Source organism: Delphinus delphis, chromosome 4 (assembly GCF_949987515.2).
Source record: "Delphinus delphis chromosome 4, mDelDel1.2, whole genome shotgun sequence".
Classification (NCBI taxonomy): Eukaryota; Metazoa; Chordata; class Mammalia; order Artiodactyla; family Delphinidae; genus Delphinus; species Delphinus delphis.
Window position 1 is genome coordinate 27365165 of NC_082686.1, and position 72089 is coordinate 27437253.

Genomic DNA, 72089 nt, shown 5'->3' on the forward strand with positions numbered 1-72089 from the left:
GTCAAAAACAGTGGTCAACTGATAGATGCAAGGTAAGAAAAAAAAACAAAAAATAAATATTTTTTATTTGAACAAAGTTTTCATTTTCATCATTCTAAGGCACTTCTGCAATTTGATTTTCAATTTTCTTCTCACCCAAATTGCTGTGTCACCTTCTTTCCATCTAACAAAATCCTGCCCATCTTTAAAGACTCCTCTCAAACTGTACCTCCTTGGAAATTATTTCCCTAACCATCCTAGATCATGGCAGTCTCTACTGAACTCATCTAAGGCTCTCTCCGCAGTTATCTTAGGCTATCTTGAGATGTTTTAAGTGTATCTCCATTTGTTTAAGCCAATGCCTTGTCTCCTTTGTTACAGTGCAAATCCCATTAGACCAAGAACAAAGTTTTCTGTTTTCTGTTTTAATTTCTTACAGCTCGAGCCTTCATCTTACACAATTAATACGTAATGGTTGACAAAAGAACCAACATTTAGCATAAGTAATATTGGATGGCTCCTGCTTATCTTATAAGACATGTTACAAAGAAATTTATGCAGACCTTGTGAAGAAATAGTATCCATTCTCTTAAAGCTTTTTTTTTTTTTTAGTTATTTAGGAGCTTGGCTTAGAATAAATGATAAACAGTAGATGGATAATATTTACAGAGCAGCTTCTGAGTTGCTTGTCAGTAATTCTACAAGTTACCTGGATATTTATGAGTTCAGTAAAGACTTTCTTTGTAATTTGTTCCCTCTACACAAGAGCAGGCTGGGTCTGAAAAATAACTTCAGACATGTTATTTCATTTAAATTTTTAAGAAATGAATTGCTTTTTAAATGATACCAAATTCAAGGTAATATATTAAACACTGACTTTCTTAAGCATGTCTAAATTCACACCTAAGTTTAGTTCAAAGTTAGATATGGTTTTTGAAGTACTTTTTTGAAGATTAATTTTTCCTCAATGAATATTCAAATGATCTGAGAAAAATAGGTCTTAGGAGAACACAAAGCTTATAAACTAAGAAATATTATCAGCCATGCACAGAATAAAATATATTAAATAAAAATTAAACTCGAGAAACATGAGAAACTCTTCTATGTTCATAACCAACTTGAAAATATTATAGCAAAACTTTCTGAAAGAGCTTTCATTATTTGTATGAATTATTTTTTGCTTACAGGGAAAAAATACACCATTTCCAATTATAAATTTACACATTTAAAATGAGTAAAATAAGAAAAACACTGTAAAAGACAACTGAGTTACATAAGGACTTAAATACAGATTTGAGGCTCATTATGTGGTCAGCTATGTGACAGCTACCTAGTAGTTAAAAATTATACAGTCCTTGCTGTCAGAAAGATGAAAAAATGAAATAGACACACATATAGGGAAGGACACCTGAGTGCAAATAATACAGATTTTGATGCAAAAGAGAGAAAGGTATAAATCTATGCTCTGTTGCTTTCTACCAGAGGGAACTTGGGAAAGTTACTTATATTCATTCTGCCCAGTTTCTTCACCTTTACAACAAGTACAGTAGTTCCTCATTCCCTGGTTGCCATGTGAATTAAATGAGACATATTATACAGAACACCTAGCAAAATCCATGGAAAACTATGGTCATTCAACAGGTGTACGCTCCCTTTCTGCTCTACCCAAAGATGTATTAGTTCAAGATAGCAGAGTCTAATCTTACTGGAAAGAAAAAGACTGCCACATCCAGACAAGGTTTTATAGAGAAAGGAGGAATTTAATGGACCTTTAGGACAGGAGAAAAATTGCAGCAACAGAAAAAGTGTTTAGAGAGAGTAAAATGTGTTTACCAAAAAGTAAAAATATAAGTAAAGGTGAAAATACACATAAGTGGAAAGATAAAACTGGACGAAGAAGGGCTTATGTGGAAAAAATTAATTACATATAAAATAAGTAAAAATGTAAGAAGAGGATGGGGCCATGAATTCCAAGTGGAAGAGTGGGGACATCTTGGAAAGGCAATGAAATCTCCTGAGCATGGCACAGAGAACTTATTTTCCCAGAGATAAATGCTAATGTTGTTATCAAACTCAATTATTACTACTCTAACTATGAAGCCTTTCCTTTTGGAAATGTACATTTCTTTCAATTACTGCAAATAAAAAAATTACCTTTCATTCAAGTTTAAATTGAGTTTTTACATAAGAGAAATTTTTCTAAAGAGCATTACTATATTTTGCTCAAATAAATTATATTGTGTTTTTAAGAAATGGCCAACAAGGCAACAAAAACCCTCTCAAGTAATTATTTGTAAGTATGCAGAATTTGGACCAGGCAAGAAATAAAAATGCATGTGTAACTCTAATACTCATAAAATGACCATGGTTTGGGAAGCAGAGCAGATCACTAACTAAAAACACTACAATAGATTTTTAATGGCCCTCTGTGGAATTCTTCAGATACAATAAAAACCCTTTGTAATGAAAATAAATAGCATATATTATACTTACTATCCAGTAAGAACTGATTTTATATATCTGCAATATTTTTCGACAGGAAGAGTAACTCAGTTTAAAAAGGTCCTTCCAAACAGGCTATTTTATTTATTTTGCCCCTCATCTCACAATTTCACCCTATTTAAGGTAATGGTGCCTTTCTGTTTTTGGTGTATGATACCTATTATCATCTATAGCTCATATGTAGTCTCGCAGCTCTGTTTCAAATGATGATTTAACTATCCTGAAAAAAAAGAAAAAGGAATTTTGGTATTCAGAGCAATATAAGACCAAAGTGCCTTGGGTCTACCCAATCCTAGAATGCTATTCATTTTTGAAACCTCAGATAAACAGAACTTACTTTCACTGACTTAAATGAAAGAATATTAAAAACTCAGTTCAGAAGAATTAATAATAGTAATCCACCTTTCTTGCATTTATTCAGGATGTCCCTGACTGCTTAGTTTTATTGAAAAGGTGGAGGGAGTTGGGGGGAGAAACAAACAACTTTTATAAAATGAGGAAAACAAACAGTGTCTTAATATCTCATTATTTTATATAATATTAATATTACTCATAATATTTCAAATCCAGTTGACCTTGGCACTTCAATAAAATAAATAATAAACCTATCACAGAACTGTTTTGTTTTTGTCATACTCTTATTTTGATTTTGAAATCCTGGATCATTCTTAAATTTAGTCTAATATCAAGAAAAGCTTGCATTTTGCAGTGACTTCTCTTCTAAAGCACTTTTTAGATTTATTTTATGCATCATCAAAATAGGTCTGAAGAGAAACCACTGACACGGTCGGTGATGGAGAAAGCTGCTGTAGTAGATGAGGCAATGGCTTCCAAAATGACCTTTTCCAGCGAATAGAGGCCAAGATCGTTTCTAGAACTCTCAACCCAGTCTAGGACTCTACGTTCTAGGCCATGCTCCAATCTCTCTAATTTATCTGAACCTCAATCTTGTCTTCACAGGTTAAAAAGAAAGTATAAATCTCGACTAAGTCTAAGAAGAAAGACCCATAAATATTAATAAAGTCTTCTAAAATTAAGGTATGTGAAGTAGCATTAATAAAAGAGATTTTTTTTGCAAATTGGGAAGTATGTTGAGATAAGGAAATGACTGCCAAGCATAAAAGAGGAACCTGAGAAAAGGTCCTTGAATGAATGCATGGGCAGGAAGCAGATAGAGAAAAGTTACCATTTTAAGAATAGAAAGCACAAGAAAATAGAATAAAAATGCAGTCTGGAAAATTTACAAGCAGCTCATGCAGCTCAATATCAAAAAAACAAACAACCCAATCCAAAAATGGGCAGAAGATTTAAATAGACATTTCTCCAAAGAAGATATACAGATTGCCAACAAACACATGAAAGGATGTCCAACATCACTAATCATTAGAGAAATGCAAATCAAAACTACAATGAGGGATCACCTCACACCAGTAAGAATGGCCACCATCAAAAAGTCTACAAACAATAAATGCTGGAGAGGGTGTGGAGAAAAGGGACCCCTCTTGCACTGTTGGTGGGAATGTAAAGTGATACAGCCACTATGGAGAACACTATGGAGGTTCCTTAAAAAACTAAAAATAGAACTACCATATGACCCAGCAATCCCACTACTGGGCATATACCCTGAGAAAACCATAATTCAAAAAGAGTCATGTACCACAATGTTCATTGCATCTTTATTTACAATAGTCAGGACATGGAAGCAACCCTAAGTGTCCATCATCGGATGAATGGATAAAGAAGATGTGGCACATATATACAATGGAATATCACTCAGCCATAATAAGAAACGAAATTGAGTTATTTGTAGTGAGGTGGATGGACCTAGAGTCTGTCATACAGAGTGAAGTAAGTCAGAAAGAGAAAAACAAATACTGTATGCTAACACATATATATGGAATCTAAAAAAAAAAAAAAAAATGGTTCTGAAGAACCTAAGGGCAGGACAGGAATAAAGACGCAGACATAGAGAATGGACTTGAGGACACGGGGAGAGGGAAGGGTAAGCTGGGACGAAGTGAGAGAGTGGCACGGACATATATACACTACCAAATGTGAAATAGATAGCTAGTGGGAAGCAGCCACATAGCACAGGGAGATCAGCTCAGTGCTTTGTGACCACCTAGAGGAGTGGGATAGGGAGGGTGGGAGGGAGACACAAGAGGGAGGAGATATGGGGATACACGTATATGTATAGCTGATTCACTTTGTTATAAAGCAGAAACTAACACACCATTGTAAAGCAATTATACTCCAATAAAGATGTTAGAAAAAAATAAATAATAAATAAATAAATAAAAATAAAAATGAGTTTGGTTAGAACAAGAAGTGTGTTTTAACGTGAGGTGATTTGAATGTGTTCTTAGGTTCAGGTATTGATGCCTACTGAAATATAGGCATTGGCAAAGAGAAGACTGTTCTCTTGTAGTAGAGATTGAGAAGGACTCAAGGGCATTCTAAAAAAGCAGCAGCATCACCCATGGGGAGAGAAAGAAGGCACTGTAAGGGATGAACACAGATTGTACCAACTTCCTCTACTATACAGTAACAACACCGATATCAACAGCAATTTATGAACCACTTACTATACGCCAGGTCATATTTTGTATTAAGTCTTTTAGTCCTCAAAACAACCCTAGAAAAGAAGGTGACATTATCCTCCAAAACCTAGCTGCAGGGAGTTTAAGTAACCTGGTCAAGTCACAGCCAGTCAGTGGCAAAACCAAGTTCTGAACCAGATGTTTGTTAATGTTTGCTGGCTTTCCATATTATTTTTTATTGTTTATAAAATTGGTTATAATTCTGTCCCTTAAGGGTTTGTGTTAGTGTATGAACAGCATCTGGGCCCATATGGTATATTTGCAAGTCTAAGAAAATGGAGTGGGGGGAGGTGGGGCTGGAAGAGATAGAAGATGTTAGAATCCCCAGAAAGTTGCAAGCGGATGTAGCATTTGCAAAGGCCTACTCAGTGTGCTCAATGCTATAGTTTAAACATCCATAAATTACTTACGGAAAGTAAATTACTTTAGAAAGTAAAAGCTGACTTTGTTTGGTTGCTGAAGCATGGGTGAAAATGTTGGAGAAGCTCTTGAAATGTTTAATCCAGATCCTCTGGGCATGCCAAAGAATCACAAGTCACAAAAACAATTTGGTCATCTTGTTCCTTCCCTTACAAAACAAATGCTACCCTTTATTAATACTATGAAGTTTTAACTACTTAGCCTGGCATTAAAAAATCTTGGCAATTTTGCTCCAGATGCCTTTCTATCCTCACTTCCTATAACCTATGACCACTCCCCATAATACGTATGTTCAGTAATCCCAAACATTCCATAAACTGGTATGCCACCTCAGTTTAAAATGTGCTTTTGAAATCTTATTTGTGGATTGCTACTCAGCTCAAATGTCAACTACTCCCTAAATAGTTCCATGATTCCTCAAACTTTTCCTACTCCTCTGCATAGCTATATATATATATATATATATATATATATATAAAATACTCTAAATAAATATATATTATATATATTATACTCTAAATTATACATTGAGTATAATATTATACTCTAAATGTCTCCTTCAGTACATTCATTCAATCATCAAACAAATATTTGCTGAACAATTATGTACCAGGCACACTCTAAGTTCCCTAGACCAAGGACTATTTGTTTTTTGTCATTTTTGGAGGGAAGAGGCTAGTGGTGGTAGTGGTGGTGGTATTCTCTATTGCCTGCTCACTGCCCAACACATAATAACCATTAATTAAATATTTGCTGAATTGAGCTCTCTATGAGAACCTCAATGAACATCATAGTCAACAATAATCATTAAAAAATAACTGATATTATATTTTCTTAGGGAGAAACAATTAGATGTAGAAGACTGTATGTAAAATAGCAGACCTTTAAATTTGACAGGGTCTCAGATCTGGAATTTTTATAATGTTAATTAGAAAAGGAGTAACGAGGAATGGCACCATTTTGATGCTCTTAATTCCATCCTTCAAGTTTAAGTGGATTTTAATCTCCTCCAGATTACCAAGTTAGACTCATATATTCTTAAAACTTCAAGGGCAATTTGAAATCATTCATTCCAAAACCTACACATTTCACAGATGAGGGAACTGTGTCCAGAGAGATGAGAAGAGCTGGGAGAGGAATACAGGTCTCTTCTCCCAGTGTTTCCCTTTCAGTATCCTGTCATCATATATTTTTTCTCTTTTAACTTTTATTCTCTAGATATTCAATGAAATACTGGTAGCAAGTCATCAGACATGAGAATTGTCACTTGGGAGAACTGAAAGATTTGATGGTGGAGAAAATATTTCCTTCTTTTTACATCCTAAGATCTCTCCTAAAGTTGGAATCTTTTATAAGAAGAACATAGAGCAATGATGAAAAATTGATTTTTGACTAACAAGAAGAGAGTTCAGATTAAACCTTTATTTTCCTTTTTATTCCATTAGTCTCTAAATTTATGGATATGCAAATATGTTAATAGAATGTCATATATATGACACACATACATACACACATTATTTTTTCATTATGGGAGACAAATATTTCCACTCTTTTTATCTGGAAAATTCCCTGAAATGTCCTTATTTTATGGCTGATTTGATTAATTTATCAAATTCTCTATTGATACAGTGCAGACTGATCATGATTAATGTGTTTATCTGCTAAACACACGAAAAGAAAGTTAGTTTAGGCAAGCAAGTCATTGCGTCCTACTTACTAATAAATCATTTGCTCTACAAGTTTTTGCCTCCTGGATTGTTTACATTTTGAAGTGAATTCAACATTCTTTTGTTCGAAAAAAATACTTTAGCTTCCACCAATCGAATTTTCAGTTGTTTTAAAAGAAGTTAAACAGAAGTTTCCTCTAACTCTGAAAGATCATTACAAGTGTAAAGTGTGCGGAAGGAATCTACCCTCGCTTGACTACTTATGAGTCTTTGAAGCCCACGACCAGAGTATAGTGGTTACAGATACCTTGGTCTGAGGGAGGTCTGAGTTTAAGTATCATTTGAACTTAGAGCTAAATATCAGCTAAACAAAGGGCAAGACCTTAGAAGGGCAGAAATCAGGATGCAACAACCTATGATTACATCTCTGGCTATGGCTATATACTTACTAACATCCAGTCTCAAGGGGCCACATTTCATTGCTTTCACTTAGCAGAAGTTGACTCTTGATCTCATTGCTGAGACCACTGCCCTCTTCCTATCATCCTGCTTCTGTCATCTTACTGTATTTTTTAGTACCAGTATTTACAGTACTTTTTAGTACTTGCTGAAAACAGACAGTTTCCTCCTTGAAACCAGCCCACTGCCTGGCACCGTTTCTTGAAACAAATCGCTATGTCATTCCAGTTTAACTGGCAACTTATAATTTCAAAAACAAATTCAGCTGCAACTGCTTTTAAAACATCTTACCAGGTTACTTTTCTGTCTTAGGTCACCCAGATTTCCAGAAATCTACTGAAACTGTCTAATGAGGCAATAAATTCCTTTATTGACTGGTCAGAATGTGGAAACAAATTGAAGTGACTCACTGAGGCCTTTTCTTTACCCTCTTATTCAGCAGAACAGTTTATTTTATTGAAAGCATAGAAAAAAAAAGCTGACAATTTATAAATAAACTAAGTAGGTCCACCTTCTTGTGTGTCTCTAGGACATATAGTACTATCGTTTTTGCATGAGTGTAAGTGTATGCTACAGCTTTTACTTATTATGAATTTTTACTTCAATTTGGTTTTTATGAGGGGTTTTCTTGTTTTGTTTCTGTTGGCTTTATGGTTTTTGTTTGTTTTATTTTACGGTGCAACGTTCCTCTGTTTGTAATTATTCACAGGTACAAATTTACTTACTGGGGTGGTAATCTTAAAAGCAAATCTTGCTTATAATGCTTTATAATATGATAGCAAATAACACAAGAAAGAAAAAATACCTGGAAGTTTACATTTCTCCCAGTAGTTTGCCTAAATAAATATCTGAAATATTTTCATTCCCTGAGCATATTCCAGAATATAATGGGTAAAACTATTTTGGGGATTAAAAACAATAACTACTTGCAGAAAAATATCTGTTTGTATGTACATAATGGATATACATCTAAAAGCAATATGTTTATAGTTAAAAGTGAGCTAAATTTAGCTCAGACTCCTTAATTTACAGATATTGAAAGAAAAGGTAGGGAAATAAAGAGATTTAACAAATATCACTGGAAAGTTGGTAGATGGCATCACATCTGGAATTCCCATCTCCTAAGCCCTGAGTGTTCATTCCAATATTGCATTCTTGCCTTACTTTTCATTGCTGAACCTGAAAATGCCATGTAGTGTTAGCTTATTTCTTATGCACTCATTCATAAAAACCAAATCTTAAGGGCAGTAGTTGGGGGAGGGGAGGGATGGGGAAGATCATCTCTGCCCTAAAAAGTTGGGAGTCAGCTCTTTATCTTCTCCTCAAAAATAGTGGCCTTCCTCATAGTTAAAAATAGTGTTTCATGTTCCTCTTTTCTCTTCTTTTTAATTTCAAATCTTCTAAACTGCTTGCTTGGAGGTTAGAACATTACTATGAATATGAGTAGGGGAAGGAAGTGAATATAATATTAACTGAGCAGCTATTACATCATAGTTTCTAGGATCCTTGGTTTGTAAAATCTTTCTTGAGTTCCTGGAATTCCACAACAGGAAAGATACTAAGGAAAGAATAGAGATAGCTTACAATAGAAGGCAATGGAATACACAACTATTCACCTCTTTATTATTTTTTAAACTATGCACACCTTAATATTTTATTTTAACTTAAAATGTGCATGATTTATACATTAATTCCCTAATCATTGACACCAAGGTCATTTCTTAAGGAAGTCTATACCATTTGATTTTCTTAAATAAACCACACCCATAATTGTTATAATTTTGTAGTGAGTGGTAAATTCTTCAGAGCCATTTTTTAGAGTCTCCTTTATGGAGTTTTCCCAAAACAATTTAGTTTTCACAGAAGCAATTCTTTTTGTTCTTTTTTTTTTTTTTTTTGAAGTTTCAAAAGAATGGGACCTTAGTTTTTACCTTCATCTAATAAATTGGGATTTATATTTATATATGTAATTAATATTTATCATAGAAACATAATTGGTTAGAACTAGAAGAGACCTTAGTCTCTTACCTAAGAGTCTTAACCTCTACACTTTACCGATAATGCCTAGGAAAATAAAGTACTTTATTAAGTGGCACATAGAAATGTAGTAGAAGAGAGAGTTAGATATATTACTAAGAATCTGTTGTTTTCCCCATTGTGCAGCTTCTTACCTATACATGAGGACACTTAAATGTTCTCATGCGCATAATTTGAGTTTTAAAAATAAATGTAAAAATGAATAAATACTGTCCAAGACCTTTATCGACAAAATCACATTTCTAAGCAGCACTGATGTTACAGAAAAATGTTTACTGACCACCATACGTGTTAATACCACCCCTTAAGTGCCAATGTGTACTGGAAACCATTGCCACTATCACAGATCGTTTGTGCTCAAAATAAAGAGCATGGATGGGAAAACATTTTTTACCTTTGTGAGGAAAAATATTGCTACATTCATTCTCTTCATTAACTCACTACAGTGGAAGACTTTAAAATCCCAGTTAAAGGAAATTACGAATATCTAAATCATAACAAAAATATAATTATTCCTGAAAAGAAACTCATATTTTAATAATTCAGCTAGAAAAGTACATTTTAAATATAATTCTTACTATATCAGTTTTCCGTAAAAAATCGCCATTTGGCTGAATTTTACTAACAAACTTCTTTTGGGCACTCTGTGGACTCATTTCTGCATACTCATAATTTTCTTAGGTAATGTAGAGCTGTGAATGAGCTGAAAACATGGACTCCAAATTCTGATAGGTATGTGCCAAATATAGCTCTATATATCTTTCTCAATTTTAGTACTTATCAGGAACTTGTTGAATCAGTAAAACAGACAATTGTTTAAATTTTAACATGAAAATAAACATTGCACTAATTCTATTTTTTTTTTTTTTTTTTTTTTTTTTTGGTACGCGGGCCTCTCACCGCTGCGGCCTCTCCCACCGCGGAGCACAGGCTCCGGACGCGCAGGCCCAGCAGCCACGGCCCATGGGTCCAGCCGCTCCGCGGCACGCTGGACCCTCCCAGACCGGGGCACGAACCCGTGTCCCCGGCACCGGCAGGCGGACTCTCAATCACTGAGCCACCAGGGAGTCCCCTGCACTAATTCTTAAAACCCCAAGATTCTCTTTCCTCAAAGGGGCATCTCACTGACAGCAGCATGACAGATTTGTTCATTCGTTTTTAATATAAGTATAGGACAAGTAGCTAATATAAGGTTGAAAATCAGAAGATGTGGCTTCTTATCCCACTTTACCCTTCTGGGTATCACCATATATGTATATAAAGGCGTTTTGGACTTGGAAACCCCTAATTCACCTTTTAAATACTCATACTGTGAACAATTTGTTTGAGAAAATGGCTTGTGTACCATACATTATATAGTTTACTTCATACCTTTTTAAAATTACTTTATGGATATTGGGACTAGGATAAGTTTACCTGATAATCCAAGTCCAAAATTTACTTTTCTCGTTCATCTCAAACAGTCCATAAGCATACTTAAGAAAATAAAGAAACAAACAAATAAATAAATAAATAGCAGTAGATCAAGTTAAAGAACACCATTGTAAGAATTTAAGAACTTTCTGATGTAACGAAGTGGGTAATACAGTAAAAGAGAATGTTTTTCAATGAACAAGTACTTTCTTAATTTTACATTTTACATACTGTGGTCTTTCTCTTGTACCTACTCTAATTGGCACAATGAAAAAATTAAATTTACACTTCCTACTTATCTAACAGGGTTGAAATGCACATTTCTTGGGATGTTATGTCAGTTCCTCATCTCTTGGAACTATCTTCACCTCCCACAGGGATGGGTCCCTGGGAGTTCAGTGATACTATCTCTCCTAACTGATTTGACATAGTTGGACACTTGACCCAGCCTGGCTTAATTGAACTCTGTCTCCCAGGAAATTAGAATTGGTGTTGGTAAATATTCTTTTAGCTTAGTCCAGAACCTTGGAGATCAATGTAAACTCATGACTGTATATTGGCCCTCTTCCAGCTTCTCTGAAGACTGGAATCAGCAGTCTGGCACAGGAAAAAATTACAAGTACATAGGGAGAAGCAGAGATGGAAGACAGAGAATATTTCAACAGGCATTAAGGATCCACTTCCAGTCTCTGCTAAAGAGCAAGACACTTCCTTGCTATTAGATGGCACAAAACAAACCAGCAGCCATTTAATAATTATATTTTTGGCTTATGATAGCTCAACTTGGCTTACTTGTGAACAAAGAGTCCTAAGTCTGAGATATTTTAGTAGTGCTGCTAAAATCATTTATACAGACATGCAAAATAAATGAAAGAACTTTCAAAATCACCTGTGTGAAATAAGTTGGCACTAAAAGCATGATCTTTACTTATTATAAAACTATGCTCATAAAAAATGCCATATGGATATAATGTACAGCATGGTGACTATAGTTAATAATATTGTATCGCATATTTGAAAGTTGGTGAGAGAGCAAATCTTAAAAGTCCCCATCACAAGGCCAAAAACATTTTTTGTAACTATGTATGGTGACAGATGTTAACTAGAATTGTGTTGATCATTTTCCAGTACATACAGATATCAAATCATTATGTTGTACACCTAAAACTAATGTTGTGTCAATTATGCCTCAATTAAAAAAGAAAAACCTATGCTCATGAACATATAACACAAATCAATCTCTGTCAAATGCAAATATGGTTGTACCATCTGAGTAAAAATTAAAGTAAATTTTAAAAGTATTTTAATGTATTTCATTTCACCAGACATTTTTAATAGCCTTATTCACTTTAAACACAGTTCAATTCAAATTTAATTTTTAATTATGTGAAAAAAGGAGATTAATTTAAACAGTATATTTTGCCTTTTAATATCTTAGAATAAAGGACTTTTTACTCTTAACCCTTTGGTAAACGTGTTTCACTGCCTACTTTTTAAAGCACTGTTTAAATTAGCTTACCTACACTTTACATCACATATTGTGTTTTAAGATCTCTGTGACTCAATGAAAAGAGTATAATGGAGCCATAGATCAAGGCACCTCATTCATTAACTTTTAAAATATCACCTCATTTATTTAGTGTTCCTCTGGAGTTTCTTTTGATAAGTAGCAATTTTATTAAACATCCATTTAAGTGAAATGAGAAAGAATGACATACTTTGCTCCAATACATGTAAAGGCTATATTCTTACATCTAAATTTACTTTAGCCAGGAACATTACAGTGTAATCACTACATCTGTTTTTTGTATATATAAGGCGTGGGAGGAATACTACTGGCTTTTAAATTTATAGCACACCCAATAGCTAATATAGGCTTTGGCCATGTGGGAAAACTTTGATGAAATTACCCTGTCTAGGGGAACAAAAAGGGTGAAATCATTGGACTAATGACAGGCCAAAATATTTGAAAGGTGAACGCATGCTTCAAGTCTGCAAGAAGAGAACCCAGTTACTAAATGTAATTCATTAAAAGTAACAGTATCTATTGTCCTGTAACTGGTATCAGTTTGAGGCTTCAACCACAAGTCAGAAACATTACATCCTCCAAATGAAAGGATAATTGTCATAGCAGGCAATACACTGCCTTGCAAATATGTTTCTTTAGTAATGAAAATATAAACTTACTCTGAGTGTTGGAAGAAGCAGGAGCTTAAAAAGAGTACTCTGTAAACTTATAGACTTTTAGACATTATCTTTCTGGTAAAATACGCAATTCACAAAGATGAGGAAATCACTGGCCTATAAGATTTATAAGAAGAGTCTAAGAAAAAAACAAAATACTTTCTTTTATAATATATAATAAAACATCATAGATACTAAATTAAACCAATGATTATTTCTTATCTACTATCTTATTCAGTAGTAGAAGAGACATAGGAAAATGAAATCCAGAAACAGAAATCCAGCCCTATCCTCCCCACAAAGTTCGTATATATTGGGTTGCCCAAAATGTTCCTTTGAGTTTTTCCATAACATCAAGAAAAAGTCAAACAAACTTTTTGGCCAACCCAATAATGCTTTCTTTTCCCATTAGCTATTGGGTCATGTCTTTTCAAATTAGAATACTATGAACTTTCTAGTACATAGCTTCTCAGAAGTATACATACAAAAATATGGTTATCAGGGACAAATTAGCCCACATTCTCAAGACAATCATCTTTTTTCCAGAAAGTCTCCATTTCTTCTTTTTAAAAATTGGAAGTCTATAAAATAAACAAATAAAAATGATGCGAGAAGGACTTAGTTTGTATTTTTATACAGTTTTGATTTTGAACAATTTAAATTGTCTTATAAAAATAAATTAAAATTCACTAATAAAATGAATGCTCATGCTGATATTTTGGGTTTTATTCTACATACTCATCAGATGACATTAAAAAGGGTCCAGTCCCCAAAAAATGAAGACAATAAATATATATATATATTTTAAATTTATTTATTATTTATTTTTGCTGTGTTGGGTCTTCGTTTCTGTGCAAGGGCTTTCTCTAGTTGCGGCAAGCGGGGGCCACTCTTCATCGCGATGCACGGGCCTCTCACTATCGCGGCCTCTCTTGTTGTGGAGCACAGGCTCCAGACGCACAGGCTCAGTAGTTGTGGCTCACGGGCCTAGTTGCTCCGCGGCATGTGGGGTCTTCCCAGACCAGGGCTCGAACCCGTGTCCCCTGCATTGGCAGGCAGATTCTCAACCACTGCACCACCAGGGAAACCCAATAAATATTTTAAACAATAGAGAAAGGCTTTAACACATTTTTTTGTACAACAAGAGAATACTATGAAATCTTACAAAAAGATACTGGAATAGAAACATTTGTGACCTTAAAAGGGATGTTTATGATAAATTTTTAAGTTTAAAAAAAAAAGCCAGGTAAAAAAACAAGCACAAGATATGATCTACATTGAGTAAAATAGTAAAGTTACATACAAAGTAGTAAATGGCTGCAAATTTGTTTACTAAAAATATCAGTGGTTTTCCCCTGGGTGTGGCAATAGATTGAGTTTTATGTGCTTTTCGCTTAGTGACCCTGGTTCTGCCCACCACATCTCTGGAGGATGTTCTAAAGGCTGAACATGACCCTGAGCATTTATCTTCCTCCAGCGACCAGAACGTTCCCTCACTTTCTTGGCCACCCCTTGAACTCTGGAAGAAATGTTGGGCTACCGGGGTGGTAGAGGGAGAACTGCAGGAAGCAGATGTGAACCTCTAGATTATTTCTCCACAGTGTATTTCTTTTGCAAAAATGATGGTTATACTGGACACTTTGTCACAAGCTCTAGGTTATAAAACCTGGGATGAAAGATGGATCAACTTGAGTTGGCAGTGAAAGAGGATAGAATACTGGTGATGGATGAAACAGGAGGAGCAAGTAGGATTGACAGCTGGAATTTATGCTCTCTTGTTTCTTTTCTCATTCTGGGCAGCCAAGCCACCATAATTGCTCTGAGGTAAGATGAGACTTCAGAACCATGTATGAATTAGGCGTTTGGAAAAAGGATTTCATAGCAGCAAAGATATCAGTAGCCACGTCAGCTGTGGCAATGAGGTGGGTACACACGTTGTTGGCTTTGAGTTCTCCCAGGAAAAAGGGTTCTACTCCAGCCAGCACTTGACGCCCAGTTTCCTTCCAAAGCCAACTCCAACTGTGACTCGGGAGGTAGAAAAGTCAAAAAAATGAAGTAGTCACCAGGTTAATGTTTCTGACGAAAGGTCGAATGGGGAGAATTCAAGGCTAAACAATATTATGGTGGAGAATGTCCTACAAGTTACAAAAGTAGTCTATTAAGGGCTCTTTAATAAGTATTAGGCTTTCAAAAAAATTGTGATTGTCCCTCCTTGAAGACTAATCACTTCAAATGTGAAAAGCTTTCAAATTTTTTGTTCACATTGCAGGGCAAAGTCAAATCTAAGATTCATACAGATGCTCTGAGTAACTGTTTAATGAGATTGACTTTAAAACGATGAAACTGAATTTCTCCTTAGTTACAAACTGGCTCTGAGACAAATTCTTTAAATAGAGCTGAAATAACACCAGTCTCACTCAAATGAGGGTATTGTGCCCTACGGTAAATAAAAGACAACATTTATTTGGTGTGTAAAGACTGGAGAGTCGTTGGCCTCATTAATCGTGGTTCTCAAACTCATGCACATCAGAATTACCTGAAGACCTTGTTAAAACACAAGATGACTCAGTCCCACCACCAGATCTTCTGTTTCAGTAAATTTGAGGTGGGTCCCAAGAACTCGCTTTTCTATGTTTCCAGATGATGCTGTTCTGGGGACCCCATACTGAGAACCACTGCTTTAGAATGGTATTATCCTGTAGGCTACATAGATACATTCTTAGAGGATTTCATATCTCTATTAATTTTGTTGTTTTCATTTTGATCATCTCCTAAAGCCATATTAATACTTGCATTTTTAATCCCAATGGCTAGGTTACGATCATGTTTTTCTTTATGTTTTCAGTTGCAAGAATTGATATTTGCATTTCTAATTGTGTGAGCACTAAATTACCATATAGTGTTAAGTTTTAGAAGTATTTCCCAAACTGGGTCGTTAGATGTATCCTAAAGCTCCATGAATCTCTAAGTTTTAAAAACACTGGTTTACATGCCAGAATCCTATACTGTGGTATAACAAAGATGCAAATTAATCTGCCTAACAAGGAAAGTTCATGTGAGCATCTTCCCTCATACATCTGTAGCTTATTGTTTTAGCAAGTAGAGCCAGTAGAAAGTGGTACTTAATCATGCTTTCCAACTTTTTTCATGTCAAGGCACACAGAGAAACTTAAATTCATTTAGGACTTTCTGGGGGAAGTAAATGAAGCTGCTGATTGCCTGGCCAAAGGGCTCTAGCTGCCCTGCCCTGCCTGGACCACTGGGGGGCAGAGGAAGTTGGTCAATGTAAGAGTATTTGTACCTTTTCTGTGGTCTTAGCAATTTGGGACTCTCTTATAGATTGAGGTAACTTTGTTCCAGAATTACCTGATAAGGATGTCATATATAAGCACTGCAGAAGTAGACGTAACATATCACAACACCTGAGGTAGGACAATTTTTCAGAATCCTTTCAGATTTTACCCTCACCCCGATCTGTCCTTAAAAAGGAGGGATGGCTTCCTGATCCCATGGCTGCACCCCTGCACCCATCAACAAAGTGTAGTAAGACTGAGTCATTGCCAAGGGTGTCCTCTATTCCTCAGGTATATTAAGAAAGAAAAGTTGCAAAATATTAACCTAGTTACTAACGTTCAGTGATGATTGTTTCCAAATTGTTCAGTGAGCAGTGTGCCCAGAAATAACTTAATTAAACTCCCTTCTAACCAACATGGTTTGGAAATTAGAAATTATTGCAGGATAATACATATTTTTACATATAAATATCCCAAAATACACATATATATATCAATATTTGGGGGAAATGCAAAGTTTGCAAATAAAATTTACCTAATTCATAGAAGTAATTTTTCTTTAATGACTTGTGAGGAACTCCAGGGCCTCAAGCTAATATGTATCAAGTATTAACTGCATACCAAAAACCAGTCGCAAAAGCTTTACATGTCTTAGGTAACTTATTCTGCTCAACAGAATGTTATGCAGATACCCTATCCCCATTTTACAAATGGAAAAAAAAGTACATGAGATACAGTGAAGTTATGTAACTTGCCCAAGGTCACATAGCTAGTATGTGGCAGAGCTGGGATCCAGGTCTAAGCATTAAGTAGGTTCCAATCATTTTTAACAAACAGACAGAGACAATTAATGAGAATGTGCTGATTAAAAGCATTTCTTATCATCTGTATCTACAAAGATCATTTAAGATGCCAGGGATGGCTGCTTAAATTATGGTCTACAATGAAGTGTGATGCAGACACTAAAAATTAAGTGCTGCATCTGTATTCATAGATAGAAAGAGGCCCATGAACTGACAGTGAAAAAACAAACAAACAAAAAAGGTTAAGAACCACCATATAGAATGGGATTCTGTTTTAATAAAGGCATATGAGAGTTATATTAATAGTGAACACACCCAGAGAGTAGTACTACACTGGATTCTTATTTTCTGTCTTAACTTTCAAAATTTTTGATAACAGGTATAGGAACTATTCTATAATTAGGATAGAAGTATCATTTTTTTAAAAAGGAAAAGGTGCTCTAGTCATAGGTATAGAGTAATAATAATAGCTAACATTTATTAAGCACTTATTATATGCCAGGCAATGATCTTAGAGTTGTTCATAGTGAATCTCATTTAATCTACATTTACAAAAATAAAGTTGAGATAAGTATTGTTATCATTCCCATTTAACAGATGAAGAAAATGAGGCCCAGAGAGATTCTGTAATCTCTCTCAAATGCTAGCAGCCTGAATCCTGAGTAAATATTCCTAGATACCACAATACAAGGATCTCCCCCCTTCTTGAGGTATGGTCCAGAAAAGCCCCACTATTCCTTGCAGTATTTCTCCATATGACCTTTAGTTTTATCATTCTGCATATCAGGCAAAACAATGAAATTTTAGAGCAAAATAATTCATTTAAACAGCAAGGCACCAAATGCACTCATTTTGATGAAACTAAGCTACATTTATATTTGAAATCTTAATGATGGTTAAGAGTTAACCAAAAGGGAAAAAATAGTGCAAACAAAATAGATCAAATCTAAAGGCCAGAAAAAGCAAAACTGTTACCAAGCACTTAGGAAACAATTTGGTTGTGTTACTAGCATTCAAACAAAGAATGTGCTCACTATAAATGGTTGGTATCTACTTTGTTTAGCTCCTGCAACTTTAAGAAACACACCCGATCCCAGGTTCTCTGATTTCCTCCCTTGGTCCCTTGTAGTATTTTATGTAACAGAAATAAATAAATCTTCATTTATGTAAGGGGTTTATCAATTCAGATTTGTCACTGACAGGTTGATACACAAAATGTCTCCCTCGTTCTAAATTTTCTCTCTTCCTTTGCCCATTAAGCATCAGTGGGAGGATTTACTGTAATTGTTGGATAACTATGCAATACTTGAACACATTCTAGCACTTCAGGTTCTAACAACAAGGAAATAAAACACTGAAACTCTTCTTCCTACTCACCTACAATAACAAACCTATTCTAAAAGAGATATACAACTCTAAAGCCATCTTTTTAATTTTTCTTTTTCTCCATTAAGATTTGGCTGGCTTCACTGGGGTTTATCCCCCTCCTTCCCTTTTACATCCTGGAGGCTGTGGGTAAGTAGGGAATAGAGAGCAGAGACACTAGAATGACCCGTACTAGTCACAGCAGGTGTATGATGGATAGCTGGGCTCCTATTCAAAAGCATCTCAGCTTTCCCCCAACCTTTTGCTGAATTTCTCATTTTTGCATAATAAATATGCAAAAATAATACCCTATATATTTAGTATCACTCTACGTAATAACACTCAAAAGTACAAATTTTGCATAATGTTTCTCAAGGGCTTTTCTTTTTTCTAATGTACATAAATACTGTAGATGCTGGGAAGGTGCTTAGTAAAGCTGGCTTTGGTGGGATACAATTGTTTCAAACACTTGCCTCTTTACTTCATTCTTTAATGAACATCTCTGGAATAAGTAATTACTGTGGGAACACATCTTTAGAGCTATTCTCAAAGAGAAAAATTGGCAGAGGTTGGTTTTATAAAGTTCACAAAATGAATGGTGCCTTATTGCCATAAACAAAGGGATTTTTAACAACCAGCTTTAAAATACCCAGCGAATTACTGATAAGTGAATCAGTGAATAAAGATAAGTCTTTAATTGACAAGAAAATGAAGGATTAGGCTAATAGCGTATTACAGCAATATGCCATGAATTCAAACTTAGGCCTTCTTCCCTATTTGGACTAAGTAATTATAACAGCTTTTTTTTTTTTTTTTTTTAAACAGAAAGACTATTTCTTCTGCAACATTTCTGCTTAACATCTTCTAAAATGTGTGCTACTGGTATTGTCTTAGCATGAATCCTCCAAGTGACTTATCGTATCCTCACAACTGTGTATTTGAAGTGACATATTGTGATTTTTCTAAAGTTGCCTTTTGAAAACTGAGAGTTCTTTACAAAATACATTTGTCTAGTAAATACAATGGAGTCAAAATAGTTGTAATTTTAACTAAAAATAATTTGCATATGTTCTTTAAATTTTTGATGTCAACATTAAAATATTTAACAAGAAAAAATATATTTTTGATTTTAAGCCAAGATAAGAAAAATCCAGGTACCAATACCAAAATCATGAATAAATAAAATAAACTTTCAGAAAACCAATGGAAGACCACATTCAACTTCAGAAGTAAGTATATAATTTTTTCCCTTAGAGAATTAGCCAATTGAACTAATCCATAAACTCTGATTATGATTTGAGAGTTGACAATTCATTCTTGTTTAGGTAGTACTATTTCTTGTCACCACAGAAAAACAATAACATTTTTCAAAGCCTTGAGTTTTCATATGTACTTTGTATTCCCTGGTCTGCCAAAGGTCACTGAAGTATCTTCCATCAAAATTTTCATTTGAAATGCATCTCTCTGTTAAAGAGCTAAGATGTCCCTAGGAAATAAATGGAGTGATGCTTTTTTTTAAAGAGGAAAGACCCTAGAATACAAAAATCCAAAGGAAAGGCCCATAAGCATACATAGTGTGGGAAATTTTCAGTGACAGGTGGATAACAACAGGAATAAGAATTTGTGAGGTATTAATAGTAAGCCTTGGTTTAATCTATTTTCTTTTGAAAGGGAATGGGTGCTAAAAACAAAATATCCCAATTGTAAATTGCCTTTACAACCTGGAGTAAAATCCACCATTTTGATTATGCATTCCATATTGTAGGGACCTAAAATCATTATGATCAGGACTATCTTCGTTATAGCAAACCATATTTCTATATTTTAATTTAATTCATAAATGTCTCTATTATCTCTGAATGGAAAATAAGTAATTTATAAATCTGGGTAATATTTTTTTTTTTTTTTTTGCAGTACGCAGGCCTCTCACTGCTGTGGCCTCTCCCGTTGCGGAGCACAGGCTCCGGACGCGCAGGCTCAGCGGCCATGGCTCACAGGCCCAGCCGTTCCGCGGCACGTGGGATCTTCCCGGACCGGGGCACGAACCCGTATCCCCTGAATCGGCAGGCGGACTCTCAACCACTGCGCCACCAGGGAAGTCCCTGGGTAATTTTAATATTCAAGTATTTTATTAAGTACTCTCTACTTACTTTTTTCCTCCATGTTGAATAAATTAAATAAATTGGAATATTATTTAGATTCTGTACATCCAATTTCACAGGGGTGGGGTGGGGGTTCCCCGCATACCACCAGGCAATTCTTGGGACACCAGCTCAGTGTCCTACAATTAAACTCAATTCCGACACTACCTAGCCAGAAATAGCATTAGTTCCCACGGGGCTCAGTCCCGCAAGACCACCTTCCACTTCAGATACGATGACAGTCACAAACCCAGGAAGTTATCTATGCTTCAGACCTACTGGCTAGTTGTTACCTGTACTTCTGAGTGACTGGCTATAAATCAGAGGTTTCCACAGCCCCCTCCTTGGGTTCGATTAATTTGCTAGAGCTGCTCACCGAACTTAACAGTTTACTCTTTAGTTAGCGTTTTATTACAACGGATACTAAAGGATACGAATCAGCAGCCAGCTGAAAAGATACATAGGGCAAGGTATATGGAAAGGGGTGCAGAACTTCTGTGCCCTCTCCAGGCGCACCACTCTCCCCAAATCTCCAAGTATTCACCAAGCTAGAAGCTCTTCAAACCCTGCCCTTTTGGGTTTTTATCAAGGCTTCATTACATAGGCATGATTGATTAAATCCTTGGCCATTGGTGATTGATTCAACCTCCAGTGGCCCTTTTCTCCCCAGAAACCAGGGGGTAGGATTCCAAGTTCAAACCCTCTATTCACCGTTGGTTCCCGGGACCACCAGCCCCCACCCTCAGGTACTTTCCAAAAGTCACTTCATTTATATAAACCCAACAGTGGTGGAAAGGGGCTTGCTGTGAATAACGACACTTTTTTCACCTTTATGACTCTGAAGTGTTTTCAGGAACTAGGACAAGAGATCAAATATTACGACAAAAGATGCTCTTATTGTTCTTATCACTCAGGAAATTCCAAGGGTTTGGGGAGCTAGAAGCCAGGAAATGTTGACTAAGGTCATCTGAATAATCAAATATATATTTCCAATAAGTCACAATATCACAGAAATAGACCTGTGTTATTATTTTTTAGAATTATTTTGTCTTCGTTTTCTGAACACTAAATGTTTACTACTTTTAAAAACCAGTCATCTAAATACTGTGTATTACTTTTTTTCAGCTTTATTGATATCTAATTGACATATAATTTCATGTAACTTTAAGGAATACAATGTGATAAATTGATACATGTATATATTGCAAAATGATTACAACAATAAAGTTAGTTAATGCATATATCATCTCACATAGTTACTATTTTTTTCATTTTTCAAAAGTTCAAGTGAGAACTTTTGAGATTTTCTCTCAGCAATTTTCAAGTATGCACTACACTACTGTTAACTATGATCCCCATGCTGTGTATTAGATATCCAGATCCTATTTATCTTATAACTGGAAGTTTGTACCCTTTGATCAGCTTCACTCAGTTCTCTCACACCCACGCCCTTGGCAACATTTACTCTGTTTCTCTTAGTTTTTTTTCTATATCCCACATAAAGGTGAGATCATACAGTATTTGTCTTTGTCTGACTTATTTCACTCAGTATAATGCCCTCCAATCCATCCATGTTTTTTCAAATGGCAGAATTTCCTTCTTTTCTATGGCTGAATAATATCATATATCACATTTTCTCAATCCATTGGTTTCCATGTCTTTAGCTATCGTAAATAATGCTGCAGTGAACACGGGGATGCAGTATCTCTTCAAGATAGTGATTTCAATTCCTTCAGATATACACTCAGAAGTGGGATTCCTGGATCGTATGATAGTTCTATTTGTAATCTTTTGAGAAACCTCCATACTGCTATCTATAGTGGCTGTACCAATTTATAGTACCCAAGGGTTCCTTTTTCTGCATATCCTTGCCAGCACTTATCTCTTGTCTTTATGATAATAGCCATTTTAACAGATGTGAAGTGATATCTCACCGTGGCTTTGATTTGTATTTCCTTTACTAGTAGTGTTAGCACCTTTTCACGTACCTATTGGCCATTCGTACAACTTCTTTGGAAAAATGTCTATCTGGGTTCTTTTTCCTGTCCATTTTTTAGTTGGATGATGATGATGATCTTTTTTGCTATGAGTTGTATGACTTCTTTATATATTTTGAATATTAACCCTATATCAGATACATGATTTGTAAATATTTTCTTCCATTCCATAGGTTGCCTCTTCATTTTGCTGTGCAGAAGCTTTTTAGTCTGATGTAGTCCCATCTATTTATTTCTGCTTTTGTTGCTTGTGCTTTTGGTTATCATTTCCAGAAAAAACATTGTCAAAACCAATGTGAAGGAAATTTTTCCCTGTTTTTTTCTAGGATTTTTACTTGTTTAGAAATAACAAATCCAAAATGGAGTCATTTGCCCCCATGACAGCAAACCAAGACTTAATTGCAGTCTCAAGCTCTCCCAGGAATGTGACCTTTAAAGAGACAATCTGAAATTTCCTGATCAGCACTAGTGAGGTAATTTGCATAAGACCCCTGCCATTCCCTCCCTCCTCTCCCCCCCAAAAAAGATGACTTGGTCTGAAACAATTCTTACTTTTCATTTGCTAATAAATTCCTTGCTCCACCTTCCTTCTGCCTATATAAACCTTTCATGTTGTACAACTCCTTGGAGTGCCCTTCAATTTACTAGATAGGATGCTGCCTGATTCGTGAGTGTTTAATAAAGCCAATTAGATCTTCAAATTTACTCATTTAAAAAAATTTTTTTTCACAAATGATCCAGGTCTTACATTTACATCTTTAATCCATTTTGAGTTAATTTTGAGGAGTAGTGTAAGATAAGTGTCCAGTTTCATTATTTGGCATGTAGACATCCAGTTTCCCCAAGACAATTTTATGAACAAACTATCTTTTCCCTATTAAGTATTTTTGGTTCCCTTGTCTAGTGTTAATTGACTCTCTATGCATGGGTTTATTTCTGGGCTTTCAATTCTGCTTTAGTCTGTTTCAATTTTTATTCCAGTACCATACTGTTTTGATTATTAGAGCTTTGTAGTATAGTTTGAAAACAGGAAGCATGATGCTTCCAGCCTTATTCTTCTTTCTCAAGATTGCTATAGTATTCAAGGTCTTTTTCAGGGTCATACAAATTTTAAGATTTTTTTTTTTTCTGTGAAAACTGAAATTTCAACAGGGATCGCATTAAATCTGTAGGTTACTTTGAATAGTATGGACATTTTAACAGTATTACTTCTTCCATTCCATGGGCATGGATATCTTTCCATTTTATGTGTCTTCTTCAATTTTTTTCATCAACGTCTTATAGTTTTGTTTGTTTATTTAACAGATCTTTCACCTCCTTGATTAAATTTGTTCCTAAGCACTTTATTTTTGATGCTATTGTGAGTGGGATTTTCTTTATTTCTCTTTCAGATAGTTTGAGGTCAGTATACAGAAACACAAATGATTTTTGTATGTTGATTTTGTATACTGTAATCCTGCAACTTGACTGAATTCAGTGATTAGTTCTAACAGGTTTTTTGTGTGTGTGTATGTGTGAGTGTGGAAGTCTTTAGGGTTTCTATCTAAGATCATGTCCTCTGCAGAGAAAATTTCCAGTCTTCCTTTCCAATTTGGATACCATATATATATATATGGCATCCAAATATATGTATATATATTTTGTCCAATTGCTTTGTCTAGGACTTCCAGTAATATGTTGAATAGGAGTGGTGAGAGTGGGCACACTCATTCCTGATCTTTATATTTTTCCCAGTTTTATTGAGATATACTGGACATAAATCATTGTATGATTTTCAAGTATACAGCATAAAAGCTTGACATATATATTATGAAATGATTACCAGAATAAGTTTAGTTAACATCCATCTTCTCATATAGATACAATAAAAAGAAATGAGAAAAATTGGTTTTCTTTTACTTATAATGAGAACTCAGGATTTACTCTCTTAACAGTTTTCATATTTATTATACAGCAGTGGTTGTTCCTGATCTTACAGAAAAAGCCTTTCAACATTTCTCCATTGAGTATGATGTTAGCTGTATGCTTGTCTTATACTGCCTTTGTTAGGGTATGTTCTTTCTATACCCAACCTGTTGAGAGTTTTTACCATGAAAGAATGTTGAATTTTGTCAAATGTTTTTTCTTTATCTATTGAAATTATCATATGATTTATATCTTTTATTTTTTTTAATGTGGTGTATCACATTAATTGATTTATGGATGTTGAACCTTCCTTGCATCCCTGGAATAAATCCCACTTGATCATGGTTTATGATCCTTTTAATGCAGTGTTGAATTCAGTTTGGTAATATTTTGTTCAGAATTTTTTGTATCTATACTCATCATGCATATTGGCCTGTAGTTTTCTGTTTTTGGAGTATCCTTTTCTAACTTTGGTATCAGCATAATGCTGGCCTCATGAAATGAGTTTAAGGGTGTTCCCATCTCTTAAAGTTTTTGGAAGAGTTTATGAAAAGTTGGCTATAATTCTTCTTTAAACATTTGGTAGAATTCACCCGTGAAACCATCTGATCCTGGGTTTTTCTTGGTTGCAAAGCTTTTGATTACTGATTCAATCTCCTTACTCATTATTGGTTTGTTCAGGAGTTCTGTTTATTCTGATTCAGTCTTGGTAAGTTGTATGTTCTAGGAATTTGTCCATTCTTCTAGGTTGTCCAATTTGTTGACATACAATTGTTCATAACAATCTCTTATGATCCTTTATGTTTATGTAGCATTTGTTGCAGTGTCTCCTCTTTTGTTTAGAATTTTATTAATTTAGGTCATCTATCTTTTTTTGTTGGCTAATCTAGCTAAAGATGTATCAATTTTTATTTATCTTTTCAAAGAACCAACTCGTATTTTTATTTTGTTTTTTATCTTGTTTTCTATTTTCTATTTCATTTATCTCCTCTAATCTTTATTATTTCCTTCCTTTTGCTAATTTTGTGCTTAGTTTTCCTTTTTCTCTAGTTCCTTGAGGTATAATGTTAGGTTGTTTACTTGAGATCTTTCTTTTTTCTTGATGTATGCATTTATAACTATAACTTTCTTCTTAAAACTACTTTTTCATATCCCATAAGCAATTATAACTATAACTTTCTTCTTAAAAGTGCTTTTTCACATCCCATAAGCAATTGTGGGTTGTGCTCTCCTGCCTGGGTGGGTTATAGAATATGCTTCATAGCCAGTACAACCTGTTGGCTGGGGATCCAAATCAGGCAAAACTGCCTACTGAGGTCCCTGGATGGACAGAGAGGTCAGCTGGGCTCTGCAGATATGCAGATATGCTGGCTGGGATCTCTGTTCAGGCACCACTGCAAACAGAAACACACTTGGCTAAGATCTGAGCACTGCTTTCTACAAACCCTGGTCCCCTTCTCTGTTTCTATCTATCTCCATTTCTCATACTTTGCAGGTTCCTCCAGTGATCCTTGCAAGGTAATATCTGAGTGAGCCTCCCAGGAAGAATTCCATAACCCTGGGGAGGCTGGATATCTACCCTGGGCTCTCTTCATCTGAGTGGAAAAATCACAGGGCCACAGGGGCCCTCTTAGTTTGGCAATGTGCTTGCCTGTGTAAGGGCTGATGCAGTCAAAGTGTAACCACTCCTCTTACCCTTCTAATGTGGTCTTTCTCAGTCTGTGTTGTCTGGGGGAGGTACTTTAGCCTCACCCCTGGGTTCTGGGTTTTCCACAATGGTGTCTTGTCTATGGATAGCTGCTAGTCGGTTTTCTTGTGAGGGGGACTAAAGTTTTAAATAACCTATGCCACTATCTTGATGACTTGCATATTCCTTTAAAAGTGTAACACAGTATCTTTTTTCTAAAAGTTTTTTTTTAAATATAAAATTTTCACTATTATTAACATTGAGATTTTAATCTCTTATGAAACTGTCCTCAAGCTAACATAAATCATTTATTGAGCAACCTACAATTGAGGTACCAACTAGCCATAGTGGGACATTCACAGGACATTTAAAAATAAAGCATTTATGCAATTTATGTGCAGATTTATTTTTGTTTCTTTTATACAACCAATGTCGTTTTTAAAAAAAGAAGAAAAGACCAACAGTGAAGGAGAAGGTAAAAAAAATAAAACCAGCAGTATACAGTTTTTGAGAGCTTACTGGTCTCCACCATCGTGCTAAGCACTTGAGAAGTATAATCTCATTTATTCTCATTTATTCTGCACTATATTTCCAGGATGCAGGTATTCATCCTCATTTTATGCTCAAGAAAACTGAGATCATGAGATACTCAGCCAACTCCCCAGAACTGTACAACGAGCAGTAGGTACAGTCTTGGTGCACCTACTAAGTGCCAAGCACTCTACTAGGAGTAACCACATACTAACTTCTTTACTTGAAGAATGAAAGCGATATTCATCTAATCAGATTTCACAGTATCACTAAGAATTCAAGAAAGACCACAACAAAGCATTTGGGTGTGATGGTTTACCATGGTGTCTGGGGGTGCTACTGTCACCATTGCCAGTCTGACAAATAAGATTTTCAAGGCAAAGAAGGTGACAGACAAGATACAGTTCTGCTGAGAGACGGGTTTCATATTCTTGAATTTTTTTTTCCATTTTCAAAGACTGAAAGTAAATAGGAAATATCAAAGTATCTAAATGTAAACCAATAGTTGAGAAAATCTAAAACTGTTCTAATAAAGTGGGGAAATATTTCTTTAAAACATTTATTCATATTAAAGATATGTAATGTCCTTATTGTTCATATAGCCAGATGGTGTCCTGGTTCCACTGACTAATAAAAGCTAGTAATTAAATCATATTCCTTATGAAATTTCACATACCATATTTACTGTAGGGTCTTGTCATTCACTGTAACACAACTGAATATGCACTCTAAAATGGGCATGTGATTTTCTATTCCATTTACAATTGACCTTTTTTCGTTTAAAATAATTTGAAAAGCAAAGTAAGATTTCAAACTATGCAAATTATATATAATAATTTAGAAAAGTTGTGTAATATTACCTAATTATCAAGAAATAAGCAATAAAATATTTTAAAAACTAGCCAATATTATTAAATAATAAATAAAATGATAAAGTATAGTTCAGTATAAATAACTTGTTTTAATCAATTGTACAGAGAATTATCACAAATAAATATATAAATATTTGAGGGGAAAAGACAAAATTTCATAATATCCTAATGACAGAGGTAAAAGCTAGTCACTAAATAAATTATTTTAAAAGTTGAGTAAAATGGCCTATGTGATACAACAAAATTATAGCCACAACAAAATTATAGCCATTCTATAAGAAAATGTAACCCAACTAGAATATATTGAAATAAAATAAATGTAAATGAAAATAGTATAAACAGGATAACTTTATTAACAAGTGACTCTAATCTGGTTTAAATTTAGCTTCCTATTTTAGCATATTTCTAGTTGAAACATGTCTGAGTTACTGCGTAAATAATAAATGTTGAAATATTTTGTTTCTCCCCCAATTATGATATTTGACATTAAAAAAAATAGCAACCCACATTTGTCAGGTGCCTACTATGTTCTAGACAAACGTAAGTGTTCTACGTGCATTACTTCATCACATACTCATAGTATCCATGAGAAGTAAGTATTATTGTTTTCCCCATTTTAAAGACAGTGTAGCTAATGCTTTAGAGAGAAGTTAGGTCATTTGCCTTAGGTCACATAGCTAGTAAGTGGCCAGGAAGGCAGTCTTACCCAGTCTTATGATGGCCAGATACTAGGCTCTTAGTGTGCTGAAATACTTCCTGGTCAGTCTTAATCAAATCCTAGGAGCTATAAAAAAAAGGTTTCTAAATTTAACCAATATTATGAATGATCAAAAATATCATAGTAAAAGAGAAAGGAAAAAGAGAAAAGATCAGCTAATAGGCTGCTACAAAATCACAGGTAAGAGATAATAGTCACATGCTTAGTGGTGGTGGTGAAAGTTGTAAAAAGTAACCAGAATCTGGATATATGTTGAACATAGTCCCAAGATAATTTTCTGTTGAACTGGAAGTACAATGTGAGAGAAAGTGAACTGTCAAGAATGACCCCAAGGGTTTTGGACTGAAGAACTAGAAGGAAGAGAAAGATTACCAGAGGATAGATCTGAGGGTGGAAATTAGCAGTTTTTTTAACATGGCAAGTTTGAGATGTCCATTTAGAGACCTAAGTAAGAAGCTGAGAAAGTATATTGGATATAAAGTTGCATATTAAGGAGTCTTGATTTCTGGACTCCAATGTGGAAATGTATTATTTCTCTTTTTTTTTGAATTTTATTTAATTATTTTTTATACAGCAGGTTCTTATTAGTTATCTATTTTATACATATTAGTGTATATATGTCAATCCCAATCTCCCCATTCATCCCACCACCACCACCATCCATCTCCAGAAATGCATTATTTGAGAGTCATGAGATAACAGATGATATTTAAAGCCAAGAGACTGGATGAGTTCATAAAAAATAGGCAGATTGAAGAGAAAATATCTAAGGATTGAGCTCTAAGATACGTCAGCATTTTATGAGGCAAGGTGTTGAGGAATGTGAAAGGTTAAAGATGACATAGAATTATTTGATATTCCTCCCAATGATTGGCATGTCCATTTCCTCTCCGTTTAAATTTGTGTCTGCAGTGACCAATAGAGTACATAGCAGAGATGACACAATACCAATTCCAGGCCTGGGCTGCAAAGGGCTGGCAGCTTTTGCTTTGATCTCTTGGAGCCAGAACTTCCAAGAATAAAGTCCAATTACCCTGGTGGAGAGACTACTGGAAGAAATTGATAGGTACAGGGACACTGCTGAGCTCAGCCTTTCAGATATTCTCACCAAGGCAACAAGTGTATGAGTGAAGTCACCTGAAAAACTTTCATACTAGATCAGCCACCAGCTGAATGGCATCAAATGACCCCTGTCAGTTCCAGTGGAGTGCAAGAATCACCACAGCCCAAAGTGCAAGTTCAAAATAATAAAGTTTTGGAGTAGTGGCTTAGGAAACAGGAACACAGACGGGTCAGGAAAGAGAAAAGGAGAGGTCAGTGCGATGGAAGAAAAAGCAAGAGATAGTTTACTCCCAGAAATCAAGCAAAGGAAGGATTCCAGAATGAGAAATTGATTTACTCTAGTAAATGCTGCTTGAGGAGGATGAGAACTGAGAATTGACTGTCGTGTTCAGCAATGTGGAGGTCACCAGTGACTCTGACAAACTATTTCATTAGAATGTTGGGGACAAAATCCTTCTTGGAATGGATTTAAGGGAGAATGGAAGAAAGGAATTAGAGGCAGAGAGTATGAAAGACACTTGATTAGTCTTGTTGTAAAGGAGATCAGAGACATGGTGTAGCTAGGTGGCCATGCGGGGTCAGGGGAGTTGTTAATTTTTGTAAGATTGGATAAACTACCGAATATTTCTATGCCATGGGAGTGATCCATCAGGGAGGGGGAAATTAAGGTTGAAGCAGAGATATTGGACAATTGGGAAGCATTTTCCTTTAATTCCTGAGATGAATAGGTTTAGTTCACAGGTGCAGATAGGGGTGGTCTTAAATAGGAGCACAAACACTGTTTCTATACCAATGTTAGGAAAGGTCAATGGTGCAGAGGCAAGTAATGATATAGTGATGGGTTCGTGTAGGGTTTTTTTCCCAAAGTGTGGTCCTGGCACAAGACTAGAACCACAGGTCACTGAATTAAAATAGTTTGACTCTAGGCATTAATAGGAATGCAGTATTTAACAAAGATGATATGACAAAGAAATAGAAAGGATTCTTTAATAAATCGTGAGATTACTTATTAAAATGGTAATACTCTGTTGAGTCTCACTACTCACAATCTTCACCAAAATAAAGTTCAAGGGCATTTAAAAGTTAATTATCTTAAAATCAGAAGACAATTTTAAAAAACTCTAAGCTAACAGAGAATTGACTCTTTTCCAGATCTCTTGATGGAGTTAATTTTCATAAGTTATAAATGATACAATATAAATAAAAGAGTACAAAATTATATGTTTACTATAAATATACTCATTCAGTCTGTAATTGCTCAAATACAGAATTTCTAACTGGATTTCTTAGCTTTAGTGACTGCCTGTTCCTAATTTTCTTGTTCACAAATCTGTGAAATGTTTGAACCAAAGAAGATTTACTCTCCTCAAAGTTACTGTTATCCAGGAACTGCTGTTTTCTCTCTGCTGTCTGTAACAGGGGTGGGAAGTACTACGCTAGGTATGAAGTCTAGATAGAAGAGGAGAAAGGAGAGGAGACCCACTCCCTGAATATATCTCACCTACAAAGACAAAAGGCACTGGTGCTTTGCATTCTGTGATCTATGCACCTCATTCCACTCCTACTCCTCCCAAACATGTGTGGTTCTATCATTAAAAGTGTTATGCCTTTCATACAGTCATCATGGCTTACAGGAAAAAAACCAGGAAGTAAATACATAGAACCGATCATACTTGCTTTGGACTGGTGGGATTATGGCTAAGGTTTCTATTTTTATACTTTCCCTACTGTTGCAATGGTCTTTAAACTTTTAAAAATTTAATAGAAAAAAATTGAGAGTCATTTAATTACTATAAGGTCCTAAAGATTGTACAAATTAAATGATTATAGCTCTGAGCTAAATTTCACTCTCCCCAGTGTGTTTATTCCTAATATACATTCTAATATGAATGTTCCATTTACATTTTGATTGCCATTGATTTTGATTTACCTGGAGTCAGATTAAGATTGAACCCTGATCTCATTGCACCTTAATTGTGTGTACTCATCTGGTAAAATGGAAATAACTCTACCATGCATGCCAAAAAACCTGGGAGGATAAAATGAGATCATATAACGAAAGTGTTTTGTGAAACACCATGAAATATGTTATTTGGTTATTTTTACACTGAATATTAGCCAAGAGAAACTGTAGATTTCATTTTTAAGTCAAGTCTATTAAACGTTTTTAGAGCAAGACCCGATTTGGGGATCTTGTCCCAAAGGCAAATGTGAGAATGAGAAATGATTAAAGTGAAATTGAACATATTTAAAATTTAAATTTTTCAATAAAATTTGTTACAGAATAATTAAAATTACTGAGACCATAGAGTTTTCCAAATAAGAGGAAAAGTTACTATCTTACTTCAAAAGGAATCATATTTAAGTAAAATATATAAAGAACTACTGTTTCTTAATTACCTAATCACTAATCAACAAAAGCCAAATATTTTATTGGCTAAATTTAAAAGCTGTACCTTCAAAATAATTGTAAACTCTTATGTATATGTATTATTATGCATAATTTAAGATATTGCCACTCAATATTTAAGTTTCAATTAGGTTTTAATGTTTAATATTTAAAGCACAATACTAATAAAAGACAAATTTTCAAAAACTGAGAAGTATATTATTTAGTCCCACCATATATCACAAATTATTATTATTAACTTCCTTTCCATATTGTATGTACACACATAAATACATGTTAATATAGTAACCATAATGAACATATAATTTTGTATGTTGTATTTTCACTTGTTTAAGCATAAACTCTTTTCCATGTTGCTATATCTATTAATTTTTTTATTTTAAGCACAGTATAAAGAACTTTTCTCCCCCAAAATGTAAAGCTATTGGATAATGATCAGAATTTTCTTACCTAGAAGACCTGTCAAAATAAATAAATATCCTAAGGAAAAATGACAGAATGATTTGGGAAATACAACAAAAGCCTGCTGTTTCTCAAATTAAATAGACATGATTGGCAGACTAGAAAGAGGGGATGCCATTAGGATATTCTACAGTGTCCACAGTGCCTAGTGAATAGTAGAATTTCCACAAATGTTAATTAATCCTTTTTAAACAGTTGATTTTGATCAATTTCCACAAGAAAAGGAGGGGGAGATCCTTCAATTCTTACAAGTGCTTACAAGGCACAAGCTCTGCAGTTTCTTGCATGAATTTTTTTAGAACCAAAGTGTTAATGAAATCTTCCATTTTTCTTGACAATATGCTTCTTATTCTACCTTGCTTCCCCAAAGATATGTTTCCATGCTTATGTATTATCTGGACTCTTGAATAGTCCTCTTTATCTACCTATTTTTAAAAATATTTGCTTATTCCAAAAAAGTAATAGCAAAATAATACTTTTAATTTAGGTTTGCCATTTGATAGATTACCTAGAAGCAGACCCCAGGTCAAAATTAGCAAGCAGTTCAAGTGATTTATTAGGGGCAATGCCTATGAGGAAGACAGAAGAGGTGGGAAGAGCCACCATATATGATATAGGTCTGACTCCAGATAATGCAAAGAGGGAAGGAAAGTAGTTCGAAGTATCTTACACAATAGTGTGAGTTCCAAGAGTTTGGCAAAGTCTACTGGGGAGTCCTGAAGTTGACTGATAGGTAAGCTACAGATCTCCCAGAAAATGGAGAAATGCCTTTTTATCCCTTCTGTACTCAGTCGCTGGCTACAAGAAGCCTACGGAAGCCTGATACAGAAGCAGTGATAGATTTCAAGGCACAGCAGCTGAGCCTCTTGATCAGTTATGCCCCTTTTAGTTAAAGGCACATGAACATGCACACCACAACAATGTATGCCAATCTTAAGATGTTTTTATTTTGAATGCAAATGTGTCCCAGTTTCACCAACTGAAATTCCACATACTGTATATTGAAGAGGCTAGTGATTAATACTTAGAAAGTATGGTATGGATCTAAGTTAAAGCCAATATTTGGGCTGCAATAAATTAATGTCAATATGAAGATTTCAATAAGAAGAATAAATCAAGACCCAGCACATCGACCATTTTCCATAGTACATGAACTATGCATTGATATGATAGAGCACTGTGAAGGAGCCCAAGGCCCTGGAGAAAAGAATCAGAATTTAAACATTTTTTTGGAAAAAGCCATCATAAGATTATAAACTCAGTAGAGATCATGATAAACTATAGAAGCTCTTTTTATTATGAGCAGGTATGATTCTAAAATGTCATTGTTAATTCTATTCAGTAAGTCCAAATTAACACTATAAGATTGAGTTCTCTAGCACACAGCTAGGAAAGCTTGTTTGTCAAACAACTGAAAACAGAAACTTGTCAGATCACTGAAGGGAAATAAAGCAAAAGTACAGAGCAATAGAGACTGAGTATGTATAATTTGGGAAGAAAAGGCATAACTGCTTGATGCCATCAAATTTGCATGTTAGTCATCAGTTAAATCAGAGGTCAGCAAAGTATGCCTTGTAGGCCAAAGACAGCCTGAAGTCTGTTTTTAGTAAATGAAGTTTTACTGGGACAAAGCTATGCCCATTTATTTACATGTTCTTTACAGGCCCAAAGCCAATAGGCCTTCCATTTTTCCACATCATTATCCCACTATATTATCCCTAAGGAGATAAAAAATTGCAAACGTTTGGGGAAAATTATAATCATGTTAGGGTTAGAAAAATATACCTATGAAAAGAGATCATTTGGTCCCAGGGGAAAAAAATATACTTAAAATAATAGGCAAGAGTGACATGGCTTCAGTTGCTAAGAATAGCCAATGCATAGTTATTTTAAAAAAACATAGCCTTTAGTTTTTAACATATGGCAAATATACAATCTAATGAGTATCTCTGAGACTATAGATGGGATTATGCCTAGAATGCAATGGTGACAAGGTAAAACCTTAATCAGCATCACAAAAGCAAACCAAAAATTAGATTTTAGAGAAGTAATGTAGAAGGAAAAAGTGGAATTAAGATTCAACTATGAAACAGAGAGAGGCAGAATGGTAAGATTTTTAGTGAATGGTGAGAACGTAAGTGACATAATTGTGTGAGCAAATTACAGTCTACACAATGATAGAACTGATATGGTGCTCTTCTAATACAGAAAACCAAAATGTCCCAGAGACAAGATATAGTAGTGATGAAAACTTTTAAATATTTGAATATCTACTGAAGTCCTAATAATGTTAAATAGAACTCATTCTTATCTGCCTTTCTTTAGCATTTATACAACCAACAAATATTCAATATGTATCAGGACTTGCCTTTGAGATGCCTGTAGAAATACATACCTTAGCCATCGGGAAAAACACTTTAAAAAGGCCAGAAAAAAGACATATGTGACTCCATGACAAAATAATTGCACAACTTATTAAATTATTGAATCAGTAGTTTGAATAAAAAATGCTGCTCAGTGGGAAAGGAATAACCTTAGCCCACAGTCTTGGCTCAAATAATTCCTATCCTGTGGGAAATTAACATTGGAACTTGTAGCCTACCACATTCAAATCACACACCGCTACTCCTACTACTACTAATAGGAAGAGTAATATTGGAAAGACTGAACTTCCTAGGCAGAGCCTAGGTTTTACTTGCTGTGAAACCTTGGGTAAACCTCTTAACCCCTCTGAGCCTGTTTTTTCATTTTTAATTTGGATAATCATGGGTTCTGAATAAAAAGATATTACTACATAATACACACCTATATTCCCTAGCACCAAAAATGGTCAAATAGAAACTGGATACCACATTATCTGGGGCTCTACAAGAGGAAAATTAGATGGGAAGCCAACTAGATCCTAACTCTGAGAGTCCGTGATCCATCTTCATCATATTTTATTTGTTTTACTGAACAAACACCTATTTGTTGTTAATTCTGTGCTAGGCTATTCTAGGCACTTTACAGACATTTACTTATTTAATTCTCATTCTTATGGTTGACCATTGTAACTACAGTCATGTTCACTCTGGCTACCAAAGATAAGAAACTACCAACAAGTTACAAAAGCAATGAGTTTCTAAATTCAAGTGGTGTAAAAACAGCTTTGGGGTCTATCATAAGGTTTTTGTCACTATTTTAGAACTAAAGAGGGAGATGGGATTTTTATTTTTGCCAGTTAAAAATGGACACAATATAATACACACACTATCAGACAGTAGAGTCTGATAGAGAAGTCCCTGGGTTGAAAGTCAGGACCTTGAATGCTGTATCATCCATTGCATCACAGAATTACATCATGTCTAAGTGAACAAAAACTACTAGACAGGAACAGTCAATTTGGCATTTTATTAATGGCCAGTTTGAATGGTCCCATAATTAAGCTCATGAGTAGTTGGGAAATACAGCTGGGGAATATGAATCTACAGGGTCTCAGAGAAATACATTTTGCTATATGGCCCCAAACTTACTTTGTGACCTTAGTCATTTCTCTCCAAACCTCTCCATTCCTTCTCTTGTAAAACGAAGGCCATATGTCCCAAGAGAATCTCAGAATTCAATCTGGGACAGATTGAGTCTAGAAGTCTCCAAACCCCTCAGTTTTCAATGACTCCTAGAGAGATACTAATCAGCATAGGATACGCTGCGCTATGGCAACAAACAGCTCCCAGTTTGGAGTGGTCTGACACAACAAAGATTTACTCCTTGCTCATATCATAATGAGCAAGTGGCTTTTCTCTGCTTTTTATAACTCAGAGATCTCCTTGCTTCTATCTTGCAACTTTCCCATTTGAAATCCTTTTTTTTTTTACTGCTTTGCAGATGACAGAGATTATTGAAAACTTAGCCAGGTTCACTAAACTCCCTCAGATTGGAAGTGACAATCATCTCCTGGATTAATGTCTGACTTTTGTCACGACTCCAACCTCACCACAGGGGATGCTAGAAAATGTTGGTGAGCACATGGATATCTGATTAGAACTAATGATCTCTTCCACAAGAGTTGAATGAGTATGACCAAGATGCCAGCACATGCCAGATTCAAGACTGGAACTCATGCTCTCTAGCTCCTAGTTCAAGGCTCCCCTCCAGATAGTATGTGGGGGTGATATACTAATGTCTCCAAAGCCTTTGAAATTGACAAAGGGGCAGTTATTTCTCATTATAGTAGCTTGTATTTTATTATGATTTCTTAAAGGAAAAAATAAATTTCCTTCAATCAATATAGAAATATATATCCTTAATTGGCTTTCTAGTGAGGTTAACAAAAAGGCTATAATTCACTGTTTCACATTATTCCAAAAGCTCTATTCCATTCTTCGAAAATATTTTATCAAAGGCAAAATCCAGACTATACCTACTTGATACTCCATCCCCTCCAAGTGAGAGTCCTTAGAGCTGAGAATCTCCTCGTGTGAATGGAACGGACTAATATGTTGAGCTACAAAATACAAAGATTTCTAGAGGTATTTGAAAAAGGTTTGTGACGATTTCTATGCTAAGATGTTTGATTTTAAAGATCCTTTCTTTAAAACCAGAATGTAGGAATAAATTCTATTGTGTTTTGGTGACTCCCTGCTTCTACTCAAGTGTTCTTGGCATTAGTGGTTGATGTTAGAAGCCAGAGAAGCAATTCAGTCTACCGCACATTTTAAGAAAATGCGGTTATCCAAAATCTGGGTTTGAATGAAATCCTGAGTTGAGCCCATGACTTGGCCAAATCTTTCATTTTTTTTAAGAGTAAAGCTTTTTACATAACTACAACCAAGAATAAAAGAGGTTAGGATGATAGTGTGCAGTTGCTTTTCATTTCACTATACTGGTAGGTTGGGAGGAACTTTCTGCTTTTAGAAAACCCAAATTCTACATCCTTCCATTAATCCAGCCAGGAAAATAAGTGGTTGAGTGCATACCTGTGGTGAATTTCATTTCATCCACACCTCTCATTCCTCACAGTTACTCACTAGTGCATTTTCTTTATCCTGATGATCATTACAACTCTTGAAGGCAGCATGCAAGTGAGTAGTTTATGAGATGCACCTCTGACACGCTAGTAGAAATGTTGGTCACTACCTTCTTGTTTCTTTTCTTTCAAGAAAAGGAAATTCAGTACACAGTGAGCCTTTCATGTTCAAGTTTATGTTTCTCTATAAGTGAAAAGAAATAGTTATATCACTCTCTCTTCTGATAGACATGCTGAAATCTAGCATACATGTTCATTTTCTAAATAAAATGTTTCCATTTTTACTAAAAGAAGTACTATCACTCAGTTTTACCAAACTGAGATAAATTCCGCATCAATAAAATTGGGATTTGCTAACAAAAATTTGAACTGATAAATGTTTTATTGCACTGGATTTTATTTGTTTACTTATCTTTCTAGCTAAAAGACTGAATTTAGGGTCAAAGTTCATGTCATATTCATTTTTTAATTTCTCATCCCTAGGATACTAAGGTCTTGACCAGTATCTGGAAAATAAAACAGGAGGCTCTCAAAACACTTTAATGGATTAATAGGCAGTCCTTGGCCTATAGAGAAAATAATATCTGTTCATTTAGAAATAGTAAAATATTGAATCATGTTTACCAGTTTAATTAGTTTTGTTTACTTCAGGATGAATTTAAAAGTTACAAGGTTAAAAATAATTACAAAATTGACAGGGTATCATACTACAAATGTAAAGTCTGTATAATTCTAGCCTGGCCAAAATAAACTAAACTAATAGAATGTTCAACCTGGAAAGAATCATTGAGTACTTCTAGTTCTTTCATTTGAGGAAAGTGAAACACAGAAAGACAATGTAAATTCATGGCAAAACTTAAACCCAAATCTCAGCAGTCTGAATACAAAGTTAGTGCTTTTTTCCCCCATGTTATTTATTTAAATACAATGAAATATGTAAAGACTTTATTCACATGCATGCCAGATGTCATTAATTTTCATTTATGTCACCACATAAGGTATTAATAAACAACTCTCAACGAAAATATGTGTGGAGGCTGTTGATATTTAAATCTTGGAATTCAATATTTCAACAGTGCAATTTTTAAAAAAAACTTGTAAATATGAAATATTTGCTGTGTTAGAATCACAGAATTGGAAGACACTTATTCAAGATGTGATTTGCTCTTAGCTTCAAGGTGGTAAATTTTAAATTTTCTTACATTTTTGAAATTTATTTGCCAATTCTAAATTCTACAGACATATTGTTTATGAGCAGAATATTCATATATTCATTAATTTCTTCATTTGATGGTAAGAATATAAAAGAACATTATGATAATGTCCTTAACTTCTAACATCCATTTTTTCTTCCTATGCCCTGTATTTATAACTGCAGTATTTTTGGCATAACCTTAAACAGATGGTGGGGAATTTGACTCTGGGGAGAAATCAATATTATCTGAACCCAGGGAACCATAAATTTAAACAAAGAGAAATTTACATTTTCTATCACCAATAGCACTATTTTTGAGTTTGTTTTGTATTTGTCTATGTTGCTCAACATACAGTTTTTAAAAATCAAATCTTAGGAGACCAAAGGACTTTGTTCAGAGTGAAATAAATGTTTGGAAAATGTAAAAGAACTTACAACCAAGGTTTTTCTCTAAGGACCACATTTCTCTTTTTTAAGGCAAATAATATAATTATGACCTCAAGGTGTGCTGCTTGATGAGCTGTTCTGTCTCCCTTCTCAAATGAATAATATGCATTATTTTAATTAATATCCAGAGATATTACACTGGTAGATTATTTTCTAGGTAATAAAAGACTTAAGTAAATGGTCTCAGACACAATCTATGATCATGTAATACTGAAATAAAGTCTTTTATAAAGCACATGAATTAAAACATTCCCTGAATCCACCAGAACAGCTTCTTATTTCTAAATCAAATTGCTTTCCACAATATGTGGTTAACTATAAAAAGTTTTTATAGTTATATAATTAAATATATCTTGTTATTGCTTTGGAAGCATATGGAGTGATTTTCATTTATCATCTAAGAACATGAGAGAATCAATATACAAAAACATGAAACTGTTCGATATACAAATATCTCACTCTATGTATCCTGATTATGAAATCTTCTGAAATTATCTTTGAATTGATATTTATTCATTCCAGTGAAGAAAACATTACACTCTTCCACACAAAAGAATTATTTTCTAACTTGAGAAACCCACATTTTTCATGAAAGTCACTGCCCTGTCTCAAGGTTTAATTGAAACCAAATGAAGTCTAGTAAAACTAATCAAAACCAAACAAACCCTTGGGTTATGTGAAGGACTTACTGTTAGTTATAGTTCTTGGAGATTTGGTTAGAGCACTCTAAAATCAAATTTTAAATGTCACCATGCCATGTGAACTAGACATAAAATATTCTTCCAAGAGTTCCATGAATGGCTAAATTACAAATCAACTTTATTACATACAGAGTTATTCCATGACCACCAAGTAAGGCAGAAAATGCAGAATCAAGTCATAGAAAGTAACTGATGTTAAAGAATTAACTTAAGATATTAAAACTTATCTCATGTGCTATATTTATATCAGTCATTAAACAGAAATTTCAGGAAATTTCTCAAAAATGTCAATGCATAATTTGTACAAATCATCCCACAATAGCTGAAATCTCTAATATAATTCAGGGGAAGGCTATAAAGCAGTAAAGGTTGGGGAAAAAACAATATAGGGGTCCTGGAGGTAGCACCAGATCTGAATCTGAATAGTCATGTGACTCTCAAGTTCTTGCACTGGAGTTTTCTTACTACAAAATGAGAGCAATAATTACAACTCTTAACATACACTTTTCTCCAACGTAGTCATGTAAAGAGTGATGCAAATGCAAGTTATTGTGAAACCATAAAGTAGATATCAGCAAATATCTGGAAGATAAGGAGTAGAAAAGATGATTGCTTACAAATAACTAGCTCATGAATTAGTATTCCCCTTTATATTTGAAGCTATACAAAGAAGAACTGATAGAGAAGAAGTGTCTTCAGCTTTGATATATAAGAGTACAAGTGTTTTGATGTGTCTTATTTCACATTAAATAGTATAAAATTTATTATTCCTCTGAAGAATGCATGTCTTAAGTGAATACCTATTCAATGTTTCAACAGGCAGAATAGTAAGTCGTATGGCCATTTGCTGAATAGAATACAAATGTCATAAATCATAACAGTGATTTAAAAGATTTGGTGTTATAATACTGAATAGGTCCAAGGACCATTTTTCATTCCATGAACCTCAGTTCCTGCCAGGCCACTTTTAAAATTATAGGGTGCTAAAAACCAAATAACATAAAATAGAACAGGACAGTCCTGAGGGAAAATCAAAAGGAAAATTTCCATTCAGGCAGTTAGATAACGTACATTTTTGAAAAAACAGAAGGAGCAAAGAAATATGATTGAGACATATAGTATAGTTTATTATCAATAATTTGATGTGCTTAATTGAACTTTCTTGGTAACTGAGGACATAAAATTATTACTTTTGTTTATAATTTTAAACTGCTGACAATCTAAATATTTTAATAATATATCTGATCACTTTCTCACTGTAGTGAATTATATTTGGTAAGTTAATTTTTGGTAATTTAGAATATTGCCTTTAGCCAATTACCACTGTATGTACCTTGTGGCCAAACCAATTTTCACCAGTTACCTTCCAATTTATAATACCTTACATAAATTAAAAATTGCTAAACAGTCTCTATAGTAATGTACTTGACAAACCCAACTGCATTTGCACATAAAAGGTTCTTTGCTTTTATGATAAACATTAAGCAAGAGAAACAGAAAAAAAGTCTCTAAATATTTTACTGGGAATAATACCATAAGACATAAAATTCACTCTTTCATATGTGGGCAGAATACTGACTTGTTCAACAGCTTTATTTGATCTTAAGCAAAGAGATTTCAAAAGTTAATGTCTTTTCTGAACTCATTATCATCAGTGGGGCTAGGCCTATACCCTAATGTATGCAGACTAAAGAAAATGGCAATGTGCTCCATCCTTCTAACTCCAATGACCACTTCTGTGGATGTGAAATCACACTGAAACTGCAGAATATCAGGAACCTCTGCTGGAGATGGACTAGTTAATTCAGACCAGTCATGTAGTTGGGAACAAGTAAAAATAGCTAGATAAAATATTAAGAAGAAATCTTCTTTAATGTATCAAATAACCAAAAAGTCATAAAGAATTACTAGGCTGAGATCCAGGAGAGGACGGAACTCATAAAACAAAACCCAGCACCCAAGACTACTTTTATATTGGGACTATTTAGGAAATGAAAAGAAAGAACTGAGTTACTAAGCTGCAGTTTAACAGCCTTGCAGGGATCAAAATACAAAACCTGGAGTTAAGGACCTAAAAGGTTGGCCTACATTGGGCTTAGAAGTACTCCCTATACTACAACCCCAAAGGACTGCTCCCTCAGAATATGGATGAACAAAAAAGAAACCAGTGATTTTACAGATAAAGAGATAGATAGATAGATAGATAGATAGATAGATAGATATACAGCTCAGTTGTGCATTATCAAGAGCCCAGAAAATATTGTCTTGAAATTGGATTAGCAAATCTAGGATTTCTAGCACTTCTAGACATGTAGCAAAAGCAAACCAAAATTTTCTGTGTAAGAAGATAATATTATTGTGAGCTTCAAAACTTTTCTATGATGTTTTTTTCAAATACAGTGCCTAGTGCACAGTCAAAAATAACTAGATACCTAAAAGAAAGACACCATTTTCAAAACTCAACAGAAACAGACCCATAGATACTTCACATATTGGAATTATCATACTTTAATTGTAAAATAACCATGCTTAGAATTTTCAAGAAGACAAAAGCCAAGCTGGAAAAATGCAACAGAGCATTTTCAAACAATATATTTTTAAAAGGGCCAAATAGAATGTATAGTTCTGAAAAACATAAGAACCAAAATAAGAAACAATAGATTTAAGAGCAAATTAGTACCAAATGAAGAAACTATCTGTGAACTAAAAGATAGATAAGATACCATCAAGAATGAAGCACAGAGAGACAAAAATATTAAATTATGAGAGAAAAGATATTATACTGAAGGATACAGTAAGAAAATCTAACATCCTTTTAACTGCAGTGTCAAAAAGAGAATGAGACACAAGTAATATTTGAAGAGATAGTGAGAATTTTCCAGGATTGAAAAAGATATCATTCTACAAATTTTAAAATGTAATGAAACCCAAGCAGGGTAAAGATAAAGAGCAGACATATCACAGTGAAACTCAGAAAAACCACAAAGAAATCAGACAGAGAGAGAGAGTGATGTAAGATGAGAGAGAGAGAAAAGATAAATTACTTTCCAAGGATTAATGGCCAACTTCTTAACTGGAAGCCAGAAAACATTAGAATGGTTTTTCAATGTATTGAAATAAGAGAAGTTTCAACTGATAATTTAATATCTAACAAAAAAGTCTTTAAAGAATGAAGGTGATAAAAGGACTATTCAAGCAAAATCCTCAAAGTCAAAAATCTATATTTCAAAGCAAAACTAAAAGACTTTACAACCAACAGATCGATACTAAATGAAATTCTGAATGATATACTTCAGTCATAAGGAAAATAATCCCAAATGGAAGCTCACAGAGGCAAGAAAAAAGAAGCACAAGGAAAAGAATGGAAATGTGAGTAAAACAAACACTGGCCCTATGAAACAATAATAAAGGTTATTTATGAAGTTTATAAAAATATATGAAACTAAAACATTCCTACCTCAGACTATATAGAACAATCAGTTCCAGACTAATTACCTACATGAGTTTAAAAGACAAAAACAAAATGAATATTCTAATAGATACAGGAGGATATCAACAAGACCTCAGAGTAAGAAAAAGCTTCTTAAACAGTACCAAAAAACCACTAGCTATTAAGTAAAGATTGATTAACTTGATTACATTAAAATTGAGAAGTTATATTTGCCAGAAGACCTCCTTAAGAAAGTGAAAAGTCAAGCCCACAAAGGGAGTTATGTGAGTTTGTAATACATATTAGTAGCAAGTGCTTATATCTGGAATGATATATAATTATAAGTTATATAATAAACTTGTACACATCCATATGGAAAAGTCAGGCAACTAAATTTTGTAAAAAAGGGCAGGAGACTTGAATAGGCACTTTACAAACAGGATATCCAAATAGCTACTAAGCATACTACAAGATACTCATCTTCAATAACAATGAAAAATTTTAATTAAAAACAATGAGATAACTACACCCACCAACACAATACATTGGCTAAGGTGTGAAGCAACAGGAAGTCTCATACACAAATAATCAGACATTATCTAATTAAGAAGATCACTACGAATAGCATTTCCACTCCTACTCATAGGTAAATACCCTCCCCCAAATTATATGCATATGTGGAACAAGAGGCTTCTATAAGAGTGCTTATTGTTATAACACTATAAGAGTGCTTATGATAACAACGTTATTTTAACTAGACATTAACTAGAATACGCATAAACAGTACAACTGACATACTTTGTAGTACCTAACAGCCATGAAAATGAACTAACTACTGCTACACACAGGAATATAGATGACTTTCACAAACATAATATTGAATAAAATAAGCCGGGCACAAAAGAAACTTGGAAAACAGGCAAAATTAACTTTTGATGTATGAAGTAAGGATAGTAGTTACCTTTGGGATTGGGGTTGAAGACAGAGGTAATGACTGATGAGGAACTAAGGAGGGGTTCTGGTGTATGTCTGTTTCTCTGGGGTTTTTGTTTTTGTTTTTGTTTCTAACATAGGTGACAGTTACATGAGTACATTCACTTTGTGACAATTCATTGTTCTGTACTTTAATGATGTGTTTTTCTGATGTGTATTTTATTTCACTAGTCAATAAACATCATACAAACACATACACAAACATAAAGAAACACACATATATTGAATATATATAGTTATATTGAATTAAAAATGTTAAAATGCATGGCAGCAATAGCTCAAAGAATGGCCCAGAACTTTCTGTTCTCCTCAGTGAGTTCTAACAAATATTTAAAGAATAAGTATTTCCAATATTATGTAAAGTCTGCTAGAGATTAGACAAAAAGAACACATTCTACATCTCATTTTGTAAGCCTAGAATACCTTGATATCAAAACCAGAAAAAGAAAATGTGAAAATAAAAATTAGGTCATTCTCATTCAGGAATATAGATGTAAAAATTCAAAACAAAATTTCACAAACCAAAACCAGCAATGCATAATGTGCAAAATATATCATGACCAAGTTAGGTCTATCCCAGGTATACAATGCTGGCTTACATTGGAAAATCAATCAATACAATTTACCACATTAACATTTCAAAGAGAATAATTATATTATTAGCTTATTTAATATAGGAAAAAAACTATTAAAATTCAACATCCCTAAAAAAAAAAAATTCAACATTCCTTCATGATTTAAAAATCAACCTTTAACAAATTAGAAACACAAGCTGTATCCTTCAATTTAACAAAAGATATCTATAAAATAAAAATTTCCACAAACATCATACTTAATGATAAAACTACAACAGTAAGCACAAAACAAAGATAGCCATTATCACCATTTTTATTCAACATGTCTATATGACAACTGTCAACATTTGTAGATAATATAATTTTTTTACACAGAAAATGAAAATAATCTACAAATTGATGGAATGAATAAGAGTTTAGCAAGGTCATTCTCTATAAAATCAGCATACCAAAATCTTTCATTTTTAAATATCAGCCATTAAAAAATATTTTTATAAGGTATAGCTTATCACAGCGTCAAAAATACTAGGCAATAAGGAATAAATCTAAGAGAAGATATGCAATAAATCTATGGAGCATATGATAGAACCTTACTGAGAGAAATTAAGGATGACCTCTATAAGTGGAAAGATATATCATGTACATGGATTGGAAGACTCATAAATATGTCAATTCTTCACAAGCTGACCACAGATTCAATGTACTACCAACCAACATCACAATACAATTTTCGACTATACAGCTGATTCTAAAGTAAAAATGGAAATTAAAAAGGCCATGAATAGATAATTATCCTGTATGAAAATAAAGCAGGGGAGGACTTTTTCAACTGATATTAAAACTAACCTTAAAGTATATTTATATTAAGCCCTGTGATATTAGCACTGAGAACAACACAAAGATAAACAGAAAAGAACAAAGATCCTGGGAACAGATTGATGCATACATGGACCCTTTATTTAGCTGCCCTTCAGAGTAATACGGAAGGACTGTCTTTCTCAAATCACATTGCTGGAACAAAGTTTAATGCTTAAACTAATATTTTAAGGAATTTTTTTTTGTTTCTTAATGAAAACTTTCTTTACAGAATCTCCTTAGCAAATGCCAGTATGTCAATTATGCTCAGTTTCCTAAAAGAGCTCTTTCACTATGCTGTTAAAATTAGCTACATATTCCAACTTATAACAGCATCGTCAGTTATATTATTTTCAAAGGGTAGAAAATTTTGAAAATCATCATGATGCTATTTGGTATAGATTATTGCTATACAAGTATTTACTGTTACAAAGGTATACTTTGTAAGTGCAGCCTAAAAATTGCTCAATGAACACAAAACTATCTTTAAAATGCTTTTATCTTTTATCCACAGCTTAGATTCTTATCAAAAAAAAGTTGTTTTTAAAAATTAGATGCTGCATTCTTCTTTCCAATACCTAATGGCCATTATAAGACAACCTGAAATAATGTCTCAACGTTACTCTTTAAAAAAACTTTTTTTTTACGTCTTTATTGGAGTATAATTGCTTTACAATAGTGTGTTAGTTTCTGCTTTATAACAAAGTGAATCAGCTATACATATACATATACCCCCGTATCTCCTCCCTCTTGCGTCTTCCTCCCACTCCCCCATCCCACCCCTTTAGGTGGTCAGGTGGTCACAAAGCACCTAGCTGATCTCCCTGTGCTATGTGGCTGCTTCCCACTAGCTATTTTACATTTGGTAGTATATATAAGTCCATGCCACTCTCTCACTTTGTCCCAGCTTACCCTTCCCTCTCCCCATGTCCTCAAGTCCATTCTCTACATCTGTGTCTTTATTCCTGTCCTGCCCCTACGTTCTTCAGAACATTTTATTTTTTTTTTTAGAATCCATATATATGTGTTAGCATACGGTTTTTGTTTTTCTCTTTCTGACTTACTTCACTCTGTATGACAGACTCAAGGTCCATCCACCTCACTACAAATAACTCAATTTTGTTTCTTTTTATGGCTGAGTAACGCTTTGTTTATAAAACTTTGTAATGAGGTACTTTGAAATTATTAATTGTATTATTAGTCTTTATTAAGGACAAAATATACTGAGCATTAGAGTGGACATGTAGGTATTAGATACAGACACATTTCAAAGAATTGTATTTCCATTTTATTAATATGAATTTGCACATGTGGTGACTCAAGCTAGCAGTTTCAAATGGAATATACATACATATTTTTCAACTATATAACATATATACTACATATAAAAATAAATATTGCATATATACAAATTTCTATTTTAACATAATCAGTTTTTTTCTTTATATTAAGCCATCATGTCAAAATGTTAAAAATTTGGCAAACTTTGCAAACTTACAGAAGTAAACTTCTTTCTTGTTTTGTGTGAACTAAAAACAAATGTGAACCTTTACTTTTTAATATGCACATTCATATTTTTAATTCTTTAGATAAATTCTACTTTCATATTTTCTAAACACAAAGTTACCTATCAGCTTGATTACAAATTTTATTTTTTATATATTTAATTATTAATTAAAATCTATTCATTAAATATACTGTAAGGTAATAATTCTACTAAAAATATTGGAAATTTTTCAGTCAGAAGTTATTTGAATTATAACAAAAACTTTGCTAAGGAGTTGTTGATATTAGAAGTGCTCATTGCAAATATAATGTCCTACTTTTAGGAAAGAAACACTGTTAGAGCTCTCTTTGCATTACAGAATTAGCACAGAAATCTGTTTCCAATTAAAAGAACTGTGGGAGAGCCCAGCTGTATTTGGGATTTGGCAAATGTATTAAACTGTGCTCCACATGCTTTGGTTTCAGCAAAGCCTATAAAGTATTTTCTCATGTCTTTTCCTCCTTAACCTTAAAACACATGTACAGAGAATGGATCTGCAGCCTCTCTCTCCCTCTAGTTACAATGATTAGAAAAAGTTTTAATATTCAATACCTTTAATATTTTTAAGTCTCTAATACACAAAAGGTGGAAAAGAATATTCATGAGGTCACCTGTGTAAACTAAAGGATTTATATATTGGTCATCAGAGTGTTTAAAAAATGATTCACTTTTGCATAGAACCTAGAAACTCAGTTTTGTCAAAGGCTCATGGCACTCAGGCTTGAAGTGGTCTGGATTTCGTTAGAAATATAAAAGCCAAGCAAGTGAAGAGGTTGTTTCAGGATAGTTTTAAAGTTCCCACAACTACTTCTCATGTTCTGTGCACCAACATTTTGAAAACTAGGGTTCTAAAGCAATTTTGTTATGGGGAGAGTATTTTCTAGGGATATTAAATCAAAGGTGGAGGACAGAGAAATTAGAAGGGTTATGGGAACAGGAATGGATACAATGGATATAGATGGAATACATCCATGGATATAACCATGGAAAACCACTGAAATCAGAGGATTTATTTTAAAAATTGTAGCATGATAGCCATCTTCAATGGTTACATGATCCATTTCCCTCTTAAAAGTAAAATATATTAGTATGTTTCTCTTTCATTAGCTCACTCAGTAACAGTTCTTCCATGTTCAATCCTTAGGCATAGAAAGTTCTAGAAAGACAACATGAAAAGAAAAGTACAAATGGACATAAGACTTTCAATGTCACACCTCCTCCTAGATTTAAAAGACCATCCATAAGAGGAAGTGATGTTCTTTATTTTGAGATAGAAGAGTAAAATACTACAATTAGCAACAACTGACTTACTATATGCCAGGCACTGCTCAGAACCTTTTACATACATCTATGTATTTAATCCTTTCAACAACTCTATGAGACTAGATACTACTATTATCAACATCTTACACACCAAGAAAGTGAGTTACAGAGAAATTAAGTTGAAATTAAATATTGCTTTACAGGTCTAGGATTCAAACCTAAGTAGTAGGCCTTGACAAACGGTGCATTTGATCACTGCACTATACGATACCAGGGAGCATGACAAGATCAGACAGTTTAAAAGCTAAGATTCTGACTTATGTATTAACACTGGGAACTCCAGGATGTGACCTATTGTAACTTTGGTTTTCTCATATGTATAATACCAACTATGGCATAGAATTATTCTAATGTTAAAAGGCTGTAAGTTCCTGGTACATATTAAATACACAATATATGCCAGTTCCCTGATACAAATTTTGCACGTGCTTATCATTCACAGCTCAGTTATAAAGTAACGCAGGGTTCCTGGTTAAACCTGAAGTAGTGAACATGTTTATTTACCTCCTCTCCCTTTAAAAGTTCCATTACAATTTCTATGAAAAGGTTAAAAAAAGAGGGAGGATTACCCAAGAAGACAAAAAACTGGAAAGAACGAAGTGGCAGATAGGAGAGTTCAATAAAACAAGGAAACTGGAAAGAAGGTAGACAAGTGATTGAAAGCAGCATACAGGAGAAACTGAAAACTAAATATGTGAACGCATAAGAAGCCAAAGCAAATCCATACGCACTCTATACCAAGAAAAGCCTCAAAAATGTGAGACACCACAAACATGCAAAGAGTAGGTAAAATGAAAAATAGCTGACATGGTTGAAACTCTATGTGAGAAGACATGAGAGTCCTAGATATCCCTTCCGTATCCACACATTCAAGCGACGAGGTCTCCTTAACTTCTCCAAAAGAATGGAGGATTGCTCTACAGCAAGGCTGAATCAGAAGGGCACCAGACTCAGACACCACACACAGTAGAAGGCCTGGGTGTCATCTGAAAACAGAGATCAAATAAAATTTCACCTGTTGAATGGTAAGACATGTGCCTTACCTCATCGTGACAAAACTCACTCCTTATTGGGCTTTGAGAAAAGAGGTAGCCTTGCTTATACCACCAGGAAAAAAAAAAATCTAAGGATCCATCTTTTAAAACATTGACATTCAAGAAATGGTGCATAGTTTCTCACAGCTGACTCTCAACAAAACTTGATATATCCTTGGCCAATTATTCTAAATTAAAGCTTTTAACAGCAAATATTGCCAGCTGAAAAGCTAGTGACTTGGTAAAAATTAGGCACAGGCAAACTATGATAGCTTTAGAGTAGTGCTGTCTAACAGAACTTTCATATAGATATAGAAAATGTGGAAAATTTCTACATCTATGCTGTTTAGTGCAATAGAAATTAGCCTTGAGTGACTACTGAGCATTTGAAATGTGGCTACTGCAACTGAGGTACTGAATATTAAATTTTGTTTAATTTTTATTGATTTACAGTTAAGCAACCACATATAGTTTGTGGCTACCTCATTGGACTATGAAGCTCTAGAGAAAGTCATTAGAAAAAGTCAAAATGGGGTGCTGTTGGCGCTTCCTTCATTTTAAGAGGCCTAAAAGAAATAAACTTAGCAAGAGTTACTCCATTTCAAAGAAGGGGCTGAATACAGCTTTGCTAAAAATCTTCTGATTCAGTCTGTTACCTTCAAATATATTGACTGAAGATAACTTAACTTGGGCATCATTTAGTTTAGAAAAACTAACCAGTTCTTGTATCTCAAACAGCAGGAAAAGGGGCCCTCAGGCCTCTTTCAGTCACATTCCAATGTTTTCTGAGCAGGAAAGATCAATTTAAAAGGTTGTTCAGATGACTGTTGTTTCAGATGGCTTCAGAGTAGCTTTAATTAAGTTGATTATTTGAATATATTGAATATTACACACATCTCTTACACACTTATTTGATTTCATTTTTACACTCTTTTTTCTCTCCATGATTTTGTTTGGGTGTTTTCTATTGACCTGTCTTCTAGTTTACCTCTTTCTCATTTTCTCCAATCTCCTGTTAAAACCATTCGACATTTTAATTTCAAATACTGATATTTTAATTTCATTTTTCAGCTCTAGAATGTCCACGTGAGTTGTTTCATAGAGAGCAGTTCTGTATTGAAATTGTACATCCTCACATTTTATTTCTAACTTTTCCTCAGTTTTCATAAACATTTTAATTACAGTTAAAGTTGCTGCCAATATCTAGATTATCTGTGCATCTACTTGGATTATCTATTTTTTCTCTTAATTATCAGTCATATTTTCCTGCCTCTTTTCATGTCTAGTAAATTTTCCTGTATGTTGAAAATTGTGATAAAAGAACCACAGAGGGTCCAAATGATATTATCTTCCACCAGAAAGGGTTTCTCCCCTTTTTTCGTTATAGACACATTTAATGAGGGACTGATATCTCAACTAGTTAGAGACTGAATTATTTCAGGGCTGGGTTGAAGTTTTGGTAAGACTCAATATACCTCTTGGCTGATTACTGCTCCTCAGGCATGGCCTCCCTGGTTTTTTGACAGAAAGTCTGGCAATTCTTTCTTCATCCCAGAAAGACTTGGGGGATCAAGCTCTGCTGTCACAGGTTCCAAGGTCAGTTCTTCAGCCACCTGACCTTCCAATCCTGGCACTGCTGTTCATGGGGAGATTAACTGTGTGTTTGAGTAAACCACCCTCTATCTTTGGTGATTTTTTTTTTTTTTCTCTTATTCTCCATAAGTCTGCAGAAAATTTCACACTGCCTTTTGATCTAGCACCTCAACCTCTTGAGTAGTACCAGAACTCAGTGGTGTAAGAACTCTCTCAAGTTTAGTGTTTGTCACTCTAGCTTTCCATGACAATTAAAACTTTTGTTGATTTCCTTTTCCCTGGTAGTAGCTCTCTGTTTAGACTGAGCTGTTTCTCTGCCCTTATTCAGAAGTGGCCAGTGCCCTTAGGGAGTTAAAAACAGCTGGTGATCTTCAGATCATTTCAGAATGATTCTGCCTGCCCTGATACCTTTTTCTTATTGCTCTATTATTCCTTTACAAATATTATTTTTGTAATTTACCTTGCTTTTTCTGGTAGCTGTAATGTCAGTTATGGATTGGGGCTCACACAAAACTAGTAAATGGATAGAACATTTCAGGCTTAATATCTATGGTGAGATGAAATCTCGGCTTGTGCTTATGTGCACATGGAACTGACTGAAACTATTACATTTTTACGTAAGTTGTCTTTTCAAAGGAACCACCAGGGAGATTCACAAAAAGTCTGTGACTTTTCAACTGTCAAAGCCACCTTCAGTTCTCTGAATCTATACTCACAGGAAATAGGCTGTGAAATCTGTATTTTTTTCAAAGAAGGGCATACATTCCAACACTCACCTAAAATTTGACTATGGGGAATAATGGACAAAAAACAAACAAAAAACTTCCCAGATGGAAAATCTAGGAGCATAGAGGACAACAGAAAAAAGTAGTTACCCACTAAAAGCAGAATAGTGGCAATTAATTTAGGAAGATCTAGCAATTCTTGCTTAATAAGATTTAATAACTCTAAAGAATCAGTGACTTCAGTTCCTATAATATTCTTGGCTTTTCTGAAAAAGGAAGTTTTATTGTGGTAACCTGACCCACTGTATAAGAGTTTGTATGTGGAGTCAGGAAAGGGGAGATTAATAATTCCTCCTTTAGTTACAGGTTGCCAGATCACAATTAGCTTTATCTAGCCCAAAGGAGAGAACTATACATCCTTTCAGCTGGATCAAGTAACTAAAAGAAACTTTTGAACATCTTATGTGGGAAGGGTGAAGGTATGTTTTAAATGTACCAAAAAATTTTAAAATATAGCTCAGGAGTAAATGGGCAATTGGGCTACAAGAGGATTTGTCAACCAATAACCAGTCTCTCATTCTGTTCTTTTAGTAACAGAATCCCCAAAGATTTAGCTGAAAGCATGACAGCTAGGAGAAGCCATATAAATAAGAAACAGCTTCTTGGATATGAGCAGAAATGGTGTGGATGTCAGCAGAAAAGGACACAGCCTTGAAAGGAAGCTACTTGTCTTCAACTCCCTCTTCCTCCTTTCCCTTGTGCCAGAGTGTAGATGTAGTGGTGAGCCAGTTTTGCTTATATAGACAAGGGAAACACTCAAAGAGATGATAAAGTAAAAATACAAAAGGAACTTGGGACTCCAGGTGACATCAAGGGGCAGAGCTTCTCTCTCCATCCCCTCCCTTCAGCCTTTTTCCCACCCCACCTCCCACCTCAACCCCTCCCTTGCAACCACAACAGATTCTTATCTTGGACTTTCTCATGAGAAAAATAGAAATAAGGCTTCTGACTTGTTTTAGCCATTGTCCATTTGGTCTCTGTTAAAGCAGTGAAACCAGTATCCTACTGAATGCATAAATCTTGTAAAATTATATGCCTTTTAAAAGTGATGTGCAATTTATTATTTTGATAAAAGCTAAAATTATATTATGTTAAAAAAAAGAAATGCTGATCTGAAATATTCTGAATACACTACGTACTTCTAAATTATATATACTTACATTAATGTTATTTTGCTAAACTATATACATTGTTTTTAGAGATGTAATTCATAAAGCACTTTTACATACACCTACTTTAATGTACATAGTATCATTTATTAAGAACTATAGTACTCATGGTTATATTCAAGACTGACAGTCTTGAGAGAATTCCTTATTCCAAAATATCTAAGCTTCAATTACCTTCAAAGGTTATATGATGTTAGTGGAAAGAGGGAAAGATTTGGAAGTCAAAAGAACCGAGTAAGTCCTAACTCTACCCATCCCACTCCCAACAGCAGTGTGCCCAAAGGCAAGACATAGACTCTCTTTGAACCTCTGTCTCTTTATCTATATATTGAAGATAATAATCTCCTATCTTTTGCACAGGATGAAGTCAGTCAGGTTCAAATGAAATAATATATATGAAAGTAATTTGCAAAGTGTTATAAATCAAACCTACAAAGCCTTAGAAAAGAAATGGATAGTAACTGAACAGATAATGAGTCTAATTATCAGAACAAGTTGCTTCTAGAGTAGAAATGAGAGAATCTTTGGCAGAAGAACAAGAACAAGCAGAAATAAAGTCAGCTCTAAGAGTGAAAAGTAGATAATGTCTAAATTTAGATAAAAGAAGAAAAAAAATTAATATATTTATTCTAAATAACATTTAGCTACATAGAATTAAGTAGCTTTGTTTCTCTAAATAACATGGATAAGATATCTTAATCTGGGCTTCCCTGGTGGCGCAGTGGTTGAGAGTCTGCCTGCCGGTGCAGGGGACATGGGTTCGTGCCCTGGTCCGGGAGGATCCCACATGCTGCGGAGCAGCTGGGCCCGTGAGCCATGGCCGCTGGGCCTGCGCATCCGGAGCCTGTGCTCCGCAATGGGAGAGGCCGCAGCAGTGAGAGGCCCGCATAACACACACACACACACACACACACACACACACACACACACACACAAGACATCTTAATCAATTTCATTGAATATCAAACAAATATTCTGGGGTTTGGAACTTGCTGGGAAAACCCAGCCACTTCCCTGAAAATCCTTGCTCTAAGACTTGGAGGAAAGTTCTTTCCCAGCAGTTCCTTCCCTCTCTGGATAAATCATGTACTCTTTCTGGAACTGCTTCTGATCCTACAAATAATCACAGTCTTGATGCTGACTCAAGTCGCCCAGCCCAGGAATAACTGCCAATGTTTTCCCACTTCTTCTCCCTTTCTCATCCCACAGTTTTAAAAGCTGATAACTCTGTTGTGATAGCCTTCCTCACAGTCTCACAAGTTCCATTTAAATGGACAAATAGGCATCCTTTTCACTGTTGACTCCACTCTAAGGGTCTCCCAACATTCTCCAACTTAGTGAGAGACTGTCTCAATGCTTGCTGCTGAAAAGTTAAGTCCACAATTGTTGGTACATTTTTCTTCTTAAAGGGTATTTCATAATGACCTGAAGGGATACCGTAGTTGCTTTTAGAAGGTAGGTTAAAAAGGGATTGACATTGGTTTACACTTCCTTGCTTCTTTGGTTCTTTTCTCAACATTTCTTGTTTTCAATTTTGGCCACTGAGCTCTAATAGCTACTTGATAACATGTTAAATGTAACTAAGAAAGAAAAATCTGTCAGGAAACAAAGATTCTGCAGCTAAAAATGTAGTTGCATTTAATTAGCCAAGATAACTCTGGGTTAAAGACTTAGTTAATTCCAACAGATTTTTTTTCCTCACTATAAATATGATGAAACAAATAAAAAAACATATGAACATGAAGAGAAGAATACAACTTTAGAATGCTGGCAATTATGAAAATCATGTGATAGCCACATAATCCTCTTAATATAAAAAAGAGTCACAATGACCACTGGAGATGAGAGAACAAAAGCAAAGTTAAGACTGTATTTGGTATCTTGTTAAAGTGAAACGTGTAGATTGCATTTAAAAACAAAATGTGAATTGAATAAATAGATGAAAATGACTTTCTCCTAAAAATCACCCCAAGATATTATCTAACAAAAACATAGTTTTATTACTTTAAAATGCAAATTCAAATAATGAAATTGAACACTTTAATGGCAGAATTAAAATGGGCAGAAATTACTTTTCAAAGTGCATTCTCTAAGTTATGTAATTATCATTGATTTTTTTTTTTGGACCTTAAAAACAATAAACCTTAATCCATAATGCAAAGAAAGTCTCGACATATTTATTTGGAATGCCTTTGTTCCCTAAAACAGGCTTAATATCTAATAACCAACTAGTTTTCAGGTAATTTTAGTCATGGATAAAGTAAATATACCAGGAAGTCTTAAGACCCATTCTGTACTCACTCATTCCTGAATTTAATTACAGTTTGGGCAGTTAACTTTGATCTCTGCTTAATAGAGAACAATGGAAAACAATATTGAAAAAGAAATAAATCATTTTCCCCTTTATTTAACTCTAAAAACTAAGTTTTCCTAATCAAGTTTTTAAAAATTGGACCCTGAACATTCACATTCTGTGTTATCACAAACAGCATTATCATATTTCCTAAACAACATCATATTTTTACTGATTCCACTGGAAATATTTCAACGGTGTAGGACAGTCTCTTTTTCCTCATACCATAAGATTTTGTTTTTTCTTAAAATATGGCACAACATTTGAATAGTAAGAGAGAACAAAATAAGGGAATATTTACCCATGAAGGCAAACTTCTGTCTTTCTCTCATAAGCCATATCTAATTCTCCAGCAATTCGTCTCAGCTTGACCTTCAAAATATACCCCAAATTCAACCATGTCTCACAAAAGTCCAAGCTACCACCTGGAAAACATGCCTGTTTCCAGCTACTAACATAACTTGCCTGATGTATATTGTACTAGTCTGCCAGGACTGCCATAACAAAATATGACAGACTACATGGCTTAAACAACAGAGATTCATTTTCTCACAGTCCTGCAGGCTGGTAGTCTAAGATCCAGATGCTGGCAGGGTTAGGTTCTTTGAAGACCATTCTCCTTGGTGGAAGATGGCCAAACTCTTGTCACCTCTTCACACATCGTCATTTCCCTATGCACATGCCTCTCTGGTGTCTTCTGTGTGTCCAAATCCTCTATTCTTAAGACACCAGTCAAATTGCATTAGGGCCCACTCTAATGGCCTTATATTAACTTAATTATCTCTTTAAAGGTCCTAGCTCCAAATACAGTCACATTCTGAGGTACTGGAGGCAAGGACTTCAGCATATGAATCTTGAGGGGACACAATTTAGTCCATAACATAACTAACATACACACACACACACAAAATAAACAAACACACAGAGTTGATTCCCATTTTTGTGATAGTTATATACTAAAAAATGCCATTAAACACTGAATTAGCAAATACGAAACCATTGGTCCTAGGGGAAATACAAGGTTATGTTCCTGCAAACCTCTGGCATATTTTTGTCAATTGATCAATACATACTTTTGTTTTTTGTGTGTTTCTATATAAAGACACCTTATTTAACATATTTTTCTTATAAATAATTACAAGTTTGTTTGCCAATGTCATTGTAAAACCAGTCAGTCACATCAGCACCAAAAACCTACGCTTCCACATAATCTTTTTTCTGTATAACACTTAACAGGTATCTTTTAAATTCCTAAGCCTCCTGATCTGCAGAACTTACCTTGCCTGCAAGTTGAATATTTTTCACACCACATTGCCTTTTGAAATGTGTGCGTCAGCCAGCACTAGCTGAGGAGGGTTTAACATTTTCCTGACCCCAGGTAACGTGACTGTAAATTTCTGTAGCCTTTAGCCTCACAACATTTCTGTCCACTATGCCTTTTTTATTGCCGTCATCTCATGAATCCACAAATGTAGTTACTTTTCTATCTTTTCCATAGCTTCATCATGCACTATAGACGTTACTTTAATGCTTTCCAGAGCTCTCTCCTATACAGATCGGCAAATGCCTCTTCCTTTTTTCTGTATGTATTATTACTGCTGATTCATTAATATTGAACTTGTGACCAACAGCACTATAATTCACGCCTGAACGAAGCTGATCTAACACATATTTTCTCTATAAGGCAGATCACAGCCTTCTTGTGTTTAGGAACAATGGACAGCACTTCAGCATATGCATCCAGGTCATTTTAAACAATAAAATCACTAACAAAAAGCACAGAAATGCAAAAAACATGGCACCAAACAGACCACCAAAAGGACACTTGTTTACTGTATAAGAGCTGAAATGAGAAAGCAGAGCTTTCCTTTGTGGGATCTTAGGTGGGAATGTGCCCTTTGTGCATCTCAAATTTTTACCCACTCTGAATATGCACATGTCTTTGGAAGATTTGGGCCTTACAAATAAATTTTACCAATAGGTAAATTTACAAATAGGAAACCTGCAAATAATGAGGATCAACTATATATATATATATATATATATATATTATATATATTATATATATATATATATATATATACACACACATACACACACACACACACACACACACACATATGTCTTCCTAATTTTACCCAAACCTCTGCCACTGTAGTCTATATTCAGCACAATAACCAGGGTGATTCTTCTAAAATATGTCAGATAATGTCACCCCTCAGAACCCTCTGAATGAAGACCAATTTGCTGCCAGTGGCCTACAGGATCCTCTGAGACTGGACCCTGATTATTGCTTTGAGCCCATTTCCAGTGGCTCTTCCCTGTCATCATGCTGGCCTCCTGCTGTTACTTAAACTTGCCAAGTACCCTCTGGTGTCAGATTCTGTCCTTGCTATTCCCTTTGCCTGCAAAGCCTTTCTCCTGAGAGCTCCATGATTCTCTCTCATCTCTGTTAAGTCTCTACTCAATTCTTTCCAAACTACCCTGTTTGAAACAGCCCCTCACCCCTTACCTCCCTTCTCACTTTCCTGCTTTGTTTTTCTCCAAAGCACTTATTTGAATCTGATTTATTATATGTCTTACTTGTACATTTGGAGATCACAGTTCTTCCTCCCCTTTGCTCCATGAGGGCAAAGAGTTTCCTGATTTGTTTTCCCAGTGCCTAGAACAGTGTCTGGCATATTGTGGGTGCTTAATAAATATTTGTTGCATAAATGACTGAAGAAATGAGATGCATTTAATTACATTAATTTAAAATGTAGATGAAAGAAAAAATACAAAGTTGTGAAAATAGACAACCTCTCATAAATTTTTATCTAAATTCACTTTGCACTTTAAGTTTTGTTTAGATCAAATTTAAATTCCTTTCTGGTTAAGACAGAAATTTAAAAGTCAGGAAAAATTGGCCATAAATTTTTTACTGAGTTGTTGGAAAGGTTTTGCTTTGACTTTCAAATCAAATAGAGTTGACTTTACTTGAAAACGTTATATTCCTCACTCTTCCCCCTTTCCTGTTTTTATTTTTTTTTATTTTTAAAGGTTTTTTTTTATTATGTGTAACATAGGCAAAATTATTTAAGTCAATAAATTTTTAAGGAATTTCACATGTTCTGATTCTTTCCACTACCAATCACCTTAGCTCCTCCGAAGTCATAATCTTCAAGATAAGATAGCCCTTTCAAATAGAAGTTTTGCTCAATCCACAGCTGTCATGTGAGTCAGCCCACAATTCTTTTAGTTAGACTTCTTTGATCTCCAATGGAATACAGACACACTTCAAAATTCCACACCTGAAATCTTTGGGATCCTCCTGTTTGCTTAGGAGGATCACTCCTTCTGACGGACTTGTTCTTATAACCAGTAAGTCAAGCAAGGAGTCTCTCGGTTTGTATTCATAATTAATAAACATAGTTTCCATTTCTCACTGAATTAGTTAATTCCCTAGACTTTTGGAAAAAATATTTTTCAGGGATGGCATAGAATGAGATTTCTCTTATGGTTTGTGACATTATCATTTCCAAAACCATTTTGTTAAACAACCCAACTGTAGCTTCCCTTCAATTAAATTGATAAACATATCTCAGCTAACTTCTCTTCAATTTGATTTCTGTTTTCTTTATTTCAAGCCCTGTAAGATTCAAGGCAACCTATTTTCTTGAGTTCTATTAAAAAACAAACAAAATGAGGTTCTATTTCATAAATTTAGAATAAAAAATAAAGTAGTCAGGATTCAATGTGCTTCATGCAGAAAGAGAACATCATCAAAAGGGGTTCTTAATTATATGTTTGAAGGAAATTGATCTGAAAACTAATACGTATATCTGACGTTGTCTGGACAAGACTTTTAGACTGACATTCTGTGTTCCACTACATTTTTCTGCTACTAATAAATTTTTATTTTAGTTTGGTAGAAGTGTCCATAGCAAGAGGGAGATTTATTTTAATTGTATGACTAATTGTTCATGTATTCATTTTTCAAGAAAAATCAAAAATAATAAAACAGAAAATAAATAATGCTTTGAGATTAGGTGTTTAAATTCTTTTTCAGATAATACTGGTGTGTGATGAGGAAGTTTTAAAAGAAAATAAACTGTATACTTAAAATGTTTTTCCTCATACTATAAAAATTAAAATCTCAAATATTAAAAAAGTATGCAATAAAAAATTTACAGTTTTACCCTTACCTTTATATCAGAAGTCACTGAGCTGTGAAATGAGGAGAAAACAAAGTCAAATGAAGAAAATGATGTGTCAACTTTGCTGCTTTCCTAAACTGAGTATTTAATGAAAACAATTAGACCTTGTGACAACACAGGCCACTACACTGTAGAATGAGAATGATTAAAGAAGGTGGGGGAAGTGATGGCCCAAATTCTTACCTGTGACCTAATTTTGACCACTTTTTAGCTGGCGAAATAAAATAAATATGAATTTTTGGCTAAAGCTGTTATGTCATCTTAGGTTTTATGTTATTCAAGAAGGGAAAGATTCATTCATTTCATAATTATGACTATATGCCAAAGATTGTACTTGTATCTTTGAAGTAGAAAACTATTACTAACCCCATGCATTGGTGTGGAAATTCAGGCTGACAGAAGTTCAGTGACTAGTGTAAAGGAATAGAAACAGGATTTCAACTTAGCTCTGCCTGACCTCAGAGACAAGGTCTATCCCTAGAGCATCCTGCATCCACTGCCTTTGTGTACCAGTATTACCCTTGATGTCAAGCACAGAAGGATGATCATGTTAAAATCCTGACTTCAAAAACTCAGTTTGACAAGGAATATTGTAGTCATTGTGATCTAAATTTCAGGAAGATACTTAATCATTATATTCTTGTGGACAACACTGGTGGTGGAGCTTAATAAGAAAATAGGTAGGCAAAGAGAGAAATGATGGGAAAAACTCAAAATAACTACTATACACCAGGCATTTTACTAACATTTAATCCTAATAGTAGCATTTCAAGCTTCATGATATGATTCTCCTTTAAAGACCAAAAGCCAAAGAGCTATAGATAACACACACAGCGAACCAGATGCAGTTCATTAACTCAATCCGCACACTGCTTTTTATACCAGCAAATGTGTAAATGGCTGGATGATCACTCCCACAAGTGTAGAACCAATGGGCAGTCAATGAGACATCGCTAGTAGCATACTGCCAGACTTCTTCTGTTTTGGTACATTTAAGGATTAATTAGTCCCATGAAATAGGAATGAAAGAGAGCTTGAAAAAGAGGGAAAAGGGAGATACCAAAATTGTTTATTTAATGAGTCAGGGCATACTTAGATTCAACAGTCAGAACAATCATTCAAATCTAAAAAGATAAAATTTAACAGAAAAAGTTGCAAAATTCAGCTATAAGAATTTGACAAAGAAAACTGCAAGGGTGTAGAAGGGCACAGTAGAGTGAGCATGAATGACAGAGTTTTAAGTGGATTTCAAGTTGTATATTGGTCAATAACATAATGTGTGATAAAGGGGCAAAAATATCTAGTAAAAATGTAAGCTAGGGTGGCCAGAATAGGGAAGGGAAAAACTCCATTTCATAGGCCTTTTTAAATCACAAAGGAAACATTTGTTCAATTTGGGACATTTTGGCAAATTGGAATGATCCTTTGCTGTTATAGAAGAGATTTGTGGGCTTCCCTGGTGGCACAGTGGTTGAGAGTCCGCCTGCTGATGCAGGGGACATAGGTTCGTGCCCCGGTCCAGGAGGATCCCACATGCCATGGAGCGGCTGGGCCCGTGAGCCATGGCCGCTGAGCCTGCGCGTCTGGAGCCTGTGCTCCGCAACAGGAGAGGCCACAACAGTGAGAGGCCCGCGTTCTGCTTAAAAAAAAAAAAAAAAAAAAAGAGAGATTTGTGCATTCTGAGGTTTCTTGCAACTCAGTTGTGTGAAACCCTTATCCTGTGGGAAATTCTCTATTGTTATTATTATACTCACCAAAATTTAAAATGTTCCTTCTACAACTCTAGCCTGATGGCCTCTAAGTAAGTTTTTGTTCAGTTTCAAGCCACTCTTCAATCACTCTGGATCTAAATGAGACATAAGAGAGGGAAATCCTACCACCTAACAATCTGTGCAGGTCAATTTGGGGAAAAGACTTGTGTTATAAGCCTATATATCAGTTATCATCTGAAGAAGATGAATGATGACACTTGACAAAGATGATAGCAAGATGGGTTTTTTCTTTAATGTTATATTTAAGGTCTCACTATAAGTAAAGAAGCAAAGAGAAATTAGTTTCATCTTTAATCTTGTATAGTAAAACAATATTTTAAAAAATAGACACATTCTTCAAGTCTTCACTCAAATATCACAAACCCTGATCACCCTATTTAATGCTACAAACACCCTCTCCAATTCTTTTCTCTTAGGTCTTATCACCTCCTGACATGGTATAAAATGTATTTACTTTTTTCTGTTTATTGATTATTGTCTTTCTCATTTCACTAGCATGTAAATTCCATAAGAGCATGCTTTCTGTCTGTTTACCAATGACTCTCAAGCACATTTAAATGAATGAATACATTTATAATATCACCTAATACATTTTGAGTGCTTGCAATGCAACAAGCAGTGTTCTTTACTTATTTGTTATTGGTTCAGTTGCAGGGAACAGAATCCACACTTTGCATTTTGAGCCTCAAATGACTTATTACAGGGTGTTAGATGGCTTATGGAATTACTGGGAGGGCTGGAAAAGAAAACACTCTAAACTGAACTTTCAGGAAGTACTCCTAAAGCCACAATTCAGAACTAGGCCACGGTGAAAACTAATGCTTCTACAATGGGAAGCTGCCTGGCAAATTGGAAAGCTTCCAGTATAGCAGCTAGCCCCAGAACCACATCATCACTGACATTAATATGCTAGCCACCAAGATTTATAAACTGACAAGATCACAGTCATCACCAACAGGAAACCACATCTACTACTGTTGAATTAAAGATCATGTCTTATTTACTACATTATCCGCATCACAACCAGGGACTCATTCTTCTTTTCTGAATTTTTAATACTGCTCATTTCTTCTCCTTTCTACTCATCTGCGTTATGCTCCTTTTTGCTGCAGAATGACTTTTCTGTCCCCAATTCACCTAGAAACTATAGCTTATACCAAAAATTCACAGAACTCAATATCAAAAAACCAAAAAAACAATTAAAAAATGGGCAGAGGATCTGGATAGACATTTCTCTGAAGAAGACATACAGATGGCCAACAGGCACGTTAAAAGATGCTCAACAACGCTAACCATCAGGGAAATGCAAATCAAATCCACAGTGAGATACCACCTCACACCTGTCAGAATGGTTACTATCAAAAAGACAATAAATAACAAGTGTTGGGGAGGACGTGGGGAGAAAGGAATCCTCGTGCCCTGTTGGTGGAATTAGTTGCAAATTGGTGCAGCCACTGTGGAAACCAGTATGAGATTCCTCAAAAAATTAAAAATAGAACTACCACATGATCCAGCAATTTCACTCCTGGCTATTTACCTGAAGAAAACAAAAACTAATTTGAAAAAATACTTGCACCCCTATGGTCATTGCAGCATTATTTACAATAGCCAAGATACGGTAGCAACCTAAGTGTCCATCCATAGATGAATGGATAAAGATGTGCTGTTTAAGTGTGTGTATGTGTGCATGCATACATATACATACATACGCACACACACACATATACACACACACACTGGAATATTACTCAGTCATAAAAAGAACGAAATCTTGCCATTTTTGACAACACAGATGGACATAGAGGGTATTATACTAAGTAAAGTAAGTCAGACAGAGAAAGACAAATATTGTCTGGTTTCACTTACATGTGAAATCTAGAAAACAAAACAAACGAACAAACATAACAAAACACAAGAAAATCATAGATACAGAGAAAAATCACATGGTTGCCAGAGGAGAGAGATAGGTGAGGGAGATTAAGAGGTACAGACTACTAGTTGCAGAATAAATGAGTCACAGATATGTACAATGTGGGGAATATAGCTAATAATTATGTAATATCTTTATAGGATGATACATGGTAACCAGATTCATCATGGTGATCATTTTGAAATGTACAGAAATCTCAAGTCACTATATTGTGTAAGCAGAACTAAAACAGTGTTGTAGGTCAATTAAACTTCAAAAGCAAACAAACAAACTCACAGAAAGATAAATCAGATTTGTGGTTGCCAGAGGCGAGGGTGGGCGGGGAGAGAGGGGTTTGGATGAAGGCAGTTAAAAGGTACAAACTTCTAGTTATAAGATAAAAAAGTACTAGGGATGTAATATAAAACATAAATATAATTAACATTGCTGTATGTTATATATGCAAGTTATTAAGAGAGTAAATCCTAAGAGTTCTCATCACAAGGAAAAAAATTTTTTTTCTATTTTTTTATTTTCGTATTTATATGAACTGATGGCTGTTCACTAAACTTATAGTGGTTTAGTGAACATTTCATGATGTATGCAAGTCAAAACATTATGCTGTACACCTTAAATTCATATAGTACTGTATGTCAATTATATCTCAATAAAACTGGAAGAAAAAGAAAAAGAAACTATAGCATTTGACAGCTCCTCAGTTTTACGTGTCCCAACCCAGGCACTCAGAAAAACTTAAGCTGACTCACAATCCCAGTTTCAAAATGGAAGAGAATGAACTTGATTGGGTAAGATGCTCATTACTGATTAACATTCACCCCTGTATTAATAGAGGCCATATAGAGAGCCAGATTATGTTTTACTAAGACGCCAATATGAACAGAGAGGAGTAGAAGGGGGAGCTTCAAAGACAAGAAGGTACAGTGGTAGATATAGGAAAAATATGGACGTCTACTACAATGACATTTGCCAGAAACTGCCCGATCCTACTTATTGAAGCCACTGGCTGCAGAGATAAAGTCTTGCATACCTTCAAATAGCAATACTTGAACTTTTGAATCCTTTTTTCTTCAGATTATGAGTTGCCTTGTCCTTTCTATAAATGACTTCGCCCAAGTTCATCTTCTAACACTAAATGGCCAAGACTTCTACATGGTTCCAAAGATACCACTAACAACACAGTCTAACCCAGGAGACGGTCATAAATATAAGGAATGTGACTGGAAAAAAAATTATCATGCCTATACCTTCCTAAGAAAGAAAGATTAAAACCATCATTGTGAAATAGAAGTTTAAAGGCTGGGCAACAAATTAAAAAAGCACACAATAAACACTTTCAATTCACCTAGAAAATTTTTAAAAGTAACTTTTATTGAGAATTCTTTAAAATTTTCATAATTATTTTAAAATTCCACTGCAACTCGGTCGATATCTCACTAATAAGTGATTGTAAGAAGGACACGTTATCGAATCATATGAGTTCAAGGGTTGAATAGTAACATGTAAGGACTGGACTGCAACCATTATCGCCTTTTGAGTCTGTTTTCCTCTCCATTTTTTTTTTAATTATAAAAAGCACTAATATTTGTTTTAAAGGGGAGAAAAAAGAACACTAAGAATTAACCTTGTTTTCCTTTTGAGTGATCTCAGAAGAGATAATAACCACAGTTGGTATCAAGAAATGCAATAGATGGCGTGTGATTGGCTGACGCAGGGCACAGAAGTGGTGCTGGGCGTGTTAGGGGGTAGGCTCTGTGTCAGCCATCTTTCAATTGTGTTCACAGCCTCCACTGCACCACAGTTGCTCTCTAAGTACGTCTCTGTACCAAGGATACAAACAGACCAGTGGTAAAGCAAGGAAGAAGCAACTGGCTACAAACGCTACTCATAAGAGTCTGCCCTCTTCTGGAGGGGTGAAGAAACCTCATCATTACAGGCCTGATACTGTGGCACTCCATGAAATTAGATGTTATCAGAAGTCCACTGAACTCCTGATTCGCAAACTTCCCTTCCAGCATCTGGTACAAGAAGTTTCTCAGGACTTCAAAACAGATCTGTGCTTCCAGAGCACAGCGATTAGAGCTTCGCAAAGAGAAAAAAAAATGCAAATAATACATGACTTTAGGAAATCGATCTCAGCATCTGCTGTGTTGGTATCTCTGAAGATTAATGTACTTCTGCCTCCATTCAAGTCCTGGTCTAAAGCTGGACTGTATTAGGACCACCAAATAGTTAATATGTGGAATCATTTGGTTTAGTGCTTGAGGCTAACATAAATTATAACCAGCAATGAAAGCTAAAAGGTTCAATAGCCAGCTCAAATATCTTAGGAAGGAAGTTTATCTATGCTATCCCACACCAATTACAAATACTGGATGTTTTTAGCAACAATCATGATGAATCTACCTTAAAGCCGACTCCAATCATGATGAATCTACCTTAAAGCCGACTCTAGTATGTCCTCAAATTTAATAAACCCTACCTGTTCAGCGTGGATCCCCACTTCTTCAGATTTGCAAACATCTTCTATTAACACCTAAAGCTTTTAGACGCTCAGTTACTGCTTAATGGACTTTTTAAAATGTTGAATCTCATCTAATAAATGAAAATATATGTCTGCCTAGAGGCAGAAGAAATGTGATGTTCTACTTTAAACAAAGAAACACATAGATTTTTAATTGTAACTTGTTTCCCTATATCTTATAGTATACATTAAAATGTCTAATATGTGAAACTGTCACTGAAATAGCTACTATTACAGATTTTTAAAGGAAAATTAAAACAAGTGTGAATTCCTTGTAGTTAATGCATAAAATGGTTATATCCATAAGTAGAAACAGGAAATATTTTCTGAGCTTTATTTTTCCTATAGAAAACTATTTAATTTCAAACAACAGAAAAAACTTTTCTATAACATGCTTTTACAGACATAGCATTAGTTTACAGCTCCTATTTAAAATATAATATTGAAAACTAGGGGGACTTCCCTGGTGGTGCAGTGGTTAAGAATCCACCTGCCAATGCAGGGGACACGGGTTCAAGCCGTGGTCCAGGAAGATCCCACGTGCCGCGGAGCAACTAAGCCCATGCATCACAACTACTGACCCTGTGCTCTACAGCCCGTGAGCCAAAACTACTGAGCACAAGTGCCGCAAATACTGAAGCCCGCGCCCTTAGATCCTGTGCTCCACAACAAGAGAAGTCACTGCAATGAGAAGCCCGCCCACTGCAACGAAGAGTAGCCCCTGCTCACCCCAACTAGGGAAAGCCCACGCGTAGCAACGAAGACCCAACACAGCCAAAAATAAATTTATTTAAGAAAAAAACCTAGGGAAAAAGATTCTTTATATGTTAACTGTAATTCCAAACAACGTTCTTTAAAAATGAAATAGAAAGAATAAAAGCTACTAATGGACTTTGTTATACAAATTCCAAAAGCAACTGACAGTGAGCTTGCTAAGATACATTTTGACAAAGACCTTCACCAAATTAAAATTCAAAGTTCAGAACAAATATTCTTGATTCATAGAAACATCAGAGAAAGAAATAAATTTAACTCTATGGTTTTTCTTGATAAGTTCTACTTAGCAATTATTTTACCTAAATATCAGAACTTATAAACCAAATCAGCATCACTAAGTAGTATTTTGGAGATAATTGTTTCTCAATAAAGTTCAAACATTAATATGTATTCACTCAACAAATATACCCTGAGTAACTATTCTGTATATAGCACTATTCCAGGTTCTGGACATAAGGTAATGCTCAAGTAGAACATATTCCCTGGTCTCATGCAGTAAGGGAGAATACATAAAAAATTCACCCATGCACAGTACACGTCACATATGTATGTGTGTGTGTGCATGTGTGTAGAAAAGCTAAGTATTTTTTGTGAAACTTTTGTTTTAGGCACATATGTGTGTGTATTTATGTGTGTACATATGTACTGAATGATGATGCAAAATACATTTCTTACTGTGATCAAAACACAAAAGCTATTTATCTGGTAAATGAATGTGACTGCATATGTTTGCAGGAGCAAGGTCATGAAAAGTAGACATTATGAATTTCAGGCAGGCATCAAATGTTTTTAAGCAGGAGGCAATATCACGATCAGATTTTCATTCTGAAAACATCCTTTGGATGTTGTGTGGGGGATGGATACAGAAACAAGAGCAGAAGTGGAAACACCAATGAAGAGGTTATCCATCAGGCTGAAATAAGTAGGGACAGAAGAGATGAAGAGATGGATAAATTCCAGCTACAATAGGGAGGTTGAGATGAAAGGACTATGTTATGAGATGTGCACACATTGAAACTGACACAGACACAGACCCACACACACACTCACATATCCCCCAGGAAGGAAATGGGGGGAGGAAAGCAGAAAGATAGTAAGTAAAAGAGGAAGCATCACTGTACCTCCCAACTTTTTTAGGTGAGACTATGATCAAGATCACCCACAGTAAACATCCTCTGATTATGGAGATGTAGTATGAATTAGTAGCTATGGGATAAGCACAGTGAGGGAATTCTTTTCAACTCTGTCAGAAGTGACCTATTTTGGATCACAATGGAAAATATCTATCCTTCCATTCCATGTAAAGAGAGTGATAACTATAGCTTTTGCCATAGCTTTCTCCATCACAGACAAACCCATACAACGAAAAATGTAGCTCCCAAGAGGGTTAGAAAGAAAAAATGAAAATATGCATAATCACTGCTATTTTCACATTGTCCTCACTACAAACAAGAGCATTAAGAATCAAAAAAGTACTGGACGAAACCCCAAACGTTTTCCTTTCCTATTGCCTCTGAAAAGAGAATCCAAAGAGATGTGAGGACCCAAGCCTTACTAACTGGGAGGAAGAAGAGCATTAGAGGGATTGATCTTTCCAAGGACTGGGCCTAACAGTTATGAAACAATTCTTTGTCTCTGAGACTATGCATTGCAGAATTTGAAATGGAAGGCGTCATGACTGGAAAAATATTGAACAGGCTGATCACTATGATAATCCTAATGAAAAGCAATCTGATCAAAGAAAAAATTTCAATCATATTATATAACCAAACACTGTGTACCAAGAGTTGTAACCAATATGGTCACTAAATTGATTTGTTCACGTGGCTAAAATAAAGGTACTCTAAATTAGTGATTAGGACTGTGGATTCTGGAGACAAGTTATCTAGGTTAATCCTCTGACCAGTTGTGTGACCTTGGGCAAGACAGTGTTTCTAAGCCTCAGTTTCCTTATCTTTAAAATGGGGATAAAAATCATTCCTCCATTATGGTTTGTTGTGAGAACTAAATGAAGCTCATTCATAAACACAGAGTCTAGAGCTTGGTCTAGAGTAAGCACCCAGTAAATGTTAGTTGTTATTATTAGTGTCATAGTTGCTTTTATTACGATTAAAATAGAATATGCCATTTGTTCATTTAATTATTATTTATCAAGAATCTGCTACTGGGAAGAAAGCTAAAAATATGTGTGCCTTTAAAAAATATTCAGATAGGTTTACCAGGTATGAATTGTTCTATGATACCAGCAAAACAAGTAATGCTGTTTATATAAATTATTTTTTAATAACGTTAACTCCAAATCGTAACCACAATAGCTGAGTTTGTGGAAAGTTCAATATCAATCCACTTTTGAGGCTTTCCCCAAGTGCTCTGTGCTCATATAAGATCATATAAGGATCTCAGCCCTATGTGGTCCAAGAAGTAGGGAGACCCATGGTTCTTAGACTATAGCATTCATTACTGCCAGAATTCTTAAAAAAAAAAAAAAAAAAAACTTTTATTTTTTAATTAATTAAGGTATCATTGATATAACATTATGTTAGTTTCAGGTGCACAGTGCAATGATTCTATATTTGTATATATTGCAAAATGATGGAGCCATTGGAAGGTTTTAAGCAGGGGAGGGGCATGACCATATTTGCGTTTATAAAAAACCATTTTTATAGCTATATGGATACAGACTGCAGGGAAGAAACATGGAAACCGAAACCCTGGTTATGAGGATGTACCACTTATAAGGCATCATTCACAAAGTATAATATGGATGATAGTACAGGAGTTTACAGTTTATAAAACTATTTTACAGGACTTTAGTTTCTGCCCAAGATAAAAGGAACTTAATTTGCTGTCCCAAATTAAACAACTAGAAAGCCAGAAAAAATATATACAACAATTTTCATATGTTGGACAACAGGTAATATGAGAGTGTGATATAATATAGAAGGGAAACATTCAAGGTGAGACCTAAGATTGTTGCAGCTTACTGCTTTGAGGTGGTTTCCAGGCCACGGAGCAAAGAGGGTAGATCCAAGTAGAGCCTGGCAGTTTCTCTGAGTTGAGGAGCCAGGAACTGAAATTGAAGAGATCACAGACACTGAAATTTGTGGAAGGAGTTATATCCAGAGAGAGATCTGGAGTGTGTAGAGGGGATCCCCTTAAATCTTTGGCTAAGTACTGATACATGCATGCATGAGAGGAAACTATGAGAGACTGGAAAAAGTACCACCACAAAGGATTAGGCAGAACAATTTCTGGAGCTCACAGAGGGCTGGGAATAAATTATGTTCCCACAAGTCAGAGTGAACATTCCTTATAATACACATGAACCGGGTAAAATCCTCAGAATAATATCTGTCACCACTTTAGTGGTGACACTATTGGTCCAGAAATAAAGTATATAACAGCTTAAAAGCATACCTAGATAGGGTCCAACTGATTCTAAGTAACTTAATTCTACAGAAAATAAAAAGTTACACTGTTTAAAGAACTACAGCAAAATCAAGTCACAAACAACATAACTTTACAGTCAGCCCTCTGTATATTCGGTTCCACATCTGTGGATTCAACCAACTACAGATCATGTAGTACTGTAGTATGTATTTATGAAAATAAACCTGTGTATAAGTAGACCTGCACAATTCAAACCCGTGGTGTTCAAGGGTTAACCGTATTCTATATGTTCAAGAAGATAAAGAAAAAGAAAATATAAGCCTTATAACAAGAGAAGTGGAAGATGTAAAAAAGACATGAATGGGATTCTAGAGATGGAAAATACTACATCTGAAATGAAAATACAGTGGGTGTGACTAACAGCAGATTATACATTGCAGAAGAAAGAAAAAACAGTGAAATTGAGGACATAGAAATAGAAACCATACAAAATGAAGCACAGAGAGGAACAAGACTAAAAAAATAAATAAATGAACAAAAAAGTGGCCGGTGAGAAAACATCATATTGTATCCCTTACATCTAATTGGAGTACCAGGAGAAGAGATAGAGGGAATAGAAAATACTTTTTGAAGAAATAAAGGCCAAAACTTTTCTGAATTTGATAATATTTACCAAACCACAGATTCAAAAAGCTCAACAAATTCCAAACAGAATAAAAGTGAAGAAAAGTAAAATTAGTATAATAACATCAAATCACTGAAAATCACTGATAAAGTGAAAGTCTTAAAATCAGCCATAGAAAAAATACAGTTTACACACTGAGGAACAAAGATAAGAATTATAGCAGACTTCTCCTCAAAAATTACTTAAATCAAACACAATGCAGTGAAATATTTAAAGTACTGAATGAGAAAAAGAAACTGCTAACCCATAATTCTTTACCCAGAAAAGATGTCTTCAAAACTGAGGTAAAATTAAGACTTTTTTCAAAGAAACAACCACCAAGGGAATGAATCATCAGCTAACTATACTACAAGAAATGTCATAGAATGACCTTTAGGGAGAAGGAAAATCATATCAGAAAAAAATCTGTAACTGGCCAAAGGAATGAAGAGCATTGGAAATGGCAATCAGGTGGGTAAATATAAACTCCTTATATTTTAATTAATTTTCAATTACTACAGAAAGTAATTCAATGCTTTAAAAGTCCACTGTGTTGTTTATAGCATATGGAGACGTAAAATGTTCAACACAAACTGCACAAAGGATAAAGCTGGGGAATAGAAGTATACTGTTACAAGGTTCTCACTATGCACATAAACTGGTATAATATTATTTCAAAGTGTGTTGTAATGTAAAGATTTATATTATAAATCCTAGGGAAACGAATCAAAAATAAAACAAAAAGATAAAACCAATAGTGGAAATAAAAATAATTCTCAACAATTACTTAACCCAAATAAAGGAAGAGGAAAAGGGAAAAAAGGAATAAACAACAGATGAGACAAGTAGAAAAACAAATAGTAACATCATAAATATAAACCCAATTATATTAAAATTATACTAAATATAAATTGAACACTTCAATTAAAAGTAATGAAAAAGCAGATTGTCAGACTGAATCAAAAACCAAAACCCGACTGTGGTATAGTCTAGCAGAAACCTACTTTAAATATAAAGACATATATAGTTTTAAAGCAAAAGGATTAAAATAAATATACCAAGCAGACAAATATTTTAAAGATGTTATAGTGGCTATATTCATATGAGACACACAAAGCAGAGTTTATAAGGAATGTAACTTAAAGATTGTCATTCATAATGATAAAGGGATCAATTCATCAGCATATATATAAAAGCCTAAATGTGGATAGACTAATAACAGAACTAAAATACATGAAGAATAATATGTAGAAATGAAAAGAAAAATAAGTAGATCCAAAATCATATTTGGAGATATACACATATACCTCAGTAACAATGAAAAAAAA